Source organism: Indicator indicator, chromosome 6 (assembly GCF_027791375.1).
Source record: "Indicator indicator isolate 239-I01 chromosome 6, UM_Iind_1.1, whole genome shotgun sequence".
In the NCBI taxonomy this organism is placed as follows: Eukaryota; Metazoa; Chordata; class Aves; order Piciformes; family Indicatoridae; genus Indicator; species Indicator indicator.
In genome coordinates this window covers 8,405,770-8,477,858 of record NC_072015.1, presented here as the reverse complement: position 1 = coordinate 8,477,858, position 72,089 = coordinate 8,405,770, and the positions used below count along the sequence as shown (strand labels likewise).

Here is a 72,089-nt window from a genome sequence, read left to right as displayed (position 1 = left end):
TGTTTGTCTTAGGTAGTAAGCGATCCTACTTATGACAATTTGGAGTCATCCTGTGATAGAGTCATTTAAAATGAGAGCGCTCAGCTAATCGTGTTCACATCTGACACAGACTGTTTTAGCCACCCAAAACAAATGACACGATGAGCTTGAACTATTTCTTGTGGCCAGAAGACTCTGAACTCACTTTGACTCACTACAGGTGTTGAAATCACTGCAGGATTATCCCTGGAGGTGGGTAATCCTTTAAAGGTTCAGAGCTTTGGGTCAGATAAAAATCTAAACATTTGGATGTTTATCTGAAACCTTATCTCAGCCATCTAAACTCCTGGAGGCTGAACACCCAATCAGTTGCACATCTACAAGTAAAAGAGTAGTAGGGCCTCTTGTTTCTACAGACTTAAAGCCTGATCCTGACATCTTTGAACAAACAAAACCTCCCATTGATATTGACTTGGCTTTGAGTTGGGATATTGGGAACAGTAAGCTCCCTTTCAGCTAAAGGTGATCACAGATTTTATCTGATGGTGTGGGAAAAAACCTTTAATGCTTTGGTTATACAATATAGCTGTTTGGTTTGTTGGTTTGTTTGTTTGTTTGTTTTTTCCCTATCAAGGTCATCCATCATCCATAGCAAATTTTTTATTTTCACTGAAAACCTGTACACTTGAAAACTGCCAAAGGACTTTTTGGTTGAGAATTGAAATATTTCATTCCTTTCTTTTCTCACACAGAAAAAAGGATCTTGATAACACAGTGCTGTGATTTTAAATCCATGCTGGCATTTTAACTCCAGTGTCTCAGGTTTCTTTCCCTAGTAGTCCTTCACCCATTAGGATGCCATATAATTTCTACCGAGGTACTGTGACTCACAGGAGACTTAAGACTGGGAATGAAACACGCACTCTACACCTTGATTTGTCAGTGCAGAGATATTTTGCTTTTTAGTACAGTACCTCTGATTTTTCTACTTTCAAATGCCAAATGTTTTGCTCTTTTCTGGTATTTCAGTGAAAATAAGAACAATTTTACTAGCTAGTGAAAAATTAACTTGTGGCTATGAAAATGTGTGAGTTTGAAAAAGAAGAGTTTTTGAGGAGTGAATCACGCTTCACTGACATTCCTCTAATGAATTATCTGGTTATTTGTTCTGCTGTGGGATGTGTCCAAGGCTGTGTCAGAGTGTACACATGAAGGTATAGGGCATACTATTGATACTGAGTGTGCCCAGCCCCACTTCATGACATTATGACCATTGCTTTCTCCCCATGGTCTGCTGAAACCAGAAGCATTGCTAGCACCCAGTTCCCACACCTACCAGGAAAGAAAAGCTACCCCAAAAGAAAAAGTGAGGGAAAGAGAGGGACAATTCATCAGGTGAGGCATTAGCTGGAAACAACATAAGTATGGGTTCAGTTCCCTGCTCTACTACAAGTTCTTCCCTTCACCTTTAAGGAGTCCATGCAGTATTTGTGTTTTTCCTCCTGACTGTAGAGGCTCATGTTCTCTTATTTTAAGGGGTATTTCAAAGACAAACACTAAAAAACCACCACAAATCTACTAAATTTGATAGTAACAGGAACTACAGATGCACAAGGGCCAGACAGAAAGCTGGACTGTGCTACTACTTGGGAAACACATAAAAGCACTTTTTCAAGGTCTGGGCCACATGTCTATCCTGCTGCTTGCAAACTGAGCCTTTTCCATATTCCTGCCACATTAGTATCATGGTGAATTATCATTGTTTTGCAGCATTTTAGAGGTTGGGAAGGGAATTCAAACACTTTCCCATTCATTTTTCCAATGACTTGCCAGCTACAATTTTTGGGGCAATTCTGTTCATTCCTGCACCTTCAGGACCTTGTTCATAGATCCTACATCACTCTTGCAATAACATTCTCATCATGGGAATGAAAAGAAAAAAACAAAACCAAACAAAAACCCCCAACTTATTTGTTTTGGCACTAACAGTAGGGCCATAAGATTAATGGCCATTAATTCAAATGATGTTAGTAGGACTCTTGTTATATATGTCAATTTAAAGTTGATGTCTGGAGACAAAGTGTTATTCAGAGCTTTGTGGAACAGTTGTTCTCCCTTGTCCGTAGTAAAGTTGTCTCTTTTTGGCAGCGAAAACTGCTTGCCTGAAAAGGGAGGGAAGATTTACTCCAGATTATTGCATTTTGTGGCTCAGGAGAATCATATTTCCACTCCTGTGGCAGAAAGTGATTGCTATCCCCACAGCATTTGTCAAGCATCATTGTGCTTTTGGTAACTTATTCTCTGTCGAGTGTCCCTATTTAAGCAATATCCTTGTTTATTCTGGTTAACTACCTTTTATATGTACAGCTGTTGTTTCTCATGGATGTTTTATGCTTCAGATAAAAATGCTAATTGAGCTTATGGAGAAACTTTTTTTTTTTTTTTTCCTGGATAGCTCTGCTGTCACTAAGCTGATTTTGAGAAGGTCAGGAACAGGATGTGTTTTATAAAAGCCATTTGTTGCTGGGTTATGTTGTTTCTGAGCATTGCTCTGAAAATCCTGCCCCTTGCAGCAGCTATCAAGTGAATGGAGCCTTACTTCCAGAGCTGCAGAGGAGGGTTTTCTGCAGGGGACAGAGAGGGGAAAAGAATGCTGTGAGACAATGGGGGATGATATGATTGAGAGCAGACAGGGACTTGGGGGTACTAGCGTATGAAAATTTGAACATGAGCTGGAAATGTACACTCATGGCCCAGAGTCCACTGTATCCTGGGCTGCATCAAACAGCATGGCCAGCAGGTCGAAAAGATTCTGCCCCTTTATTCCACACTGGTGAGACTGTACCTGCAGTGTGTGGCCAGGTTTGGAGCACAAGAAGGACACAGACCTGTTGGAGCAGGCCCAGAGGAGAGACAGAAAATAATCTGAGAGCTAGAATACCTCTCCTACTACAAAAGGCTGTGAAAGTTTGGGTTGTTCTGCCTGGAGAAGAGAAGACTCAGAGGAGACTTTTTTGCAGCCTTTCCGTACTTACATGAGGCCTATGAGAAAAACGGGGACAGACTTTTTAGCAGGGCCTGTTGATGGTTTTGAACTAAAAGAGAGGAGATTTAAACTAGACAGAAGAAATGTTTGCAGTGAGGGTGGTGAAAAACTGGCACAGGTTGCCCAGCTAAGTGGTGAATGCCCCACATCTGCAAACATTGCAGATCAGGTTGGATGAGGCTCTGAGCAACTTCATCGAGTTGTAGATGTCCCTATTCACTGCAGGGAGTTTGGATCAGAGGACCTTTAAAGGTTCCTTCCAACCCAAATCATTCTCTGAGTCTATGACAACACCCATCTCAGTGACACATGAATCAAACTCAGCATAATATTTTCCCACTCACTCCCCAGCAAGGCCCAGTTTCTCCCAGCAGTGCTTGTGTGCACCATCCCTTAGAGGCACACATTCCTCAACAGCAGACATCTCTCTCACTTCATTCCCTAGCCTGCAGTGCTCCGGGGGAAATTCTTGTAGGATGCTTCCTGTTACTCACTTAATTCTCTCTCATTTTTAAATTCTATTAAACTAGGCAACACAAAAACTTCCAATGATTTATTAATCAAACATTGTTTTCAGAGCTGCTTGTTACTTGCAGCAAGCCTTCTCCAGCCTCAGCAACACCTGGATTTTTTGGCTGAGAATTCTCAGCACTGTGGTAAGTGGCAATGGGTCTTGCCCAACTTGTGTATCACCACAGAAGTCCTGACTCAATTCCAGACAGGTTGTCCATATCTATAAAAGATTATTTAATTACACTTCATTCAGTGAAGGTGTCATTTAAAGCTTACAGTTAGCCACAAGACAGCAAGTGTCTGGTTATGACTAGAAACTGGTTGCTCTAAAGAACACTAGTAAAGAGATATTGCTCTGAAGCTATGTCTAGGACCAGTGGTGAGGATTTGGGCTTACTTCTTATTTTTCTTATCTTGCAGTGGATGTCTAGAGACCTGAATGTGTGAAAATCCCTGTAGACATGCATGCTTTCAAAAGCCATCTAGAATCATAGAATGGTTTGGATTGGAAGAGACCTTTAAAGGTCATCTAGTCCAATCCCCCTGCAGTGAGCAGGGACATCTTCAACTACATCAGGTTGCTCAGAGTCCTGTCCAACCTGACATGGAATGATTCCATTCCATGGAATGATGGGGTGTCTACCCCATCTCTGGGCATCCTGTGTCACCACCTTCACTATGAAAAATTTCTTCCTTCCATCTAATGTGAATCTCCCATTTTTTAGTTTAAAACCGTCACCCTTTGTCCTGTCACAACATGTCCTGCTAAAAAGTTTGTCCCCATCTTTCTTATGGACCCCTTTTAGGTACTGAAAGGGCACAGTGAGGTGTCTGCGGAGCCTTCTTTGTGCTGAACAACCCCAACTGTCCCAGTATGTCCTCATTGCAGAGGTGTTCCAGTCCTCTGATTGTTTTTATGGCCTCCTCTAGATCTTCTCCAATAGCTGCATGTCTTTCCTGTGCTGAGGACTCCAGAGCTGGGCACAGCACTACAGGTCAGGTATCATCAGAGCAGAGGGTGAGAACCATCTTGTAAAGATGAGCAGAGGGAGATCCTCCGAACTCATTTGGAATGTATCCATGCACCTATCCACTGCCATGATCAAATCCAGCAATCCCTGAAGTTTGTCCCAAACCAGCCCTGGAGATGTGTGCAGGCAAGGAGCAGGAATAAGGTCAGCAGTCTGTTGCCCTTCTTTGTGACAACTCAAGGATCACCTTCTCTGTGCCCAGGAGCAAAGTATACCCATAAAGAGGAAGGCAGGAAAGAATGCTATGAGACCTCTGGGTTGAGATCAAGAGTTTACTGAGATGATAATGCTATACAATTACCTTAGCAGAAGGTGTGTGGGTTTTTTTGTTTATTGATCTTAATACTGGCCTATCAAAAACATGTTTGTCAATAAATTATCAAATATCCAAGAGTAGTGGAACATCCTGAAACTAGCCATACTAAGCATCTAGCAATCACTAAAAGTCAGTAATTCATATTTGAATATTTAATATCCATTCTTTCTCAATAACACCTGGTTCACAGTCTGCCCCTTTTCCACCCCACCTGCCTCATTTTCCCCCTTTTTCCCCTCAAATCCCAGAGCACCTGGGCTCTGTTGGAGTCTCCTCCTACCCCAGGTGTGGCCACTTTGCCCTCCCCGCCCACTCCCCTTTTTAATCCCCCCCCAGGAAAAGCAGAAGCCCTAAGATAAGCTCACCTGAGGTGAAGGATCCTCTTTTCATCACTGGTGAGTCCTCACGGTGCACACTGTGTGATTGAGGGAGGGACAAAGGCTGGGGGGCCTGGTGGCCCCCTGGTCAGATAGGAAGAGGGTTGATGGTCCTTCCAATATCATTCATGGATGCTGGCTGGGTCTCTTTACTGGGGCTGAGCTCCTCTGTGTGGTATCTGTAGGGGTGGTTGAGGGTCTTGCCCTTGGCTCTGGGATGGGTGCAAAAATGGTGGTGGTGGAGCAGGAGCTGTTTAGGCAGGGTGGAGGATGGTGTAGAGGGAGCAGGAGCTGTTTTGTGAAGATAAAGGGTGGGGGGAGACGGAGGCAGGGGGTTAAACTAGATGACCTTCAGAGGCCACTTCCAACTCTGGTGATTCTATGACTGTATGATCTAGTTCTAACCCCCTTGCCATGGGCAGGGATCACAGGCTCACAGGATGTCAGGAGTTGGAAGGGGCCCAAAGATATCATCGAGTCCAACCCCCCTGCCAGAGTACTACCGTACAATCTTGCTCAGGTTATGGAGGAACACATCCAGACAGGCCTTGAAAGTCTCCAGAGAAGGAGACTCCACAGCCTCTCTGGGGAGCCTGTCCAGTGCTGTGACCCTTACAGTAAAGAAATTTCCCCTTGTGTTGAGGTGGAACCACCTCTTCTCCAGCTTACATCCATTGCTCTTTGTCCTATCTCAGGGAGCAAATGAGAAGAGCCTGTCCTCTCCCTCCTGACACCCAGGCCTCAGATATTTATAAACATTTATTAAATCCCCTCTAAGTCTTCTCTTTTCCAGACTAAAAAGCCCCAGATCCCTCAGCCTCACCTCATAAGGCACTGCTCCAGTCCCCTAATGATCCTCATAGCCCTCTGCTGGACCCTCTTCATCAGGTCCCTGTCCCTCTTGAACTGGGGAGCCCAAAACTGAATGCAGTACTCCAGATGAGGTCTCACCAGGGCAGAGTAGGGGGGGAGGAAAACCTCCCTCAATCTGCTGGACACACTCTTCTTAATACACCCTAGGATCCTGTTGGCCTTCTTGGCCACAAGGGCACATTGCTGTCCCATGGGTAACTCGTTATCTACTAGGACTCCCAGGTCCCTCTCCATGGGGCTACTCTCTGGCAGATCCCCTCCCAACCTGTACTGGTGCAGTCTATTACTCCTCCCCAAATACAGGACTCTGCACTTGTCCTTGTGGAACCTCATTTGGTTCCTCTGCTGTGTCAGTGTGAGCTGAAATTCCCCCCTCTCCAGTCTGTCCAAGTCTTGCTGGATGGCCATACAGCCTTCAGGTGTATCAGCCAAGCCTCCCAGTTTGGTGTCATCAGCAAACTTGCTGAGCAGACACTCTGTCCCCTCATCAATGTCATTGATGAAGATGTTGAACAGCACCAGACCCAGCACTGATCCCTGGGTGACTCCACTAGTCACAGCTCTCCAGCTGGACTTGGCACCATTGATCACCACTCTTTGAACTCTATTTTGTAACCAGTTCCTAATCCACCTCACTGTCTGCTCTTCCATCCCATGCTTCCTGAGCTTGCTCACTAGGATGTCATGGGAGACAGTGTCAAATGCCTTGCTAAGGTCAAGGTAGACTACATTCACTGGTCTCCCTGAATCTACCCATTCAGTTATGGCATCACAGAATGCTATCAGATTAGTCAAGCATGATTAGGCTTGGTAAATCCATGCTGACTACTCCTGATAACCTTCTCTTCCGAGTGTCTTGAGATGCCCTCCAGAAGGACCTGTTCCATCGTTTTTCCAGGGATGGAGGTGAGGCTGACTGGTCGATAGTTCTCCTTGGAATCTCTTTCTTGCCCTTTTTGAAGACTGGAGTGACATTGGCTCTCCTCCAGTCCTCAGGCACCTCTCCTGTCTGCCACGATTTGGCAAAAATGGAGAGTGGCAGAGCGATAACATCAGCCAGCTCTCTCAGCACTCTTGGGGGCATCTCATCAGGGCCCATGGACTTGTGAATATTCAGTTTGTGCAGCTGATCCTTAACCCAGTCTTCACTGACCAGTGGGGAGCAATCCTTCCTCCAGCTTCCTCTCTTTCATCCAGGGTCTGGAGTGCATAGGGGAGTTCAGTCTTAGGTGTAAAGACTTGTGGCAGTTTAGGCTGGGTGCCCCCTGCCACTGCTGCATGAGATACACCTCTGGTGTCCTGGGTGCCCACCCACTAGGGGTGGACACAGGAAATGGTGTATTTCTACCCATAAATCCTGCACCCTATAAAGCCATCTGCAGAGTCATCCTCTTCCTCTTTCTTCCCTCTCTGCTCCCATGGGAGATGTCCTCTCTTATCGGGTCATGCTGGGGGGGGTATCTCAGGCCTCTTAGGCCTGTCTAGGCCTAGTGCCAGGAGGAGAATGGAGGGGTGGGGGGGGTGGGGCAGTCTCAGACCTGGCCAGCCTGAGACTTGCCTAGCAGTGGAAGGGGGGGGGGGGGAAGGAAGAGCCCTGAGGGATTGGGTAGACCCTCAGGTGGGAGGAAGGGAGGATTGGGAAGCTTTTGGGAATTCTGTGAGGGGGTTCTGTATGCTTTAGGATGTTCTTTTCCACTATGCTTTGTAGTTTGTAGTTTTCTGTAGCTTCACCAATCGCTTTTCCATTTAAACTTTTCCATCACTCTCCAATCCGTTTGCGTGTGTCATTCTTTTGTCCATTTTGGGGCAAGAGATGTTCTGGCTGGCCTCAAACCAGCACAAGACTGAAGCAAAGAAGGCATTCAGCAACTCTGCCTTCTCTGCATCCTCAGTTATCAGGGCTGCCTCCTCATTCTAGGATACGTACAGTTGTGATCCAGTCTGCTACAGCTATTTGTTCTTACACCTCACCATCCATACACCAGCAAGAAACATGAATACTGGAGATGCCAAACGTTCGCAGCAGATGCCTTCCACAAACAATGCTGCTAGCTCAGATACTTCCTACAGATTAAAGATGACATATTTCCCAGTTATCTTTGCAAAATATCTGCAATCAAATGACCAGGCTGTAGGTATTTCCCTGCTATGATGTAGTGAGAACTGCTCAGCCATGTGTCACAGCAACAAGCAGCTGAGTTACACACCATCTCATCAAAACTCAAGTGACCCAGCTATCAAGCAGAGTATTGGCCATCACTTCACAAGTGGTCAAAGATTTACTGTGCTGCTAACATTAGCAATATGCTTCTTGCTTTATCATTACATTTAAATGGAATGTTTCTATAGCTCATGAGAGGAAAAAAAAAACTCAAAACATTTTAAATGTTAAATGATGTTAAATGAAAGATAGTTTAAAGATGCATTTTCAAGTAGAAAACATGTCAGAGGACACTGCAGGAAACTGGGAGTGCTGGAGACAAGTGGACAGAACAGTGTTAGGGGGCTGCCAGCCATATATACATGTATGAATATTCACACAGCTGATTCTAAATATAGACAAGTTTTCTATCTCTGTGTTTTAAGCAGCAGTGCAATCCACATGGGTAGGTAGGAATGGTGGATACTATTCAAAGTATTCCACCACCACCACCCTCACCCCACCCCCTCCAGAAAAACCCAGTAGGTTTTTTCTGCTATGTCAAGACAGGCAAACTGGTTTGAAGCACTTAAGCCAGCAAACATGCCTGCAATGCAGCCCAGCCTAAAGGCAAATGGTTTAACAAGGCTACCCCATCAAGCTTAATTTCAACACTTTACACACATTTGTGATTGGACCTTTGGGTGAGACACATACATTATAGAAGTTCATTATTTCTTAAATAGTCAGTTCTTCAGGGCATGATTCCTGTGTTCCTACAGGTCCTTGCAGAAGCTCCCTCTACTATTACAACCCCAGAAATGAGTAAGTGCTCATTTCTTGGGCCCACACTTAACAGAAGACACAAATTGTCAGAGTGCATTTCAGTTGTTTAAAATATTTTGGGTTTTAGTGCTAAAGATGTAACCTTGCATTTCTTAACATGGTATCATACCTGTACACTAAGTGGTACCATCCAGTGAGCAAGCCCTGACTCAGAAAACATCTGCTTCAGCAATGACAGCTTTGGCTGACAACAACATGCTCTCAGGAAACTGGAAGAGCTTTCAGGCTAGGTGAAAATAAAGGATTAAATGAAATCCACTGATGTCACTCCAGACTGTGAATGGGAATCTGGAACAATTGCATACTAACCGAAGAAACCAAATGGAAAATGTATGGGAAGAGACAAGACACAGGAGCTTAAAGGGAAAGTGCCAAGAACTGTGTAGTCCTTGGGAGAGCTGTGGAGCATGCTTCTTGGTGTGCTGTAGAAATGTGGCTTTAAGCATCTTAAACTCTCTTTTTTTTCCTCATCCAAAAGTTATACTTATAAAGTGGAACACCTCTGTTCAAACTCTGCAAATAGCCTGAAACCACCCGAGAGGTGTCCCCTAACAGGGAGAACCCATTCTGATTCCCACAAAATGACAAGGATGCAATCAAGTTTGTTCATTACTTTAGTAGAACCATGCAGCTGCTGCATTTGGCCCAAAGCATCAAACTGTAGCAGTGACTTCAGCTATTTGCTGCACTACTGCTGCAAAAAATCTTCATCCCACAGCTGAGGTGCTTTACAAAGAATGGTGCTAATTGCAGAGTCTGAGATGCTACTGAGTTTTGCTACTTGAGGGAAGGCTACCACCAGCTGAACATCCTGCCAAGGCAATGAGCTGACAGGCTACCTGGACTGCAAATTCTGGTGCAGTCAATCAGCTGAAAACTTCCCTCTTTTAATCATGTGACATTTTAGAAGAAAAGCAGCAGACTGTAAGTTAGAAAACCCCCATGGTGAGGCACAGCCAGCTGCTCAGAGGCACCCTTGCCTTCCCTCTGTAAATGGCCAGGTGACTTTGCTCAGATGGTGCTACACCTGCCAATCCATGACCATGAACTGGTTCTCTTAGAGTCACTTTGCCAGTTCAAAAGGGAAGTTTCCTGTAGATATTGTCTCTGGGCAGCTCATTCCTGGTGCCTGCAGAAGTCTCAGGGGACTCAGGGCTCAGTTCACTCTGAATTAGAAGGGCAAGCAATTTGATTTTCTTTTGGATCACTTGCCACCACCTATAAAAAACAAACTGCCATTCAACTCTTATCTGCCAAGTTCTGTATATGTGGATTTTGCTTCCTGTTATTGCAGCAACAGTAGGGATGGAGAAATGCTCTGGGTTTCCTCTTTCAGAAAAGTTTTCTTTTCTAAACAATTGGTATTAAACAGAACAAAACAACCAAGAAACAGCATGCTCGTTGCACAGATTTCCAGTAATGTTGGAGTTCTGTACATTGTTTCAGCTCTTGCTGAGATGAAGCTTGATTACATTAATGTTAGCCAGCCATTTCATTTGTTTAACTAAGAGACATTTTCACTACAGGCTTTCTGGATCTTGAAAGGCTGACTCTACACGTGATGGCAAGGGTGGGCAAAGAGTGCCCATACAATTTTTATCTGTCTTCTAGGAAAAGAGGTGTGTACAAACATATTGTGCCTGCTCACTTGTGTTTTCATATGGGTATGAGCCTGTTTTTGCCAGCATAGATGTAGCTGTGTTCTTCTCTAGTAGCTCTTGGACCCACTGATCAATCTCAGACAGCCTGATGGAGGGGCACAGATTACAAGGATAACTGAGATCCTGCAAAAGCAACAGTCACATGTAAGAGACACATTAGAAAAGGACTACTTCATGGAAAGATTGCAGGGTGAACTCCCTGGAGAACAGAAAGGACAGATCAAGAAAAGGTTCATTTGGGGCCTGCTGCAAGTGGTCACAGACCTAAGAGCTCACAGGCAGATGCCAACAGCCCCAGGAGGCTTCCCAGTGTGCCCATGCTCTGCTGTGGCTTAATAGTGGGATTGGAATGGAGCTGAATAAATTGATACAAACAAGACCAATACAACCAGCATCACATGCTTGCTGACTTACCCTGATGGTCAGGATCAGGATTACCAGAAGCACACAGTATACCTCTGTAATATTTGATACGTGTCCACGTGACATATCAGGCAAATAGCATAGGTCCGGCTGAAGGAGTCATGATAATTCAAGGGTCCTCAAAACTAGTGCTTGTCCTAACCTTGTCTTAGATGAATCCTTCTGTGAAGTGCATTGGGTGAACACAATGTGCTTGTTTGCACACAGAAGCCCAAAGCAGCTTGAAGACCTTTCCTTGCCTCCTGAGTTTAATTGGGACAGAAGAGATAAGCACGGCCAGTAAACACCACTCCCTTGCACAGCAGGTACTCTTTGGGCAGAAGCAGGCTGATGTGTCTCCCAAAACCTTGAGAGAGGGGAGTATAACTTCCACGTCTTTCCTATGGTATCCTGACTGCAACTCAGCTTCCTGGTGCACAGAGAGTTGCAGAAGTAGTAGATGGAGAAGTGGTGATTAGATATAAATATGAAGACTGGTATCACACACAAAATAGAATCACAGAATGATTGAATCCTTTTGGTTGGAAAAGACCTTGATATCATGAAGTACAATTGTTAACCCAGAAATGGTGAAGAATTTTTTTCATAATATGCAACCTAAACCTCCCCATGCAACTTGAGGCAGTTTTTTCTCATCCTATCATTTTTTTCTTAGAACAAAGATTGACAACCACCTCACTACAATCTCCTTTCAGGTAGTTGAGAGTGAGAAGGTTTCCCCTGAGCCTCTTCTTCAGGCTAAACAAACCTAGTTCCTTCAGCCACTCTTCATAAGACTTGTGCTCTAGATCTTCACCATTTTTCTTGCCCTTCTTTGACGTGCTCCAGCACCCCAATGTCCCTCTTGTAGTGAAGGGCCCAAAAGTGAACCCAGAATTCGAGGTGTGGCCTCATTCTGGCCAAACATAGAACAAAAAATGCCTCCCTAGTCTAAGTGCCTGATCCAGCCCTCTTTTTCCCCAATGAACACTGTATCAGGTTGCACTTTTTATAAATATAAGTGAGTGAGGGACACAAGCTCTAGAGCAAAGCTGCCCAGCAACAGCCCAGTCTCAAAGGCAGGCCCATGAAATACTGGAGAGCTGTGATATTGTGATGAAGTAGCATAATCATTGTCTATTCTACAATAAAACAGCTTGTACTTCTCATGGAGAGCTCATCAGAACTGTAACTTTTTAGTTTAAATCTTATCATAATGTGTGAGCAGCTGGTTTTCATTTTGAATTGTCTATGTCAAGGAATTATTCTCCATTTGTTTCTTGAAAATTATTATCTTGCATCATGTCTTACTTTGATCGTTTGTTTTACATTTCAAGAATGCAAAACAATTGCACAATAAATCACTGGAGGAATGTACATGAGGGTTATTTGTCATGGTTATAAATAAATGAACTTTAGCAATAGTTGATAAACAGAAGATTATGAACAATTCAGGCAGGCTGTCTAAAAGATGAGAGCATGACTTTAGCTCTTTAGCAACAAACGTTATTGTGCTGTCTCATAACCCACTGGAAATGCTGCAAGAAAGGTGGGCAACTGCTTCCATGAGCTGGCAGAGGGTTGCCATGGATGAGCTATAAAGCCCTTTTTGTTCCTCTACAGGGTACCTGTGCCACTCAGCTCTGTCAGGAGCAAAGACACTCAGCACCTGTGGAAAACTGATTGTGTATGAAAACTGAAGAAGGTTTATCCTACAGATGCCTACATTTTAGGAACTTAGCCTTAACTATTGGGATTAAATGAGAATCAAATTTGGTCTTATGCCCACTAACATCAAGTTCATTATAGAAGAGATTTTGAATTGTATATCATAACAGTTCTCAGTCACAATGAGATCCACCATAGGATTGCACAGAATGTTAGGGTTTGGAAGGGACTTCTGTAGGTCTTTGAGTCCAGCTGCCCTGACAGACAGAATAAAGATTTTTTCCTTTGGCACTACTGAAATGAAATAGAAATAGGATTACCCACTTATTTAAATGCTTCCTCAGGCAGAGATTGAACAAGATAGTATATCCAGCCTTCAACTGGCCAACACAAATATTAAAGAGTCTCCAATTTTTATGGATTCTCACTGCAGTTCATGCATCTTCAAAGCAAATGGCCACTTCTGTGGAGGTTTTAATGTCTCTAAAAACCTAGGCAGACCTAAGATCTCTGCTAACCACAACCTGCTGCATTCACTTACAGCTTGGTTGAGTCTTGTTTAAACCTGCACCTTTGAAAGTCTAGATTTGGTTCAGCTCAGTGAGGAAGGAAAAGAGTAAAAGGACAAGGTGAATTTTTAATAGGAAAGATTAAAAATACATTTCTGAGAACATGTGCACCTTTCTTAATTCGGGGCTGAGACTCAAGAGCACAGCAGGTTAATCTGTTTTCAACCCCAAATCTGTACATACACGAATCTTTGAAATGTGGTGATGGGAGGAGCAGCATTTGTCACAGATGCACCAATCTTTCAGTAGAGTACTTCTGAAGTGTAATTAACAGCATTAACAAAATAGCCACCTTTACGATAAGAGGATGTAATTAATTCAGACAAATCTCTATCCAGCAAGGTAAAGCACCACAGAAAGCAAAGTGTGTGTGGGGGAGGGGAAGCAGTTAAAAACTAGTGCTTTTGTGTCAGTGGGTTTACAGTTAGTTAGACCTAGCATCACTCCTCAAACGCCGATATCCGAATTGCTGTTATCTGCCAAAAACTCTTGTGTGCAGCACACAGCTCTTATTGTCTATTGTTATTATCTATACAGACATCTATCCTGGGAATAGCTGAAGTGTCCTTCACTGTTCTGTCTGAGGGTGTGGTGAGATGTCAGGGCTGGGCTGATACGAGTCTTGCAGACGCCGAAGGAGCAGGGATCCACCCCGCTCCTTGCTCCCTCCTGCTGGTACTGGTGCACAGCTGATGGAATGATAAACCAATTCAAGTCAGTAATCCAGCAGGAAACAAGGGGTGGAGGGAACATCCCACAGCCGGTGTAGTGGGCTGGATAAGTCTGTGCAGACAGACACGTGCCAGAGCTGGGGCAAAGGAGTGAAATAGCATTGCTGGGAGGGGGAGGAATGGGAAGACTGGCAGCAAGGCATGATATTGGTGTTGCTCTACTGACCTCATCCTCAGCTTCTAGGAACAGTGACTGAAAGGCTATTAGGAATGATAGCTACTTCTTCCAGCATTTGGCATGTACGGGTGTCAGTGTACTCAAACACAACCGGTGTTCCACACTTGGGGAAAGCATCAAACTTGGAGCAGAAGATTAGACACAAGGAAAGACAAATCAGGTGATGACATTAGCCAAAAGACAGGACTACTATAATTATACAAACAACCAAGTCCAGACTCGGCATCAGCTGCTTTCTTCATTCTTTCTTATCCATGTCCCAGCAAGGACCAGCATCCTAGAGCAAATGGAGTCCATGGGCTCTATCCAGGGATTTAGGAATAAAGGTATGAAAACTCTACAAGATGTGTGTCAAAGTGATTAGGGTCTGGTAGACAGAAGCTAGTGACAGAATGAAAGGATACTTTTGTTAAAAGCTTTATTTCTTAATGTGAGGGACATGCAGAGACAAATACACTCCTGAATTCAAACCATGGTCACTTCTAAAGCCCAGCCAGCAGCAAGAGACTACACCCACCACAACCCCTCTGTGATGAGGTGATCCAAAAGCCAAAGTTTGCATGCTTGCTCCTGTGAGCTTGGCACACTTTGCTGACCTCAGAGGGAGTGTGCTGCCTCCTACAAAAGACATTAAACCAGGCCAAGGCACTTACAGGTCTTTGGGAAGGTGACCCAGCTACATATCTGCTCAGCCCTTGGCACCAGGGAGTGCAGCGTGGGCAGAGGGGAGTCCCATGCAGATCCCTTCACACCTTCAGGCAGTCACCAGCTCCCTCGAGAAAGCTGCTGAGGAGCACTCCCACGTTTGTCCAAACAGGCAAATATTACAACTATCTGCCCAAAGGGGTTTCTGGTTCCATGACAACATACCAAATATTAACTGCTCCCACCCTTCTCCGGGGAGATTTGCAAGGCAAGAGACAGCTCAGTGGGGAGGGGAGCACCTTGGTTCTGCTGAAACAACACGGGCAGGTGCAAATCAGTCTACTGCAGAACACCTGGCCATTGTCAAAACAGGAGAAACTAGTCAATTGGTGTTGATACTTCATTACAGAGCATTATTTTCCTTTATGACTATTAAATCTTTAATCCTTTACTAGCATTTTTTTCTCCCTCACACAAACAGCCTTTGGTTCCTGGAACTGAGGGAAGCTCTTTCACAGAGTCAGCCACAGCCCAGAAGAGCCACAGAGAGGAGAGTAAGCACTGAGGCATCTTCTTTGCTTTGTTTTTCTCATTTGGACCTGATATACCTTGACTTTTTATTACTAGGAGACTCCAAAAGCCTCTGTAGATGGAAAGGGAAGAGCCTGGGAGGCAGGGGGAATTCTCCAGGTGGGGTGTAGGCTACAGATGCTTTTGCCCTCCAGCCATCATTAGAGACATATCATGATGGGTAACCATAGCCTTCCTTGGGGAAGCGTTGCTCAGTGCAACCTCAGTCTCTTCCTCTCGCTTCAGCAAGACTGCACAGGTTTGCTGAGCTGCTCTGTGTGGGGAGTTGGTAAACCCAAGGTCAGCTTGTCTCCACTTGGGCTTATTAGCTGCTTTTCTGGGCTGTTTTACACAGAGAAGGGTCTGAGTCCTGAAAGCATGTGCAATGCCCCAGCAAAGCTTACCACTCAAAACAGATGTATGTAACAGTCACAGACACACATAGATTCAGTTTTGCACCCTGTGCATTTCCATACTCTCCTCTATACATTCATCAGTTCCTGGAAAATACTCACTCATCTTCAGGGCCTGACTTGGAGCCATGGGACAACATGAAGTGATGAGAAAGAAACCCTGTACCTGCAGCACCACTGAACTGATTCTTCTGCTGAGGTTTAGTCCTTGCTTCCAGTCACCTCACACGCAGCTTCCTTAACCTGCAGTGTCTTCCCAGACATAACAAAGGTGATACAGAGCACCTGGGACCATCCAAGTGCTGCAATTACAGTTTATGTTCTGCTGCTGTACATATTATTGTAGTGTGTGGATATCAATTGTTTGTTCATATCTTAAGAATATGAATAAAATCAGAGCTGAGACCAACATCAAGTGAGGTCCTGTCTCAACAAGCTCAGAAAGACGAAGTCCTGGATCCAGCCATAAAGTGGTACCTGCACACAACCACCCATATCCAATACAGAATCCCTTATTCTCCCAGTTGCCTTGCCCATTTAGAACTGTTCAGGTCAAGATAATAAAAAATGACAAGTAGAAGGCAGACAGTTTGTCCAGTAGGGCACAGTGAGCATCTTCTGTGTAGACCTGTATTACCAAAAAAAAATAGACAAACTATTTCTAGTGAAAACTCCAAATCACACCCTCTGAGTGCACACAAAGTGATTTAGTATCACTCCAGAAACACAAGGGAGCTTCAGCATGGGGCTAAATTATATTGGTGTCCTACAGCTGTGGGTTTCACAAACACCACTGAAACCCCCTACAAAGCATTCTTACTCATGTACTCTGTGTGTAAATGGCCAGTCAGGCCCTCCGCAGCTCTGTTGCTGAAGGTGCTGAGGAACCAGCTCATTGGTGCAGGTTCCTAGCCTCCTACGTTTGTGTATGTTCAGTAAACACTGCTATTTGGATCTGACTGGGCTCTTGTGGTTTCTCCACACTGACTTGAAATATGTGACTAATTATGATGTTTTACCTTGTTTGCATATGCAGGACTTGAAATGCTTTGCTGAACAGACAGAAATCCTCTTCCCCAGTCATGCAAATCCCAAAGTGCAACGGAGACCTGAGACATCTTGTAGGAACTCTGCTCCAGGGCAAGAGCCTTGGCCCATCGGTTGGGCAGTCTAACAAATACTGGCAAGCAGAGTTTACCCACCTTTCACTTAGGAGAGATATCTTGGTTTGTTTCTGATGGAAAATCTCAACAGATGGATTTCTCTGCCTCTGTTTGTTAGCTACATCACTGTATAAGACCAATCTTCCTCTACACTGTCACACTTTGCATGGCATTGCTGTTTTCTGGTGGTGAACCTGTCATCTCAGCTGTCGCACTTGCAAAGAAAATGCTTGCAGAATTCAGACATAAAATGTATATCCTGTAAGTTTACCAGCCAGCAGAATTTGTGAAAGGAAGCTTGAAAGAGACACAAGCTGGCTAGAACAGCCTGTTTAAAATCCAAAATGAGTACTCACAGAAAATATTTTGTAGTATACGCCCAGATTTCATGACACAACTACAATAACAGTAATACCACCTAACTTTCATCACTAGATCTCAAAAGCACTTCACAAAGAGCTTAAGCAGCCTTAGAGTAGCTACTTCGCAATAGGCACTTTTTCAGCTGCTGACAATATTTAAATTACTGAAACAGATTAAATTATATTATTAACTAATCACCTGCCAAGTCTTTTATATCAAGTTGCTACCTGGAACAAAGTATTATGCTTAATTTTGGAACCACTGCCACCTATGCTGTAGAAATTACATAAGTATAAACCGTACGTCTAACAGCACAAAGTTTAGTTTGCATGGTGTAATTTCATTTTGCCAGTAGCATATGGCATCTTTGCAGCCAGATGTATGTGAGGACTTTTTTTTCCAGTTGTATGCAGCATCTTTTCTGCCATAGGGATGATGTTTTGCTTATATCAGTTGAAGTCTAGGGATCACAAGTGACTTGGGGAAAACAAAACCTTAGCTTTTGAGAGACCATGCAAAGGATATCACACAAGTACAAATCAACAGAAAACAAACTTCTCAGACCTGGAATGGCAAGTATGGCTTCAGTGGATCTATCCAGCTGAGAGTTCAGGGAGACTCAGGCTTACTCATGAGCTGAAAAGTTATTTTTCTTCTTCCAAACTGATGTTAAATTTTATTATGGCACATTATCAGGCTCTGCTAGGTGGTAGATAGTGCATTGGATATGCACGGTGGGTGGTAGATGTGTGTTAAGATACTGCATGAAGCAATAATATTTCCTAAACTTTCTCTTTCTTCTACTTAGCACACAGCACAGAAAGCATGAAAACTACCCCTGGATCAGTGGGGGGTAGAATTGAAGGGCCCATACTGTACTTGGAGATACTCTGACTATGTTATGATTACCCAGTCTCACTGGCTATAATGATCCTACGAGGCTACACAATGTTTGTGCACTTACTTTTCATAAAGACTTATTATTATTTGCACACCAAAACAAAAAAAACAAACAAAAAAACCCCAAAACCCCCAAAAAATCCAAACAAACAAAAAAAGGATGTCTTCTGCCCTCACAGTGAGGCATAAACTTTGAAAATACAACCAAAGGGTGTTTCAAGGGCTGTGAAATTAATTAAAAAAAATCACATATCAAGCTGTATTAAGGAGACAAAACACTAATTGCAGCATCTAGAGTTTTCAGTACAGCATACCTCCTTTTTCTTTACCATCACCTGGTAAATGAGAGAAGAGAGATTTTGTATTTTGTGAGAACAAGGGGAACCCATTACTGAGGCTTCAAGAAACAGAGGCAGCCTTGTAGGAGGATCAGTTTCTTGGAGGTGAAATCTGTTGGCAGTAAGTAACAGCAATGACTATTGAACCTGGGCAAGGGAAAACTGGTATTCACCCGAAGGAAAGGCAATGACCCTGCAAAATGAAGCCTGCAGGTTGCCTGTCTGTCCCAGAATACACTTGCAGTCAAAATGTTATGTGCATTCACATTGATTTATCAGTTCAGTCTTAATTTTCACGTGACTTTATGTACCCAGAAATGAGAAAATATGTTTCTCTTTGTTACTAATAAAGGAAACAGACCTCTACATCTTAGGACTTTCCCCTATATTGTTCCATAAAAGAGCAAGAGACCTTACTCTCCCTTTCATGTAGCTCATATTTTGCCAAAGCTCACAAGGCAGCAGTGGCACCATTTTCACATGAGCCCGTTGCAATGGAATCAGGTTATATTTTATTTTCTTCATACCTCAGCCCTAGGTGGGGCCTTCCTGTAGGTGCCACGACAAGTCAAGCGACGATTGTCAGGTAACCTCAGACTGCAATTAAAATGAAAACTGAAACAGAGGATATCTGAATGAGAAGCTGTAGAAGTTGGATATATGGCAGTTACTAGCCAACAAGATTTTAACAAGGGAATCAAAATTTTGCCACATAAGGCAGGGAGATAGTGAGATTCTAGACAATAACTTTGAGATAAACTGATGGAATACTGGGGGGATTTATTGATTTGGGGGTGTAGGGTTTTTAAGTTAGAACTGACTGAAACAGCTTTGCCTTGCAACACACATTAGTGAAACATTTGAGAGGGTTTAAAAGAAATCCCAGTATTAATCTAAACACGAGTAAACCTGAGGGAAGGACTAAAGAAAGTAGGAAAGGGTATATACAGGCTTAAGCTACATGTTCTCTGTATCTCAGAAGTATTTTGGAATCCTCAAAGCACACAGAACTCACAGCTTTGCTTAGGATAAACCTGCTTTTTCAGTTTAGCAGAAGCCAAGTAACTGTATCAGTTCTCGGTAAAACAAAGCTGTCTCTAGTCACCAGCTCCAACATGCAGATGCAAGCCTGCAGACATATGGGTGAAACCACAAAAGCAGCTACGCCACTTAAAAGGCTTCCAGCAGTCACTTCCATTAGTAGAGCACCAGGATAACTCCTACCTTTGCAGCTCCCATTCTTGGGCACATCCCCTCAAGCTTCATTTTTTCATCCACAGCACAAGAATAGTAACCACACCTCCTCCATCACAACACCTCCTCCATCACAACACCTCCTCCATCAACCAACACCCTCTGGTCAACAAAAATGCACTACCGAGTTTCCTCATCCTTCAGAGACTGCAGAGAGTTGCAGTGCATAACCCATCAGAGAGCTGAAGAGGCTTCCAAGGGCTGTTCAGCCACAGTTTTCCAGTCAAAGCTGCTCTCTCCAAATTGATAGCTGGTCTCCAACTGGAGACTGAAATCAAAACCATCCAAAAGCAGCCTTAATGTAGGGTGCTGCTCAAGACCAAGGCATGGGCTACATTTTCTATTCCATAGTCACTATTTTGCAGCTGGGACTAAACATGCATCTGGTAACTAACAGTCTGCTTAACTGATATATACCTTGCTCTCTTCTAGAATAGTTTGCTGGATTCAGGAGTCTTTTCTTCTTGGAATTTTACTGCAGTTATTTGCTTTGTAACTTCTCAGGATGCAGTTTATTTGAAAGTACCTGTATGCACTTATGGGTTCGATGTTTAACCATCAAAATGTTTTGATCAGACACCATCCAATGTTCTGTGTTTCCCAGCACACCAACCTGCTGTCTGTTTACTGTATGATTATCATATACTTTAGTGTATTGATACTGCCCTCCCCCTTAGCAGATTTCTGTACCCTTTCCAGAATGAGACATTAATTGACAACAATTTTAGATCAGAACTCCCTGTCTGACACACAAAGTGCAGAATGACTTGCCTTTGTGTTAGGCTGATAACGGAGATCAAAGGAGATGATTCTTGAAGTCCCTTCCAGCCCTGACAAAGTCTGATATCCTATTGCCAAAATCCAGCATACCAGCTAAAAGCACCACCAATTTCTTCTGCCTTAAATGTGGATGAAAAAATGTAGCATCTACTTTACTGGTTCCATTTTTCCAACAAGATTAAGTTGGACTTGACTAGTGCATGATATTCACTTAAGATCCACTGATTTGGAGACCATCTCTGCCTGTGGACTCAAATTTCAGAAAGATTACACACTCAGTCCAGATGCACATAAACTGGCTCTATTTTCTGGTGGAAATTGTTGCTTTGTTGGAATAATCCACTTTGCTAAGAGGCAGGCATGGCTGGGAAGCGATCTGTCCTACAGACTTTGATTCTGTTGTGTTGCTATGTGGTATTGGAAAGAAGTAAAAGCTCAGTGAAACTCTCCTCCACAATGTATATTGCAGACGCCTTGCATGCCTTACTTGCAGAGCTGCTTCTGCTGCACTGGCTTCACAGCTCCTGTATGCAAAACAAGTGCAGTGGAAGAGTTGGTATTGACTGATGCAGAAATTTTGTCCTGAGATCTGTTCCTTCATTATCTCCCTTTTGGGATCACTTTAATGTTTGTATCAATGTTTCCATGTCATCTTTCTCCAGAAAAATAGCTAACGGTGACCTCCAAGGGCAGAAACATCTCAGAAAATAGCAGGAGGAAAAGAAGGAAACTCTCTGTAAAAGAAAAATCATCAGATTTCACTTTGATCTGACTCTATTGTTCTGGGCTTGCTTCTTTTCTCAAAGTTCAAGTATTGTCTTGCCTGTAGCAATGCTAACAAATGGAACGTGTTAACACACCCTCCTGCTTGTTGCTGGTTACTCTATAAAGATAGGTGTCAGATCAAAAAAGCAGATGGAACAGAGGTCTAGTTTACAAACTTTACTTAAGCAGACAAAGTCTTACACTAACCTAGAGATACCTTGTAGACTTTTATTACTGCTGTTAATTATTAAAACACATAGACTAATTTAGCATCTGCTGCTGGAAGGAGTGGATAGGCGCAGCTCCATAGGGCCTCAGGGGCTGTGCCTGTGGGTGGGTTTTGAGTGCAGCTCCCCAGACAGCTTGGTTTCTCCGTGTGGTGAAGAAGCCCAGCACGTAGCACGAAGCCAGGCTGGCTCAGCCTTTGCATGCAAGTGCAACCCAGAGAGAAGCAATCTTTACTGAGAATGTTTCTTGCCCCCAAAATGCTAATTTGCTGGCATAAGCTTTAAATTGGAGCTGTACAAAATCCAAAGAGAATCGCTGTAAGGCAAATGACATAAGGGGGTGTAGGATAAATACCATGGTTGGATGTATACAAATGCAGCCCATGGTATTTCTCCCTCTCTGGTCTCCTCCCTTTGGGAGACAGTCGGAGGTTTATGCTCCCCTATGACAAATCACATTCCAAAAAAGTTAATAACTACAAGCATTAAACGAATTATTAAAAATCATTGTAAGTGAGCTATAGCTTCTTCAAACAAAGCCAAGCCCCCGACCTTCTCCATACCTTCAGCAAGATGGCTCAGCTGGCCTCCTGCCGATGCTCCCCATCTTCTCAGCCCCGTCCGTAGGCCTGGGGATCAGGGAGGGTTTCTGGGCCAGGCGAGCTGGAGCAGCCACGGCCACTAGAGGGCACACAAACCACAAGTCTTCCACACCACCGGGGGCACGCAGCACCCAGCAAAATCCCTTAACTGGTGTTACGTGGACGTGGTAAGTTGGTGAACACCTACACTTCTCAATTCATGTTTGTTCAAGACCTAATGCAGGCAATATTTGTCCTGACGCTACCACAAATGCTGTTCCTATGTAATTAGTCGGAATTACACCACGGGAGGCTCAAATCCCATAGTAACAGGTTACTGTGGAGTATAAAATTTCAGATTTTCATCTGTTTGTTTTGCTTTTTACTCAAGGTTCCAGTAGACATCAAAGCAAATGGACCTCACCACTGTTCACATTACTCCTCCATGTATGTGTGCAAACATGTACATCCAATTCTCATAACTGGAATAGAGTCATTCACCGGTCTTTATTGGTTGACAAGGTATTATTTAGCAGGCACCTTTCCTTCTGCTACCTTTAGCCTATTATCACTGCTACCTTCTTTCTGCAGTTTGCTTACTCAGGTAAAGAGAACTAGGTTTATTTGGTTTGCCTATTTGTTTGGGTAAAGGCTCACATAGTATATAATTTTCTTATTCATGAAGTGCAGCTGCACTGTTGAACCTGATTCTCCTAAAACACAGGGTTTATATAAAGTACAAGAGTATTTCACCGACTTAACAGATGTGAGGTTTAGAACACTGCTGTCTTTAGATGAAAAATGAGGCTAACTAACAAGATCCTGGTAACAGAGTTCTGTCGTTTGATGACCTGGGTCCAGTATGTGTTGAGTGTCACATTAAAGCTTCTTCATTTAGAAGGGCCAGTTGTAGCAATGCAGTCACCACCAGGAGAGCATTTAAAGTCTGAATCAGTGTGTAGAACAGCTTTGCTCTGACTTGAAGGTACTTTTAAAACAGAAAAAGTTGCAGCTTTTCCACAAAGGTCTGTATGGCTTCTCCTGTGGAAGTCTGTGCTTAGCCATCGTTTTCTTCCTTCAGGACTTTTTTACCTGTCAGGATGAAAGTGCTGAGTGTAAATCTTGATCAAAGCCTGTGATAGGATCTTCTAGGCTGGTTTATTGGACAGATAGGATGTGGGGCCCAAACTTCTAACTGAAAAGTTAGGCTGCTTCAAGTAATCCTCCCACTACCACATCAATTTTTCAGGACTGATGCACAGGGTCAGGATTGGTAGTAATGATTATGCATACATGTTTTTTAGAATAAAAGCCTGTAAATTGCTCCCACCAGTGCCAAAACAAATCAAAATCATCTGCTATAGGTATTTTGCCTATAGTTATAACAGGCTGCCTATATTTATAACTGACTGCTCCCTTGGTAGTCAGAGCCTCCCAACACTTCAAATACTGGATTCAGTTTTGGGTCCCTCACTCCAGGAAAGACATTGAGGGGCTGGAGCAGGTCCAGAGAAGAGCAACAAAGCTGGTGAAGGGTCTAGAGCACAGGGCTGGTAAGGAACAGCTGAGGGAACTGGGGGTGTTTGGTCTGGAGGGGGTGGGCTGGAGGGTGATCTCATTGCTATCTGCAGCTCCCTGAAAGGAGGTTGGAGTTGGGTGGGGGTTGGTCTCCCCTCCCCAGTGTCAAGTGATAGAGGTGGATGCAAGCTGCAGTAGGAAGGGTTTGGGTTGGATATTGGGAACTTACTGAAGGAGAGGTCAGGCACTGGAGCAGGCTGCCCACAGAGATGGGAGGGTTGCCATCCCTGGAGGTGTTCGGGGGACTCGTGGACATGGCAAGTGAGGACATGGGTTGGTGGCCATGGTGGTGTTGGGTCAACTGTTGGACTCGATCTTAGAGGTCTTTATCCTATGATCTTGGTTTTAATTTTATGCAGAAGTGGCTCAGAGGATGAAGTTACAGACTTGTGCTGAGCACCAGGTGTTGCTGGCTCTCTCCCCACCTCAGAGTCCAGCAATTAGACAAACCTAGGCAGTCTGGGAATCACCACCAAGTCTTGCACAAGGGATCTTACAATAACAATGCTCTGAACTGGGACTAGATGCTTCACCCACCTTTGCTCTGCCAGCAAAGGTCCTCCCCTGTCATTTATTTCATTAACCTCTGTGCACGACCTCAGTGACAGGCTTATGTCTGTCACATAATTGAATTTGTCTGCCTCCTGTCTAAGGATAACCCCCAAGCCTGCTTCATAGCCCACAAGAGCCAATCTACTGCTAATTCTGTGCTCCCCTCTTGTTCTAAATTTGCCTCAGCAGTTACAGGCTTTGTTCTCAAAAATAGTTGCTCTAAAAGAAAGGCAGAAGGCCTGAGGTTGGTGTAGGGGAAGGTACAGTACTACTTTTGCTTGAGTAAAGTAGTAAATCAGAAGATGCAGGGCAACAGGATGCTGCTACAGGGCCAAAGGGCAGCAGCTTATTGTTGCCAGGCTTGTTAAAGGAATCTTCAGCTGATCCACACCAGAACAGAAGAGAAATCCGTCGTTCTTATATGCAGAAGTTACATTTTAAACCTAGTTGTGGACCTCAAGAATTGATTTTTTTCCTGATGTTTAGCTTTCTTAATTGTTAAAAGAAAAATTAAGCAGAGAGGAGAAGTGCAAAACAAGGAATTCTAGAGCTGTGAAGTAGCTGTGACTCTGCCTCTGAGGAAATGTGGGGTCTTTTTCTCTAGTAGCTCCTCTGTTTGGAAAGTGTGCAGGAGCTGATGGCTTTGCCTGAGTAATCTACAAACCCTGTGACTAAACTTGGCTGCTCTACCACCCAGACCTGCGCAGCTTTCCATACAGCATCTGATGAGCTCTGCTACCATCTGAACTTCATAAAATCGGTATATATTACACAGAGTAAGTGCATATTTCAATCCCTGCTGGCAGATTTAATGGGTCCATTTTACATTACAAGCTCACTGGAGCATGCTTGTCCACATGCATTTTGCAGCAGCTTCCCCCATATTGCATTTCATGCTCTAGGATTGCTTCAATATGCCAAACTGTATTCTCCAAAACCAAACCAGGAAGCAATAAAATGGCTGCTCTAGAGAGGCAGCTTCTACTCTCAGAATTGCAAGTGAACAGATACCGGAGAGATGCAGACCTAAACCAAAGACTCCAGGTTAAAATGATCTCAATACTTCCAGCAAATATGTGGCAACTACTGAGGCTAAGTCTATATCAGGTAGAGTTGGCAAGAACCCAAAATGCCTGAAGTACTGAGATACACACCTCTGGGTGTAGCCGTTTGGCAGGATATGAGGTGTATAAGGGAAATCTGGGTGTATGTCAGGACTCATCTGTCATCTGAATTTGGAATATATCATTCTTGCACCCTCAGATTTTACGGGTATTTCAAGAGGTATGGTAACAAGATCCTTTGTAATCTATGGAAGGTCTTACCTTCTCACCCTGCCCCCACATACACTTGTCTCTCATTTCATTCAGCTTTTCCAAAGACTTGACTTAGAGAACAATGATCTCTGACATTATCAACACATGAGGCTTATGATCCACCCTCTGAATTCAACAGGGCATCCCTGATGCTCTTGGTTAGAGGTGTAAGTAAGCCTTTGTGGCTCAAAGTCTGTAGGAAGTACTCAAGGGAATACTTTGGATGTGAGCATACTGCTGTTTCCACATCCATCTGACGTACTCGCCTTACTTGAGTCTGAGTAGTGACCCTTTTTATAGCACCCTGTGTGCAGTTGAGAAACATGCAGTGCTCAACCCACTACAGAAAACGTCACCTTTTTAATCCTAGGTCAGGACTGGCAGTGGAATCTGCACTGAGATCCTTCAGCTGTGCTTGCTCAAAGAAGTGCTGCAGATGGGTGGTGGCTAAGCCTTGTGCCTCTGCCTCCTGCTCACAGCAAACAATGATCGATTAATTATCTTAACCACGCAACAACAATGGCCTGCTCCATTTTATAAAGTCAAAACCTGAAGGGAAGAACACAACCATTCCAACAAATGCAGTCTATGATCATAGGGGGCCGCAAAAATAATTGAAGAGTTTTAACATCTTCTCCTATGAGGAGAGGCTGAGAGAGTTGCAGTTCTTCAGCCTGGAGAAGTAAAGGCTCCAGTTAAGACCTTATTGCAGCCTTTCAGTACTTAAAGGGGGCCTAGAAAAAAGACAGACTTTTCAGCACAGCCTATTGTAGCACAACAGTGGGTGATGGTTTTAAACTAATAGAGGGGAGATTTAGACTACCTATAATGAAGACGTTTTTACACTGAAAGTGGTGAAACACTGGCCCAGGTTTCTCAGAGAGGTGGTGGATGTCTGATCCTTGAAAACATTCCAGGTCAGGTTGGATAGGACTCTGAGCAACCTCATCTAGTTGAAGATGTCCCTACTCACTGCAGGAGGGTTGGACTAAATGACCTTCAGAGGTCCCTTCCAACCCAAACCATTTTATGATTCTATGATATTCACAGATCTTAAAGCCACAGATTTATAACCACACTTCTATTACAGTGGAATTTCATTCTCTCAGTTGCTTTGTTTGCCTGATGTGAATTATTTTTCCTTGATAGGACTGCTCTTTTCCTTACAGCTAATGAATTTTCTACACACAGTGTGACTGCTCAAATGGCTTAGTGGAATTTGTTAGGGTTATCCAGCCAGCACTCCACATAAAAGTTTTCAGGAACAGCACTGTGTTTTGTTTCCTCTTGTCCTTCAGTATTGTAACTGCATGCACTTACATTATATTTTTTCACTTATTTGGCATATTTAAATTTGGTATTTGAGAGGAAAAACTAAGGGAAGAAATTCCATTCCCCTGCTTGCTCTTACTTGTCCCTCAGTATTTCAAACTGAACTCTAATGTCCCAGGGGCAACTCACTAAGTTCTCAAGCATTATTCTGAAAAAAAAAAAAACAAAAAATACTTTCCTGTGTTTCAGTCTAAGCTTCCCTGTTAGCATGAGTTGGGAGGAGGTTAAGGGGAAAAAAAAGAAAAGGAAGGAAGAGAGGCTACAAGGAACTGTCATCATGAAGCAGATGGTACCAATGGCAAGGGCAATAAAACTCTTCCTTCCAAGAACTCTCAGGTTGCCTGATCTGTAGGCCTGATGGGGCCCCAAAAAACATTCCTTGCTGGTGTTCATGCTTTTTTAATGGGATATTTCAAGAAGTATTGCCTTGAGGGAAGGTCTTTGGCTGAGGAGTAACTTTGCCCAGTGCACCAGATTCTCTCCAGGAGCTGGGATGCTCCTTCAGATATTCCCAGCCCAAAGCACAGGACAGAGATCTAAAAGCTGGGATTTCTGCCTTATTATGTTCTCCTTTTGTGACACTTGCCTGTTTAATTCTGTGCTTTTCTCTGTCCTTCACAAGCTGCCCCTCAACTTATTGACCTTGCTCTATGCCTCACATCCCTGTCTGTAAATGCTGAGAGGTCCTTTTATTTGTCTTGTGGTAGAACTATGAACTCCTTGGATGGGCTGTGCCCTCGGTGAATGGGTCCACTGGTCTAAATCATAACCAAGAGTAAAATGGCACCAGGAAGAAGTGTGGTTAATCCAATAAGTAAAGCCTGAGCAATGAATTCTGAGAAGACATTTTTAGGGTCATTTCCACTGACTGATGCAAATGGACACTGATGGAATCTGCATTCCTGTCAGGGCAGCCTGAACAGCTCATATTAATTTTTTAATTTTCTTTCCCCAAGCATTTGAAAATGTAGTTGCAAGGGTCAGGGATTGCTCAGGGTGATATGGCTGGAGCTTTTTTGAGTTTCTGACTTGATTCAACACAGCAAGATTATACTGCAGCTAAAATTTTGGGGTGTGTGTCTAATCATGACAGGAACAGGAGGACTACATAGAAAAACGTCTACTCCAGGTTTTTCATAATATTCCCAGTAAAAACTAACAGCTGACAAGGTTTTCCTATTTTATGTTCAGTTGTGAAGGCTAATTTAAAGATAATTACATTGCTCTTGTGGCAGCTGTTTAGCTTTTACTTTTAAGAGGGAACTGTTGGTAGAGGGATCAGAATGAAGTAATGTCTTTAATCATTTACCATAATTAAGATAAGTGAACTTTAGGAAAAACTCATCTTACCACTGACATCTCCATCCAGTCCTCTTGCTTTTCATCTGCTCTCCTAATATTTCCACCCTTCTCACTTGAAACAGTGAAACAAATGTCAACTTTAGCAGCTAAAAATTGTTAACTTTTACTACTCTGTCAAAAAAAAAAAAAAGGCTAAACTATGTTCAAAACAAACAAACAAGCAAATCACTGTTTTTGCACTGGCTATTTTACTTCTGTTTTGATTTCTGTACTGTTTAAGCCTTCAGATAGCATTACTGAACCTTGGATTAGTCTGCTTATTCTAATAACAGCTTCAGCAGCTTGTCTGAGATAAAATGTATGTAATGTCAGGGACAGAAATTCTCCGGTCACTGAAGATAATATTCTTGCTGGGCAAGTCTAAGAATACTTAGCAAGATTTGCAGAAGGAGGTAATATTTTTATCAGACTTGCTGATATAGCTGAAAAAGCAAACAAGCGTCTGGGTACAGAAGTCCTTCTTCAAGTCAAAAATAGAAGAAGCTGAAAAGCAAGATACAAGTTGGGAACAATTGCTCTAATTTTAACCTGATTATACTGTCCACTTAGACCATGAGAACGAAAAGACATTCCCAGCTGGTACCTACAGATGAAGGTACATGCGTTGGTCTCAAACAAAATTGATGCTGAAGGTGCTAGCTTTGAAACTGGTCCTGCTTTGAATAAAATAATAGAGCAGATGACCTTCAGATGTCCCTTCCAGATATAACTGTTCTTGGGGATCTGTGATTTTGTGATACCTCTTCCCATAAATCTTTCCTTTTTAATCATAATGACAAAATAAGAACAGTACCCAGAGTCCATGGCATTGGCCAGCTCCTTTCTCTCTGTGGAGCACAGGCCCAGGGTTGATGTGGGCCATTTTACAGATTTTCATTCAGATGTGAACTGTTAGAGATCGATTCCTACTGCAGGGAAGACTGGACCCAAAATGTAAAAGGGAAACGCCAAAATACAGTGGCAGGGCCTGCATAGTTATAGGGCAAACAGGAGCAGGGGTCAGGGACTGCAGCAAGGGGTGTGTGGGATGGTGTTTTACACATACTCACAAGAATGGTCATGCACACATCCACTGAGACATTTGACATTGAGGTCAATCATGTCTTTCAGCTATTTGGAGAACGGCATTGCTGTAGGTTTGAAAAGGATGATCTGCAAGTGCAGCCAAAGCCGGTTCATTAGAGCACCTGCCAGTCTTTATCAGTTGTCAAATAAAACAGATGGATTTGGTCAGCAAACCTGCAGATAAAACATTAAAGGTTTTTGTTGTGGGTTTGTTTTTTTTTTTTTCCTTACTTTGGACTTCACTTCAAAGCTAGCTTCTGCTTTAAAGTTCTGACTCAAGTCTGATAAAGAAAACAAGTTTAAGTTTCCAGTTAGCAATGTTTATTAACAAGAAAACAACCCAGCTGACAGTGATTTTTAGCACAGGCAGACCCAACCTCCATGCTTTTCACAAAATGAGGGGAAATGGCTTACCAGAAGTTACAGCAAAATAATTCTGTAAATAAAATAGCAAACATCAATGATAGTCTTGCAGGAACAAGCATTCATTCTCTCTCATTCTAGAAGTTTAAAAGAAACAGACCTCACAGAATATAAACCAGCACGACATAAGTTAAAGGATATAATTCCCATAAGAATTATGTTGTGGTGTTAGGTCATTGGCTGGACTTGATGATCTCGGAGGTCTTTCCCAGCCTCAATAAATCTGTGATTCCATGATTGTGTGACTGTAAAATTTGGGTGCTCTGCTTAGTGTGACATTCACCAGAATGGACATAGGAGCTAACAAAGGAGAGCTGCATCTTGCCTATTAGGGCAATTTCCCAGACAGTTGTTCCTTGTACTTTAGAGGAGCCCTAAAGGCTGCCAGATGATACGTAAATCACTGCTGTACCTTTCATGGACCTGGCTCTTCCCACCACAGTGGCTGGAAGCCCAGTTCCATCCAGTGGGGTTGATCACTGAGGGGTGGATGCTTTTCCCGTCTCTTTGGACATTAGGAGTGATATTGACTCTGGTTCACCAAACCTTATCACTCAGCTGTTTGTGCAACACAAACATTAGAAAGAAGCATAGATACCATCAGAGGGAATCATTAAGAAACTGCACATTCATCTTCTCAGCAAGTTGCTTATATTTTTCATTCAGCTCTAATTCTGGTTTGCAGTCATTACAGGAAGTAACTCTACATTTTCATCACTTTCCAGCAGCCACTTCCTAACCAATGTCTCTGCTGATGGGACTGGACATTGCTTCAGATGTGTTTCTGATGCTGAAATTAAGAAGCGAGCATCTTTCTGGGATTATCACCAAGGGCATGAATCTCAGAGCAATGTGATGAATGGAGATGTGTGAGGGAGACACTTCAAGAACAGACTTTATCTTGTGCTGATGATTTCAGGGAGATGCCTCTGGAGAAGTAAGGAAATGACAAGCACTTGTCAAAGAAGATAGTAGTAAGAGATTTGACATAATTCAGCAAATGCTTTCTGTGACAAGTAAGAAAACTCTGTTTCCTTCCTGGCATAGCACTCATTTATTGCCTGGAAACAAAACTAATTAAGTAATTCAAATAAGAACTATGAAACCATGCTTTTAATTATCGATTCTGAGTAATAATTCATTGTCACACACACATGCAAATGATCTGCTGTTCCTAAAGGACTGTGTCTATGATTAAAGGAAACAGGCTAGATTTTACCCTCAGCAGCAGAAGCCTACATCCAGTATAAAGTCATCAAAGGTGCTGGAACAGTGCAGGGTTTAATGTGTGTTTGAGGGAAATTCCAGCCTCAAATTATATTAGTTTATCACTATATGCTTTTCCTGATGCCTAGGGAATGATATGCCTTAAATCTTGCAAAGATTCTTGTTCAACAAAGAGTACCTGCAGCTGATACAATGGCATGATACTGGCATTGTGTTAGTACTCCAAGCAAATCCACATAGGTCAAAACAAACCATGGAGCCTGCAATCTCTGCATCTGGCATCTCAGCTGACACTTACCTGGCAAGGAGGGAGATGAATGGTGGAAGAGAGAGGGGAAAGGGAGGAGCAGGGCCAGCTTTCAGGTGGAATTGTAATAACTCCTTTACGGCAGAGCGTTAGCATAGAGCCAGTGCCAGTGAAATTAGCCCACCATTGTACTGGATAAACACGCCTGGGTTGAGACAACAAACCCACTGATCTTATCTGTCAACACCCAGATCATCATCTGGGCTTTGACTTATCATCTGCTCTGTCAACAGTTCCCCGGTACAGAAAAGAAATGGCAACAGTAACAGCAGCCTGCAGCTTTTTACTTTAGCAACCTTCCAGGCTATAAAAAGGTGCCATGTCAAATAGGAAGGCACATTGTTACTGAAAGAGAGAGCCTTTGGGCAATTTTCAGCAGTGGGATTACAGTGAATTCCGGCTCAGACAACAGTTTGGTGGTACCGAGGTGGTCAGAGAGTTCAATGTTTGCGATAAAACTTTCTCAAGATCCATCTGAAACCTTAGAGTTTTAGTCAAACATTTGGTTTATTTTCCTTATTCATCCTTTGTTCATTTGTGTCTGTATCTAAATTAATGGGAGGAGAAAGAAAGAAAGAAAGAAAGAAAGAAAGAAAGAAAGAAAGAAAGAAAGAAAGAAAGAAAGAAAGAAAGAAAGAAAGAAAGAAAGAAAGAAAGAAAGAAAGAAAGAAAGAAAGAAGAAAGAAAGAAGAAAGAAAGAAAGAAAGAAGAAAGAAAGAAAGAAAGAAAGAAAGAAAGAAAGAAGAAAGAAAGAAAGAAAGAAAGAAAGAAAGAAAGAAAGAAAGAAAGAAAGAAAGAAAGAAAGGAAGGAAAGAAAGAAAGAGAAAGAAAGAAAAGGAACACCAAAACCAAACCAAACAAACCTCAAAGCGTAATTGCTTCCATTAATGGAGTATTTTGGCTGGAAGCTTAATCAGCAAAACAACTCAGCAGTATATTCCCTTCCTTGCAGCTCGTTTTTCATCTTCTCTTCCCCTTTCCTTGCCTCTCAGCTGCCATGAGAAGATGGCCTTTCATTAGGAAGACATAAAGTAGAGAGCAATGGGAGGAATCCCTGAAGAAGCATCAGCTCCTCAGGCAGCTTAACCTGCTGCTGCAACACGTTAATTTTGAGAGGCTCAAAAAGGAAAGATTTATCAGGGTGCCCAGGCTGCTGATAAAATGTGACCTGCTTTCTTACCCAGACATATTTGTGCTTCATTTATTGCTGAGCCATCAGGGTGCATGGAATGAGGTGAAGTGTCCCCACGAGTGTGGCAGATATAGACAGTGTCGGAGCAGGGTAGGGGAAGGCCATAGAGTGGCAGATGTGATGAATCATTGTGCACCCATTGGGCACAAATATGGGTCACAGGGGGAAGTGGGGAGAGATATGTAGCTGATAACAGCAACATCCAGAATAGTCTTTTGTCAGGCATGTGCAGAAAGGGCATCAGATGGTAGAAAGACATGCACTGGAAAAGGAAGACCCATTGAGAGCTGACTGCCTAGCCATGATCTGCTCTCTGAACCATATTGTCAGGGCTCAAGCTCTTATTAAAAGGATCAACCTGTCCCCTCTGGAGATGATTTGTGCATGTATGAAGCCTATAACATGTCTTCCACAAGGAAAAGTAAAAAGTAAAAAATGACTTAAATTAAATGGCTCTTTGGTACAAAGAGGATCTGGCAGTGGCCACCTTTATATTATTAACATTTCCCAGGAGTGATGTTCCACAGTGGCAGGTTGATGTAATTACCAGAAGTGAAGTTGTAAGTCCTATTGAAAAGACCAAGAGATTTGCTAGTGACTTCAAAGAGGTAAAGATTTGTGTGGATTTGCACGGGGATAGAAAATGCAATGGGTTAGAAAATCAGGTCCTCCAGTGTCTTTAATCTTTTGTGGGCTTTATCCAGGCATTTTGGTCTACAGGGGATTTAAATTAAGTTGCAAAAGAGACTTCCTAAACTTTATATTATGCTATTAGCTTTTAAAAAAAAAAAAAAATACCTTTTCTAAGCTTTTTGGATTAATGGCTTGTGGACAGCTAATGCTGGCTTAGTGTTGGCAAGGAATTTACTTTCATGATGTGAAGAGAGACGATGATCTAATAGTGCTTTGCCTTTACCCAGGAAATTCACATATATATTAAAAGATAAAGGAAAGATCTTAGGATGAACCAAAAATGAGACGTCAGGATAAAGTACAGTGGAAAAAAAACATTTGGAAGAACTTTCAGTACAAATTATGTTACAGGTAGTCACTGTGAAAGTATCCAATCAGATGTTTATACTCTTTTTGCACCTATTTTTGTATTAAAAGTGATGGTTTTACAGTGATTGTACATATTTGTTCTGAATTATTTACAACTAATTGTATGCCAGGTTTTGTGACTTAAAAAAAAAAAAATTAAAAAGTTCTTCTAAAATGTGAAAGAATAGTCAAAAAGGTAAGAAAAAAAATCATACTTGTGATTTAACACAACCTGGTGTCCATATGGATACGGAGCAAATGGATAATGGCTCTCAGACCACACACTGTGACAGGGTGTCTCAGAGGATCCAGTAGTCCAAGGATCTTCCCGATTGTTTTAAACCTAAGGTGGGAAAATTCCTTTTGCAGATTAGTACAAGACAAGTTGCTCAGTATTATGAAAGGTCTCTAAATTATCTGGCAAAAAAATAAAATAATTGTAAAAATCCTTTCCACTGTGAAGCTCTCTTCATTTTATGGAAGATTTCCAGCTCCCATTCGGGCCTTGCCACTGGTCAGCTTTTTCCTCTGGCCTCTGACTTCCACCATATTTTGAGAATCCACCATTATGAGAATACTATGTAGGTCCAGGTCAAACACAGAACAGTTTAAGGCATTCTTTGTCAGTCAGACAGCAAAAAACCTTCCATTTAGAGAAATGTCACCGGATAGTTTCCACTGTGCCTTGGTTTCTTTCTGTTTGCAATTGGAATAAAGGTGCTTCTTCCACAGCAAGACTGCATGGTTAGCTAGCTTGCTTTTTAAGACCTCTGGAAAGGAACCAATATGGTCAGCCAGGGATGACTAGTTACTCTCAAGCAGTAATGGACCTTAGTCATGGACCCTAGTATCCCCAAAACAGGAGGTAAAGAGGACTCATTAGGAGCTGAATGAGTCATGGGCTTAACACCAGTGGTGGGAGGTGATTTCCGTTCCCTGCTTTCTGTCTTTGTGCCCTTTCCCAGTCTCTCACTGTGGACTGAGAGTGTTGTAGAGAAGGCTGAAGTTAACAGGCAGGGACTGTACAGAATTAACTAGACGGACTGTGAATGCAGCACAAAAGGGAATACTTGTTCTCTTTCTTCACACCTGAAAAAGAAAAGTACTAATTGTGACTTTCTCCCAGCTTAGGGATTTTGTAGATATAACCATAAAATTTCTATTCTTTTGGAATATCTTTACAAAAAGACACATTTCAACTCTGTGGCTGTGTCTCTCTTCCTCGTAGATACGATATCTGTCAAAGGTGTTAACCTACAAGAGGGCTGTGGTTGGGCATACAGTACATACCATTCCCTAGGATAACTTACTCATCAGCTCTGGCTAACATATTCATTAGCTCCGGCTGGCTGAGGAATAGCAGGAACAGGGAAACGTGGCAGAAGGTACAGGAGTCTGGGGAAGACAGCTGCCATTCTAAATTTCCCCTGTAGAGGAAGGGTGCCTTGTAGGAATGTTGTTTTAGCCAACATGGGAGAGGGTCATTATAAGCTGGAATCAGTCTCTTGGAGAAATACTTTCTGCTGTGCAGTGTGCAGGTCCCCAGCTGTCATCTGCAAACAAGATGTAGAGCACATATGAAGAGGCTCTGAACCATTTCCCAAGAAGAGTCTTTGAGCAGTGCTTTGTTGAAAGTACCACTGATTGCTAGATGCTGTTTTGATAGGAACAACAGTGCTTTGCCATTACAGGCATGTTAAGACATTTAACAACTTTAATATCTATCATAATGGCATGGACTCTGAAGCTGATTCTCAGAAACATCATGTCATGTTACTTGGCTTCTCCTTGCCTTGGTCCATTTTAATGTGCTTCTTGCTATGCAAATTAAAGTCAGTCACTAATGGAGACTTGCTGGTTCCACTCAAGGTAAATGAATGGAGAATTTTGATTCTGCTATATTTTCCCTCTGGTTTGCTTTCACCCCCCTGAAAGGGGATTACTCCATCTTCTCTCAGTTCAGGACAGAGCAAACCCAGTCATATTTCATAGAATCACAAAATCACGGTGATGGGGGTTGGAAGGGACCTCTGGAGGTCAACCCAGAACAGGTTGCCCAGGATCACATCCAGGTGGGTTTCAAATGTCTCCAGAGAAGGAGACTGCACAATCTCTCTGGGCAGCCTGTTCCACCGCTCTATCACCCTCAAAAGAAAGAAGTTCTTCTTCATGTTCAGATGGAACCTCTTGTGCTCCAGCTTTTGCCTGTTGCCCCTTTTCCTGTCACTGAGTACCACTGAGAAGAGTCTGGGCCCATCCTCTCAACTCTTGCCCTTTGGATGTTGATAAGCATTGATAAGATCCTCTCTCAGGTCTCTCAGCCTCTGCTCATGACAGAGATGCTCCTGCCTCTTCAGCAGTTTGTAACCCTCTGCTGACTGAGCCCCAGGTTTGTCAGCAGCTGTAGCAGTGCATGCCTTTGACAAAAGCTAGAACAGCTTGTAAATCATTTGTCTAACATTTACAGTCTCTATAGGTATGCTGCATTCTTCTCTGTGGTAAGCATCAGCATGTAGAAGGTGCAGTGGTCTATTTTGCCCACACACCCTATCTTCTCCATTGAAATCTCCAAACCTACGTCTGGAGCTCAGCATTCATGAAAAGTAAAGTGAGATGTCTCCTGCTGGATTCTTTCCTGGCATGTTCACTAGAAATGGCTTACGATGAAGAAGAGGTCAGCTTTCCCAGAGGCAAATGACTACAGAAGATGCTGAACTGATGTGATTTAGTCTTTACATTCAATCAATGAAGTGAGAAATGTAGTTAGGACACCTTCCAGTCACAGAAACTAAGTGTCTTTCTGAGGAGTGCACTTCTGATTAATTTGCACTTGTCACATGCTGCACAGTTTTGGATAATGGTTCTTCCAGCCCAGGAAGGGGTGGGATGGAAGAACCTAGCCCTAGATGGACAAAGAAACCTGACCCAGGTGAGCAGAGAGACTTGGCCCCCACTCCCAGGGGGTCAGTCTATTCCACTTCCTGTCCACAACTTTATCTAAGAGGAAGCTGTTCCCTGGCTTGCTCTCTTCTCCTACCCTTGCCTCCCTGACAGCCTGCTGCTGCTGCTTAGCCATGTGGTTGGGCCTATTCCATGCTGCTCCAGACTCCTAAGGCACTGCATCTAAAGAGAATCCACCCTGCATTGAGGGAACCCTTTGCCAGCTGCCTCTGGTTTTATATGTATTTTTATTTACCCTTTTTCCATATTCCTTTGTAGCCTTCCTTGCACTCAAATGCCTTTTATATTTTGTTAAGCTTACCTTTCTACTTCCAAATCTATTCAAGACAGTTTCTTTCATGATTTTAACTCTCTTTTCTCTTCCTGCCTAATTTACTTTTCCCTATGGGGAAAAAGGGAGAGGAGCAGCAAAGAGAGAGGGGTGACAATCTAAACCTGTTCCATTCGGGCTTTTGGACTCAGGGAAAAGCTTAAGCCCCAACAGTTCTGCATACTGTGTCCAACAACCAAACCAGTAGCAAGCAGTAGACTTCCACACAGTGATTATACCCTAGGGTTAAAAAGCTGTTGTGGGCTGAGGCCTATGTCCTAACCACAGAGGTGATTCCTCCAGAGTACCAGAGGTGCTGAACAGTGCAGGCCAGAGAGTGGACACAGGAAATTATGTTATTCCGTTCCCAGAATGCCTGCATCACCCATTTATAGGGGAACAGCACAAGCTGTCCCTTCCCTTTCTTCTCCCTTACTCTCTTCCCTTCCTGGCAGGCTCCCTCATCTTCTGCTGTGCATGGGAGCAGGACCTGGAGCTGACAAGCTAAATTTTAATCTGCCTCACTCGGGTTTGGTATGGGGCAGGGTGGGTAGAGCAGAACTGGGGGGGGGGGTTGGCTTGGGGGTGACACTTGAGGTCTGGAGGTTTTGCCTGGATTGGAAGAAGGGTGGTGTGAAGCTTTGGCCTAAGGAGGTTCTTGGAAAACTGTGGACAAGATGTACTACGGATTTTGTGTATTTTATATGCTTTGCACTGTAGTATATAGTTATGAATAGCATTCCCATTTAAACTTTCCAATTCTATCCAATCCAGTGTGGACTGTTTTCCTTTACTCCTTTGGGAAGGGGTAAAGAGCTCTGTCTCACTCCTTAAACCAAGACAAAAGCAAATTCTGTAACTGGGAAAAAATGTGAGAAAATATGCTATTTTGCTATGGTTTTTTTCTGCTCCAACTGAGAGATGCAGTAAGACTTACTTCAAATTAAAATCTCAGTTCTGCATATCAGAAATAAAGATGTTCTCAAATGGTTATACACACAGATAGCAAAGAAAATCTGTCTTAAAAGGCAAGTGAGTGAAATTGACTAAGTAAACGTATAAAATCATTTGGAACACTGATGCACTCCACAGTTAATTGAAACTACAATGAAGTCAGCCACCTGCCAGCTTGTAAACTGTCATTGTGCAAATCTGATATACAGCAAGTATGAGCTACCAGAGCTACACTGACTTCAGAGTCATGGAAACACTGGGCTCCTTGAAGCAACTCCAATAGTAGATGGAGATCCAGCACTGCAATCAGACTCCTCCCATATGTCAGCAAACTTTTTTGCTGTGTTTGTTTTGGTCTTATTTAATACCAATTTTAAAAAAAAAGGAAAAAAAAGCTTAAAATATATTAGGCAGCACTAAAGACCTTAGAGACCTTATTTCTCTTGACTCAGTGCTAGTTTTTCCTGGGTGTGAATACATGTATTGCAATGCTATGTACACCTGAAGTTGAGGAAGTCATAGTTCACAATGTGGAAAGCCTGTGGAGGGGAACCCATTGCTAGCATCAGTGTCTTGCTGCAAGGTTCTGGCATAAGCACATGGAAAAGCTTACTTTCCAAAATAGCCATTTTGGTAGCTGGGAACTAACAGAGTAAACCCATCCCAGGCTACTAATGAGGTGAATCTGTGGTGTGGACACTTTCTTGGGGCACCTTTGAGTTTTTGGATTCAAAGTCTCCAGGGCATGGTGTATTGATCACCTGCTGCAGAGAATTTAGCCATGACCACTAAATGCAAGATCACAGAATCACAGAATCATAGAGTGCCTTGGATTAGAAGGAACATTTAAAGGCCACCTCATCCAACTCCCCTGCAATGAGCAGGGATATTTTCATCTAGATCAGGTTGCTCAGACCCCCTTCTAACCTGATCTTGAATGTTTCCAGGGATGAGGCTTCTATCACCTCTGCAACCTATGGCAGTATTTCACCACCCACAATTCTTCCATATCTTTAGTCTAAATCTTCCCTCTTATAGTTTAAAGGGATCATCCCTTTTCCCGTCACAACAGGCCCTGCTAAAAAGATCCACAGTAAGTCTTCAGGCTTCAAGTAAGGAGGATAGATAGGGAACATGTAATGTTGTCATGCAGCTGTCAAGTATCTGTGTGGGGTTTGATCCTTTGATGGACCAATTTTTTTAAGCCACTTCCAAGAGCATGAAGAAAACTATGAAGACTTGGAAAACAGTCAGTAGAGGTTTCAAAGAGGAATGTCCACCTGTAAGAACATCCACCTGCAAATGCACTGGACCAGTACTGGACACTTAATACTGGCCTGCCATGACTCCCAAGGACTGGAAAGAGAGACTTAGCATGTCTACCTCTGGGTTAGGTCCCTTGGACTATGCAATGCCAACAGAAGAGGCATTGTAAATGCTGCATTGTTCAGTCGCCTGTTTCCCAGCAGCCTGAGTCCTTCCAGATGTGCTACATCTCCACTACTCTTAGATCACCAACACTGTCAGGATGGTGTTAAAGAAGTCCTGAAAATAAGTACTGGGAAAAGACATGAGTGTGTTGAGGTCCTAGGTGTAATACTGATATGGCAGCATGTACTGCAGATCCCAGTAGAGTATGTTGTTCATGATACCCAAGTTAAGCAAATCACTTGAATAAGGACCAAGAAACACCCTGTGGGGACAGGAATTTTGCTTTCTTCTGTAGTGTGTGAGATACAACCTGCTTTCCAACATTATTTCAGACTGAGTAACAGCTTTCCTGCTGCATTGTTGTTTCTGGGCATGGGCTTCCCATGGGTCTCTTCTTCCTCTACATACTACATTGTTTAAGCTGTCTCTCAGTCTTTACCATAGGTCTTAATTTGTCAGAGGATATTAGGAAACTATTTTGAAGCCTCTAACAATCAGTGGCATGTGGAGGTGATGCTCTAGGGCCTTGTTGAGATTAAACATTTACTGCTTGGCTTGTTTGTGATGACAGGGACCTGGCTGGTCTTCTCTTCCTATGCAAACTGGCAAAGCTCTGCATTTCAGCAGCTGGGAAACCAGCCCTGTCGGCACCACTCCTTGTTTGTAAGTGAGGAGCAGCTTAGTCTGACAGCACAGAGTCTCAAAGCAACACTCTCTATTCTCCAGCACAAAACTCTTTGATGAGCTCTGCTACAGGAGATCTGGATAATACCAGTGAGAGGACTACCGAGTGCATGCCTTGTCTTCGGAGTCCCTGGAAATGGCAAATAATGAAGGTGTGTGCTTCTTCCCTCTCACTGGGGAGATCAACATTGCATAGGCAGCACAAGTGAAAAGATACATATCTAGGCTGTGGAATGATCTCTGATCTGACAGGAGCCTACAAACCACCTGTCCTCCACCCCTCTTTCCCTAGTTCTGGTGCACAAGGCACTGGCAGTCCACAAAGTGGTCACAGACACAAATAAGCCACAGCACCACTACATCAGTTTTAGTGACAGCATTGTCACTGTTCCTGTGCGTTAAGTGTCTCCTCAGACTGCTGTGGATATCTGCTGCTGTGCTAGGCTTTCATCGGACTCCCTACCCTTGCTCTCCTAAATTATTTGTGTGTAATGATTAATGGAGCTTTTTTATTTTCTTGTATTAATACCAACTATGATTGTCTGGGTGCATCTATCCTGTATTTGATAAGCTATCGCCCAGTGTGTTTAGGGGTAGTGATGTCTGAAGACAAAAATAGTACTTTTTCAGAGCAGACCACTCACTTCAGCATGCTTACATTTGCTCTGCTTCACAAAACCTCCCAACAGGATAGGGCTCTGTAGGGTTCTGTAGCTTCCTCTTCCCAGAAAACAAAACTCTTCTCACGATATTGAAGCACAATGGCACAGCAGCTTGGAGTCAGGATTCATACAAGGAATTATATTGGACAAATTATTGCCTGTATTTAACTCTGATTTACACCAAATTTACTATACAGTGAGTTTAGCTTGTTCTTTCACTCATCAGTCAGTGTATCACATCCAGTTGCATGTGTGCATGCTAATAAATTGATCTATAACACCCAACAGGTGCTCTGCAGATTGCAAAAACATATTGCAGCTCTGTGGGTAGAATCTAGAGGAATGGCCTCTGATGTTTAAACCACCATAAAAGATACCTTGATGAGCTTGTATTTGACACATGATTGGATATTACATCAGTTTACCAAGCAGAAACTTTAAGACAAAAAAAAGAATGTACTTTTCTCACACAAGCAAAACCAAACTCTAGAGCTCCTTGCCACTCCAGAATTTGTGACAGCCAAAGGTATAAAGTAGTTCACTAAATCAAAGTCTTGGAAAATTCACCCCACTATTTAACCATAAACTGGAGTGATCTGAGGTAGAAGTATCCCACTATGGGAAGCAGATAACTGTGTGCTTGCCTGGTTCTACACTCACTCCCTCAACATTTGCTGCTGCTCATATGAGGAGCTATACTAACTGCATGAGACAAGTTTATGCTCTTATATAGCCATCTTCCAGGTAAAATACAACCCAGGATGGATTTTATTTGCCTCTTGGTTTTGCTGATATTACTTCCTTTTGGGGTGATTTGTGTGAGAAGCCAGCAGAACTGCAGTGCTATACAGAGATCCCTCTGGTTGTGATGGGATTTAAGCTAAATACCAACTCAAGGAATCAGGTTTTACCTGTCCATACCAGACTTCCACATGTAAGTTCAGCTAGAAATGTGCTTCACATTACTTTAAGGAGACTTCATGGCAGCACATTAGCTACCATGTCCCACTCAGAACAAGCCACCAGCTGCAATGATAGGCAGTGGGCCCTCCGCACACAAGAAACCTGTTTTATTTTGGAAGCAACACAGAAAAAGCCAGAAAACCAGACAAGTATTATGATGGGTGTATGCCAAAAGGCTCTCAGATTCAGGCTGTCCCAGATCCTAAGTTTTTTCCCCAGTGCTCTGAGGGCACCTATGTGTCTTTCCGGATTCAGCTCTCCAAATGCAACTTGATCTGGGTGAGAGCAGGGAGATGGAGGCGAGCAGGATGCTTTCTGCTCCTCCTCAAGGCTGTTGCATCATGGCCTTGGAGTCAACACATTTCAGACCTCCCACAGAGAGAAGAGAAGGCTTTTTACTTGTGCAAGTCCCAGCACAATAACTTTGGGTAGCTTTCCCCAGGGCGTTTTGTTGAAGTCATACGCAACACTCACAAATATTTCCCAAATTTCCAAACCCTGTGGAAGGCTGTTGTGTGTTGGACAATTGAGTTAGTTATTTAGTTAATTCCTGTGAGGCAGAAGTTAGCAAAACAAGGATCATACAAACTAACATCTGAGTCACTGGGCCAGGAATTCTTGCATTTAAAATAAGAAACACTAATAAGGAATCCCACCTCCAGTTCTTCTTTTTGTACCACGAGGCTATTCTTGCCACATCAGCTAAGAATACAGTTTTCTGGAGATCTTCCTGAAATGGGGGAATCCCCAAAGGAAGAGGAAGAAATTTCTGTGTTGGGAGCCTTATGCAACATCGAGGAGAAAGGAGGTGTAGGAGGAGGGGTCAAACTATGTGGAAACACAGTAGCTGAGGGCTTTGCTGACTGGTATGATTTAGAACAGGATTGAGAACACTTGGAAGGTGAAACAGAGAACAAGAAAGCTTTCACTAAATCCCTGATTGTACATATAACTGATCCACAAGGAAACTGTGCCAACATTTCTTGGGAGAAACTGTTAGCTGGTGAGAAGTCTCAGTTTCTGGCGAAATAGGAAAAAAAAACCCCACAATGAACGTGCTGATTTCTTGCAGCAAACCACACACAGCAGCAGTTTCAACCACGCGGGTGAGACTAGCAAGGTGCCCAAGCTCCATGTTGACAGTTGATGGATTTCTCAGAAAGAGCACAGCCAAGCAGAATGGCAGCAGATCACTGAAGGTGTACAAGGCTCTCGTCTTCACTATTTGCACAGGATAACGCTCCCACCAGCATTTGTTGAAACTTGTATCCTTGATCAGGAATGACATTTTGTCATTTCTGCAAATGAACAAAATTCCTCTGATGAAGAATTTGAAGTTTAAGCAGTGCCAGAATTGCTCAATGCCATTAATAGGGCCCAGGCTGAGCTTTCATGCTGAAATAGCAACAATCTAAGGGAATAAAGTAGTAATTTAGGAAAGCAGCCAGGAGGCCCCAGAAGAGTGTAAACTATGCAAATCTTTGTTCGCCCCCTTAGCACCTTGTTCCAATTCTTTTCTGTTTCTTCCTTGCGTATTTTTTTCCCATTTATAGTATCATAAGATCATAAAGTCCAACCCAGCACTGCCACATCACCACTAAACCATGCCCCTCATCACCACATCTACATGTCTTTTTGATACCACCAGGGATGGAGACTCCACCATTTCCCTGGTCAGACTCTTTTTCGGGGCTTGATAGCCCTTTAGGTGAAGAAATTTTTCCTAATGTCTAACCAGAACTTCCACTGGTGCAACTTGAGGCTGTTTCCTCTTGTCCTGTTGCTTGATACTTGCAAGAAACTGACCCCCCACCCCACTACAACCTCCTTTCAGGTAGTTGTAGAGAGCAATGAGGTCTCCCCTCACCCTCCTTTTCTCCAGACTAAACAACCCCAGTTACCTCAAGTACTTCTCATAAGACTTGTGCTCTAGACCCTTCACCAGCTTTGTTGCCCTTCTTTGGACATGCTCCAGCACCAACATATCCTTCTTGTAGTGAGGGGCCCAAAACTAAACACAGTGTTTGAGAATCATGTCAGTATTGCATTGGAAGGGAAATGAAATCAAAAGCTACTCCTTCTCACTTCCCCTAGCAAGAAGATTTTCCAGTTTGAGGCTCCTGACAGGAGGAAGTTGTTAGGAGCCGTCTTCCAGGCAGATCTCATATCTGTGTTTGGCTGTCCTGACAGTAAGCAGGCTCACAGCTCAACTGATTGGCATGGCCAAGTGATTTCATCAGCAAGAGGCAAGGAAACAGCTGGGCCTGCAACTACCTCTAGTGTTTCACTCCAAACTCATCTGGGACATGCTCATCAAACACATCTTGGAGAAACAGTGAAGAGGAACACATTTCATTACCCCTCTGAGTCTCCCTTGCAACTTCGTGATACCAGACATCTGAACGAGCTGTGTAGAAACCCAGGGCTGGATAGGAAAATCCCAAGGGAGCTGGTGGATTCCCCTACATTAGACAGTTTCAAGGCCCAGCTTGACAGGGTGCTGGGCTATCTCATTTAAACTGTATTCTTACCCTAAAATGTTGGACTAGATGATCTTTGAGGTCTCTTCCAACCTGGTATTCTGTGAATGAATTCTGTGAATGAATTCTGAATGCAAAGCTTTATTTTCCACCATGCTCAAGCAGGCCTTCATCAACCTGCAATGCATAAAACTGGGATGTCACAGGGGGTCACAGTTCTAGCATATGCACCTTTTTCAGGGATTTTGTCATGTGAAAACATGCACTGCTAGAACCCAAAGCCATTTTAACTGATGTCTTGGTTCCTTTTCCTCAGTAACTACATGGATGCTGTTTTGCCTCAGTGATTCTCTTGACTTTTTTATTAATTTGAGGTGCATCAAATAGCAGATTTCAGTCTGGAATAAGAGCTTCCTTCCTATGTTAGAAGGTTTGGGTTTTTTTCTTGTTCAGTGTGTGTCTTTCAGGAATGCACCAAGTAGGATGAGTGAACCCTCCTGTCTGTGAACCTAGGGCCCTTGCTCAGCAGTAGCCTTGCACTATAACAAACTCATTTTGGTGGCTGTCTTCTGAAGTTTTGAATGTAGACTCTCAAGCTCCCTAGATTCACTGACTCACCTGAAAATCCATAGATTTTTATTGACAGTGAAGAGTTGTCATGTTTTCAAAAAAAAATGCTGATTTATATACAATAATCTCTGCCTATATATCCAGAAGAGTTCTGTTTGGGCAAGAAAGAGTATGATGGAAACCCAACAGTGGAATTAGAAATAATTTCCTTACATGATACTATGTCATGTTCAAGCTGAATTGAGAAAGGATTAAGCTGTTATCCCAAGAGCTCTTTTTCAGACTATATAGACCAGGCGAGGACAATAACTCACACTTTATTTCCCACAGATTATAGAGGCATCTCTTTACACTGAGTCACTTTTTGTCCAAAAATTATGGGTAGCCCAAAGCTAAACTATGAGTCACTGCAATTCGTGATTACTGTCTATAAAATGTGTCAGCTTTAATCTTCTTACTTCTGCTCAGCTTTGGATTTGGTAGAAACCAGGAGCTGGTGCACACCTGCAGATCGTGTGCTGTTGGCTGCTAAATCTCAGCTTGTACTCTGTTTGGTAGCATTTATCCTCCAGGTAAGACAGCATCTCCCAGCTGAGAAGGAAATCCATAGCCCTGCATATCAGTTTGCAGAAATAGATGATTTATGTTCCTTTGTATTATCTCTCTTAATAATTTCCAGACTAAGTCATGCACCTGCAGCATGATTTATACAGCTCAATGGGAAAAGTTATATAAATGAAATGCCCTCTTAAAAAATCTTTATTAGGTGTCATTCTGGTCATTTTTTAACAAGAAGAAATCTTCTAATATATCTTCAATGATAAGACAAGGCTCCTTGGTCTCTCTTTGTCTCTCACATGCACTCACTCATTTGTCTATGGTACATTCACACACTCATCTCCTCTTGTCTCTCCTATGTTCCTGCACCCTCCTGGAGGTCTTGTTTTCTTGCATGTACGTTTGTACACAAAACACAAACAGTACAAAAGATTCACACATCCTAATTAGCCTAGCTTGATTTTTACTTGGTCTGGAGAGCCTTTAAACCTGAAAAGGCATTGAATAACAGTAGTGTGGCACTTTATCCAACAGGGGAATATTTGTTTTCATAGGTGAGCTACTGAGTACCAGCAGTCCTGACCTGCCTAGCCAAAGGGTGAATTGAGCTGGAAGAAAAACTCCATACTTTCCCAAGAACAAGCACAGGTTATCTTTTCTTTAACCTTCCAGTTTGTTTCCCCTACTTGTTTGTTTGGGTTGTTTTACCCTCTACCCATTTGAGGTGTGTTTCGGTTCAATGCCCCCGTAAAGGCCAGAGGAATTAGCACTGTTGAAAGAAATCCAGTACTGAATTGCCTTGTGTTGTGCAGACTTTGTTATGGCTTCAGTTCATTAAAATCAAGAGATGGACAGCTGGACAGAGAGACCAACTAGAGGGGGCCATTCGGGGCTGGACTCTGTGGTAAGCCTTCTTCAGGAGCCAGAGTTGTTTTCTTTTGAAAAGAACATGATGAAAAATCACAGCTGTAAAATGGCTGGCTAAGTAGGAAATGACATATTTCAGGCAAGCTGGAGAAAGAGTGATAGATGCTCCAAGCCCTACTTTTCCTCAGTGTCACATCTCTAGTTCCCATCAGTACTGCAACTCAATCTGCAGGCGTGTATGTTGCATTCCTGCCTCACTTCTCAAGCTCCCTGAACTCCATTGCTTTATTCTTCACAAACCTCTCAGTCCTCTAATGTCCCTGAAGAGTGACTTCAGCAGGTCCCATTGCAGGTGGTGGGCTGCCTGCAGCTCTTGTCAGTTGTGGGCATCCCAGAGTGCCTGTGGGCAAGAGTGTTCCTCAAGGTGGAGAGGAGCTGTCTTGTGTTTGCTGCCTGTCCCAAACAGATGGACAAGGCACAGGATGAAGGCTGCAATAGGAGAGAGATGGTACCCTCCCAAAAAGGCAGCCAGCTGAGAAAAAGGGGGAGACAAGACTGAATATTTAGTTTGTCTCATTTTCTCAGAACACTGAAACCATGGCCAGTAGGTTGAGGGAGGTGACTCTGCCCCTCTACTCCGCTGCACTGAGACCCCAGCTGGGAATACAGGGTCCAGCTCTGGAGTCCTCAGCACAAGAAGAATATGAACCCGTTGGAGTGGGTCCAGAGGAGGTCACAAAAATGATCCAAGGTCTGTAACCCCTCTGCTATTAAGGACAGCCTGAGAGAGCTGGGATTGTTCAGCTTGGAGAAGAGAAGGCTCCATGGAGACCTTATTGTGGCCTTTCAGAGCTTAAAAAGGAGCCTATGATAAAGATAGGGACAATTTTTGTAGTAGGGCATGTTGGGACAGGACAAGGTGTGATGGTTTTAAGCTAAAAGAGGGGAGATTTAGACTAGATATAAGGAAGAATTTTACAGTGAGTGTGGTGAAACACAGGCACAGAATGCCTAGAGAGGTGGTAGATGCCCCATCCCTGGAAACATTCCAGGTCAGGCTGGATGGGGCTCTAAGCAACCTGATCTAGTTGAAGATGTCTCTGCTCACTTCAGAGGGGTTGGACTAGGTCCCTTCCAACCCAAAACATTCTATGATTCCATGATCTTCAGAAAGCTGAATTTTGCATAGCTATTCCATATCAAACTTCCCAGGTCTACTTAAGCAGGATTATCAGTATGACCTAAAATAGGAGTAGAGTCCTTGAGGCACAGTAGCAATAGATTGACTTTTTCCTATCAGTTCTCTAAAAGTTTGCTGTTGCTACATCACAAAATTGCAGCAAGGGAGATGATTATTGTAACAGACTGTTCTATTTTTAACAACAAACCAGGACTGAAACTATCCTCCCTTCTCTGTTCTCAATTGCTACTTCTCTGTCCTTTCCCTCTACACATTTAGTCATTTTCTTACTCAAAAAGCAAGAAAATAGTAGCAAAAAGAATACAGAGGAAACAAGTTACATAGGGGAAGTTCCTGAAAGAAAAAGGCCTGTTTATTTCACTTAATTTCATCCCAAAAAATCCACAAATGTTTTGAAAGCCAAGCTTGGGGGTACCTTTTTTATCTCCCTGAGAATCTAGTACCTAATAAAAAATATTTTGTTTGCAAACCATGCATAAGGTCTGTTAAATAAACCACTGAAAATAAATTCTGTACCTTGTAAATATGTATCTGCTAAACAACGTAACTTATGAACAACTCCATGTGACTGAATACTCCTGTATTTAGAGGGAAACATACACCAAATTTCTTTTGAAGCTATTTCTGTCTGTTGTGCTACAGTTTACCTAGCTGTTTCCTAGGCTCTTCTTCAAAGAACAGCAGAAACAATATAAAATATAATTTAAAAATAGCTACTTATTAGGAAGAACAGATGGTACATTCATATAACATGATATTGCAAATTTTTAGCTACATTGAATATCAAATTCTGGAGTTGTAACTCATTTGCACTGCAAACTTAGCAAGTCAAAAAAAAAAAAACCAACTCCCATTCAAAACACTGCAGAGCTGTAGAAGCAGTGAGTGCTGACATCTTAAATAAAATGGGTCTATTTTTACATCCAGTCCTGATAACAGTACATTTTTTCATTTTCAAATATAAAGAGAAAAAGAATTCACATCGTTCCAAACTTGGCCACGGCACCTGATCCTCAGTGGAAAATATTTTTATGTCTGATGTCAGCATTACTTTCTTCCAAATTAAGGGCTGTGGTACTGAAATCTTTCTTTTATGATAGTGCCCATTTCTGATTAGTTCTCTCTCTCCATAATAGCATTGTGTGCTGGGGATGCAACATGGAAGCATTTCAGCTTTCCACATCAGTTTTCATCTATGTCTGAATGCAAAATTACATAATGAAATAAATCTTTTGTGATGCAAGCCAGTGAAACCCTGGAGGAAGAATGTGAGCTTGAAACCAAATTTCCCAAACAGGCCGAATCAGAAATTTTAACTGGAAAATTTAAAAAAAAAAAATTGTTTATATATATCTAAAGTGACACCACTAGCATTTCAGGGCCAAGGCAGAAGACTCAATTCTCCCTTTCAGTTTAACTCATCACTAGTTAATACCTGGAACTGAAACCAAACTGTTATGCTAAGTGTTTGTGTTAGCAAAATTAAGTTCTTGAAAGACAAATCCGTAAACTGGGAAGCAGAGAAATATCAACACTGAAGAAATGCTGACATTACTCAGAGAAGTATGGAGGGGTTGGTGTCAGCAGCTGGAAAACAGTGACATAAATTCTTAGAAATGGTGCACTTCACTGGGAGCTGTGAATAGTGAGGCTGGATCTATTTAAGTCTCCCTATGATACGACTTTGCAGTCCAGTGCAAATGAATTCTTGAAGCCTCTATGAGAAGTCATCTCTGACAATCCTTAGCACAAGCTGAAGTTCCACTGAAGTCAGTGTAACTTGAAGAATACAACATGGGCAGGGCTTGCTTAAGACAGCACCTATTTTATGCTTCCAGCTTTCAGCTAATCTTTTATTGTCTGCTGGAGGGTTAGGACTAGGCGTTACTCTGAACCCCAGAAGAAATCTGCTTCCTACAAGATTTCCAGACTGATTTATTTTCTGTGTAATTACTTTAGTCCCATTATTTGCAGACAACATATATCTCTAGTACTTTAGGCTTCTTATAACACTTCTGGTATCTTAGTGTCTAACGCCCATGCCCTCCCTGTCAATCTTTTCTCATCTTCTCTTTCTCATAGTTGTAAACATTTCAGCAATTAGGTTGGTTAGACATGATACTGACCATGGTTTCATCCCTTTAACCATGTCCTGTTGCTTTTAGTGGTTTTGCTACCACTAACCTGAGAGGTGCTAAAAGATGATGCCTGCCAGGAAAACTCCATTCTAGTAAGTGCCATCTTTACTGTTATTCTTCATTCAAGTCTATGGGCATTGCCTTTTCAACAAGAGCCAGCAACACGTAACTGATTTTCCTGTACCTCAGCAGAGCTCTTTGTGTCATTGCAATGCTGTGAAACACGAACACAAGTCACTGTGAACTTGAGGGCAGCATCTCTGCCAGGTAAGCTGCTCATTACACAAACAGGAGATAAGCTAAGCTTGCTCCATCTTTACAGCTCTGTACAGGTCTCTGGATTAGGAGACAAGTCAATGAGTTTCTGTGCACTTGTTCGCAAGAGCACAAGAAACAGACTATTGTCCTCTCCCTTGTTTTCATCTGCAGTGAAAAGTCAGACTCAATTTAGAAGTTACCTGTCCTGATAATCTCATCCAGTAAGGAGAAAAACAACATTACAGCTTATCCAAAGTAACAGTAGATAAACATCTCACATGACTGGCTGTGAATATTAGAGACCTGAGGAGAACACTGTTGTGCCATTAGAGTAGGGTTTTTTTTGCAGCAACTAGCAGTACCCTCTGCTGTAAAACATGAATGAGACATCAGTACAAATCAAGGTAGCCCCATCTCACAAGCTTGTTCTCTGACTTCAGCACCAAAAGTCATTTCATCAGGTTTCACTGAGCACTCAAGAAGCATAATTATTCACTGATGTCACATATATATTTCAGGACAAAGGTGGTGGGTCTGGACCTGCTCGGTTTGATACCACCCTAGAAACTTCAGCTGACCCATCCTGACTTCAACTTTCTCAACAGCCAAACTCAGTTTGAGAAGTGGGGCTTAAACCAGATCTGTCAAGTTCTGTCAAGTAATGCCAGTGCTGTCTAAAGGATCAGACTTTCTGATGTTAGTCACACATGACTCTCGCGTTCACAAAGTTTCTTGAAGTTGAGACTATGGTAAGAATTATCCTCACCGAGATCCAGGCACGTGCCCCAATGCTATTGAGAGCAACAGCTTCAGTGCTCTTTCTACATTCTTTCTAACCACACTAAAATTACAAAATTACCACTGTCCAGTAATTTTATTTCTGAACTGCATCTTTTAATTATTTTACCCTTCCCTCTTTTGGGGGAACAGAAGATCTCCTGGGTGTGACAGGCTTTCCAAATAGCTAAGTCAGAAAAGAGCATGAAGAAATTGTTGTCTTTTTTTTTTTTTTTCTAGTATGCTGAAAGGACATTGTGCAGAGGCTGGTGCTGGTCTCTTCTCACAGGTAATTAGTGATAGAACAAGAGGGAACAGCCTCAAGCTGTGACTGGGTAGGTTTAGACTGGACATTAGGAAAATCTTTCTCTCAGTTACAGTTACTTATTTCTGTAATGGTTGCTGTGATTCAGTCCAACTGTTCCTCAGTCTGAAGGACACCAGAGGGGAATTTCACTCTTAGGCAGCACCTCTTCTGCCTGTGGTGACCGGACCCCAGACAGCTTTGGAGTAACCACATTGAACCACATTACAAAACCTCACATTTGTGAACAAGCTTTCAGGGAGGAATGGGAAGAAAAGCATCTGTCAGCACCTCCTATTGTTCCAGCCTCATGCATGCACTTGGGCTGTGGTGTTCCATTTTTCTAATGACTGTTCTTTCATCAGAATAATCAGACACAGGAAAAGTGATTGTGGTCAAAGACAGGATGACATGCAAATAGGGTTTCTAGATATAAGGCAGACTCATGGTTTCTAGGTTGTGTTTTCAAAAATTGGTGAGTGGTAATGACACCAAGTCCAAGCCTGCAAACTTTGTTCCCAGGCCCTGTTGGAGTGATCCCGTTTGGTTAGCACAACTGGAAATCAAGCAAACATCAGCAAAAGATGGGCCAGGACTTTCCTTCAAATCCAAGCACAATTATTGCACTATTCTTTTAAGCTCTCCTTGGCTTCTAATGGCCCAATGAAGACAGGATCTGAGCTCACTTCCTGTGCGATGGGCTGCTGGAACCCATGTGCTCGTAATCCTGGATACGAAGCAGTGAGCATCACTCTTTTTGTCTCCTGTTTAAAAATGACAGGCATTGCTGTCAAAGGTTCTACCAGAACTGAGCTAGATTTTCCTTCCAGTTCCTTCCTTCCTCTCTCTGCATGGCCACGACTGGTGATGGCCATTGCCCCTCTCAGATCTGCAGGCCCTGGAGGATCCCCTTGCTCATGGAAGGCCTGTTGCATGGGAGGACCATATATACTCTGTTGTTCCCTCTTGTCCAGTAAGCTCCAATCATTGATGCTATGTTGATTTGTGAGAGCTGAGGACAAACTCTCCTGTATCTCCTCTTAATTTAAGTATCCTTCTATATGTAGGTATAATTGGAAAAAAAAAAAATCAAGAGGGAGAAAAAGGAAGCTGTCAAGCGACCATGTAAGAGAAACAATGTCTGGATTATCCTGCCTGCTCTATACATGAGTCTGTTGTAGAAGACCTAACAACCAGCTCATAGAGTCCAAGGATAAGGTCTCATTGGGTTTTCCATCACGTGGTGGTGACAATATGCTTTTGCAATGCAGGCCTAGGACTAAATTCTGTACCTATGAGATCCCACCCATAGTAATTCTGGCTAAATATTGGCTTGTTCCTTCAGATTGGTGAAGCCAGGTTTGCACTGAACAAAATCAGAAGGTGTAATCATTGTTGGATAGAACAGACTCTGGCCACTTTAAGCCATATGCAGTAAGATCACACCAGAATTTTGTATGCAACCCCTTGGCACTTTGCTGTGCATCAACCAGTCTGCCATAGAAGATGACGTGCTGGCAGACCACAAAGAGCTCTGCTTCAGGGAGAGCAGCATGGCCCCAGGAACAGACGTGCTGAGCACCCTATAGAGACTGGATAGTAGGAGCCATAAATGGGATTTCTGTTCCACTGCCACCCTGAAGATGATGCCATTCCTCGTGGTGCTACTTATCATCCAAAATTTTCCCACCTTGCCTTTTTGTCCTTGTCTTTGACAATTTTCTTTTCCTAAAGAGACCATCTCAAGTGGCTGAGAATATGATCTGGAGACCATCCTGCTTCCTAGTTGATGTTCACAGGGACTGGCCTGCTTCTCTGTCTCTCACTCTCAAGCCTCATTCTTGCAGCAATGCCTGACTTTTTCTGGGCAGGGTGCTGAGAAATATGGAAATCTGCATTTGCAGACACTTTGAACTGTCTTCTGGATAAATGGGAGAAAACTAAAGGATCCCCAGACTGCAGAGATCATTGATTTTATAGCTATTTCTACAGCTCCATCAGCAGTGGCATGTAAAAGGGGCTCATCGTTTATAAATTGACTCTTCTAAGATCAAAGGCCTGTCAAGGGAACAATTAGTTCTGGTAATTTATCAGCTGTTTGAGCCTGTCAGGTGGAGAGAGAAGAGCAGTTCTGCATCAGATCCCCTGCAAAGTTGTCACTGTAGGCAGAACCAGGTAAGATGTGCAGGTCATTCATTTGCTAAATATTTCATGTCCTCCCCTGTTTTGTCAGTCTTTCCGATACCTGATCCAATTTGGTAAGGCTGTCAGGTGAAAAGGAGGCGTCTCTTGGCACACTAATGTCACCCAAGCCAGAGCTTCTTTGTCTCCTTAACAATGCCCCTGTCAAGTCCCTGCTGAGCACTAAACATAATGGAATGCAGCAAAAAGAAGGGAAGAAAAAAAAAAAAAAGCCCAACCAAAACCTGTGGTCTGCTTTTAATTAGCCTATAAACCATTCAGAGCTCTCCAACTGTGCTGTCCTGTGAGGAAAAACTCAGGGCAAATATACTTGCTTCTTGTAGACCTCATAGTAAAAAAATCTGTGTAAACAACATGAGCTTATTTGAACAGACCAGAAGCTGGGGCAAAAGCAACTGTTCTGCATACAGTGCCTGGGCAGGGTGCTATGAACAGCAGCACCCTTTGTAAAGCATCCTTTGCAAGGACACCTACAGAATTTGGCTAACCTGAACAGAGCTCTGCTAGATTAAATGGGGATAAAGAAGACAGCCACAGAGGCAAAAAGTCCCTTGAGCCTAGACTTCTTTGACAATGGAAAGTGGATCCAAAATATGCTGTATAAGATTAGAAAGACCTTAGTTATATTCTTACCTTACAGAATCACAGTATCACACACTGATGGGTGTGGGAAGGGACCTCAGGAGATTATCTAGTCCACCCCCCTGCTAAAGCAGATTCACCCAAAGCAGGTTGCCTAGGATTATATCCATGCAGGTTTGGAATCTCTACAGAGAAGACGACTCCAACACGTTTCTGGGCAGGCTGTTCCAATGCTCTGTCACCCTCAAAGGAAAGTTCTTCCTCATGTTTTAGATGCACTTCCTACATTCCTGTTGATGCCTGTTGTCTCCTGTCTTGGGCACCACTGAAAAGAGTCTGGCCCCATCCTCTTGACACTCACTATTTAAAAATTGATAAGCATTAATAAGATGACATTACACTACATGTGCACACACTTCCATGCTTACAAGTATGCATGCAGAGCTGGCAAACACCTCAAACTTTCCCTGATGTATCCTTTTGACAAACACTTTGCAGTACCTTTTAATGTAGTTTACAATAATATACTTTTTTCACCAGAATGGTATCTTTCCTATTTGCTACGTGACTGCACTCATTTCTGCACTTTCCTTTGCTGCCAACTTCATTTTGCAACCTTTTCTTCAGGACTGTTTTCCATGTAAAATACACAGATTTAATTACTTTGTAATGTGGACCACTAAAGAATTTCCAGTGGAAGTGCAAAGTGTTCCATACAGGAATTTCACATATGTGGGTTTAAAGCACTTATGAACTTGTATTCCTTAATCAAGTTTCATGGCTCTTCATATGTTCATGGATCACAGGCTGAAAAAACAGCTACAATCACAGCCTCTTACAGAAGTAGGTCATGAAAGTTGTATCTGGTCACAGGAACAGCACAGAAAGGCTTGAGAGAGGAAAAACAAAGGGGTAGGGAATGAAAGGCTGTAGTTTGCTTAGAAAGTTGAATCCTGTGCATGCATAGACATTTGCAGAAATGTTTCTGGAGAAAAATAATTACTCAGCAGAAAGTGGTTAGTTCAAAGAAGCAATTTTTGCTGTATAGTAATATCCAACCAGCTTTCTGACTTGTTTAAAACAGCCAACACTGGAACCAGCAATCCACAACCCATTGCCAATTCAGGGCAAAGGACGGCACTCACAGGCACTTTGCTCTTTAGCCAGGTGAAAGATGCCCTTGTGCTTATGATGAAGCAGGCCCAGGGTGGAGTAAAAGTAAATGAATAGCCTTAATGCACATTGTTTGGAAGCCACTGGAAAGCACATCACTGCAAAGCATCCAGCTGGATGTCTACCGAGAATGATGCAATGGTTAAAAGAGACCCAGGAGGAAAAACAGCAGGGCAAGTCCTCAGGAAAATCCATGTGATTTTAGAGAGATTGGGGAGTAAAATTTCAGGAAAAATTGTGAAAATAATCTTCTTATGAATACGTGGAAGAAATGAGGACGAAAGGTATCTGTATTTCATAGCTATATGCTATTGCTGCATGACTGATACACTGAAAAGCCTCTGGGCTGGTGAAATCAGTGGTGCTCCTCCAAACTCACCCCAGTGAGGCCACACCATAAATACCATGTCCAGCTTTGTGCCCCTCATTACAAGAAGAACATTGAGGTACTGGAACATGTCTGAAGAAGGGCAATGAAGCCGGTGAAGGGTCTAAAGAGCAATACTTATGAGGAGCAGCTGAGGGAACTGAGGTTGTTTAGCCTGGAGAAAAAGTGGCTCAGGGAAGACCTTGCTCTTTACAACTACCTGAAAGGAGGTTGTAGCTAGGAGGGGGGCAATTTCTCCTTGCAAGTAACAAGTGATAGCACACTAGGAAATGGCCTCAAGTTGCACTGGGGGAGGTTTAGGTTGCATATTTGGAAAAATTTCCTCACTGAAAGGGTTGCCAAACCCTGGAACAGGCTGCCCAGGGAAATAGTGGAGTCACCATCCCTGGAGGGATTTAAAAGACCTGTAGATGTGGTGCTGAGGAACATGTTTTCATGGTGATTTGGCATTGATTCCATAATGATTCCATAATTCATTTGTGGTGACTCCATAATGATGCCATTTTAGTCTGTCTGTAGGGAAACCAGGATGAGTGGACAACCCCCCAAGCTGAGATGCTTTCCCAGAAAAATCTTCTGTATGGGGCTCATAACATTAGTGTCATTTTGAGATGATACATGTTGAAAAGAACAGCTGCCATCACAAAGCAGCCTGCATAGCATTATGCAGGGTGGACCTGCAACCATGTGGGAAGGATGGTTTACATTTCCAGGGGACTGAGCAGGGCTGCTGGTGTGACTTGTGACTTGCAGCCCCCTCTCTCCCATCCCCTGAGGAGCCTGCAAGCAGCAGCATTGTGCAGGGTAAGCTGTGCACAGCAGTGATTCGTCTTTTCAGCAGCATGAGTTCTTTGATTCCTGCTTGTCTTGCCACACAATGAAATCAGCTGCCAGACAGATGAGCTGGTGTGAAGAAAGACCTCTCTACCTTGAGGTCGGATGGGGCATATGGTTGTGAGGGAAGAACCCAGAGAGCATCTCAAGGCACTTCTGCAGATAATATCATGGTTCTTGTTTTGTGCTTGATTATGGGACTTGAGGGATGCTTACTGAAGTGAGTGAGCAAGTTCAGCATAAGAGAAATACAGAAGTCCTCTTCCTCAAGGAGGGAATTTTGATATACAAAGCATCTTTGGATCCTTTGAAGCTCTCAAGCACTCTATACACATTTCCATGACCACCATTTCATGAGCAGCTGTTGGCCACAGAGTTTAACTCTTTAAAGGGCTGACTCTTGTTATTGATTAAACCACTTGTAAGAGGACTCAGCTACTTAGAAATGTTTCCACAGGCAAATGCACAACTTAAAGGCCTGCACATTTCTGATAAGAATGCAAGCACCATCTGCCTAATTTCTCTAGCCCCTTTACTTTGCTGTCTAGTTTGTGAGTGTCACTGCTTTATACTCCTGAAAGAAGTAAGAGAACATTAAAATAGGAAGCAAAATTAAAACAGATCTCTTGCACAACGTGACTGAAATGAAGGTAATAAAGATGATAAGAGGAGAAGCTCTGGTCCATCAAAAGATTCAATGCATGTGGCTACTTTTGCACAAGAAGTCCTCAAGGCATCAATTAGTTTTTCATCATAGACATTTCACCAACTGCTTGACTGAATTGTGTCTGTGAAAAGAGATGGAGAAAGCAGAGGAAAATGGGAACCCAATATATACGACCAAAGTATAGTGCTGCTTTCTTCTGACTAGACTAGAGGTTGGATTTGTTCCTAGTGATTGGCATGTAACATACATTTTCCTTTAACTAGAAAAAGGTTTAGTGGTGGAGATTTTTTTTTTCCTTGGGGGCCAAAACTCAACAATAACAACGTGTGCTTAAACTACAGTTGGTGAACTCAAATAATTTCTGTAGTCCCCATAATAGTTGGAGAGATCAGGGAAACCACAAACTCCATGTGGCTCACTGATTTCTGAATGCAACTTTCTAGAGCCAGGGGCAAACCACACCATCATTTACCAAAGTGATATTTAATTTGTTACTAGCAAAGGTCTGCACAGAGAAAAAGAACAAAACAAAAAAAAAAAAAAAAAAAACAAAGCCCAAACCCAGACCAGGAGCTGCTGGAGCCCTGTGCTAGCATCAGCAAATCATTGTCCATCTGGCCCCCTTGTGATGATCTAAGAAAGAATGAAGCCTTTCTGGGTCAAATATTGCTGTCGTTTTCACTGGCATAAATGATGCTTCTAAAGCTGAGGGAATTGTTGGCTGACCGACTGACCCGGTGGACTTCAGGCAGAATTCAGGTCTCCTTGACCTCGTCAGAGCAGAGGAACTTGTCCCAGGCACACCATTAAGACATACCGACCAATTGTTTAACCATATTGAGAAATAGCAAAATAGGCTTCCCTATCATTTTTCACCTAGCTTAGATCTGATCAGAGATACACAATAAAGAAAGACAGAAACACCCATTCTGGCTGAGTTTCCACAACGTGGTTCGCACGATGTTTACCTCAGGAAAAACGATCCCGTCGCTATCTTTGTACTTTATCTGTGGCTCTCTGTCTCTTCACATACTTACACTCACCATTGCAGCTTCCAAGCATTCTCCTCTAATTAATAAAAAAAAAGAAAAACCTGGCCTTTTGTTTCCTAGGTCACGAAGGAAGAACAGTAAATTAAATAAAGATATGGGCTAAGCATGAAAGCTGGATTTCTACCCAAGGAATCCTAAAAATAGCTCCACGATGCAGGCGAAGTCAAAATTGATATGAATTTTATATACACAGAGGCAAACAGCTGAGTGTGAAGAAAGTAAACAGCAGATAGCATTCCAACAGTAATTTATCCAGCCTGGTCTGTGTTTGGAGATACAAATTGTGTTGTGGTGGCTAAATTTATCCTAATGTAAGGAAACATGAACAAAGAGGCTGGTATTGGGTAACTTCTATAGGCAACACTACGACATCCGGCGTGAATTATTTTGGGGCAGTTCATGATAACATGGTACAGATTAGAGTTGCCATTTCTGGAAAAATTAGGTCAGAATTATGTAGATAAGATGGAAGGAATTTCAGTAGCATTGTGGTATTTTCCTGACTCAAAGCCTGACTCATGTGTCAAAGCTTTGTTTTATTGTATACCGTGTTTTGATATATAGTCAAAACAGCTTTTATCCAGAGAAAATAAAAACAAACCAGCTGAGCGAGAAAGAATTGCACAAAACATTGAGTAAAAATAACTACAGCAAGCTGAATTTCAGAGGGAAATAGTTGCCTTTTCCTGGGAAACCTTTTGGAATTTCAGAAATGGCCATGTCAAAGCCAGGAAAGATCAGAGGAGGGAGATACCATTTAGTAACAGCTCTGGAACTGCGCCTTTCCTTGCTCTTGATCTAACATGGAATTCCAGCCATATATCAGGTGTATTTTGGGACTAGAGTATGGCCATGCTAGAAGGTGGTGTCCCTCTGCTCTTCATGATTCCTTTCATCTTTCTCAAAATTTACCCTGGCTTCTACGCCAGAAAAGGAGACAGATCACAAAAAGTTTACTTTTTAAGAGCAGAGAGAATAGTCTAGTTAGAAGAATAAGAGCTCTGATTTTGCAGCTTTGCCTCTGCACAGTGTTGCCATTGGCTCCAGGTAGAGTATTTTTTCACTCAAGTCATTTATTGTAAGTACAACTGTGCTTTTACACTACTCTGGGTTCAGTGCCATAAATCCCAACACATACCATGCCTCCCTTTTTTTCACTAGGAGTTCTAGTCTGAGTTATTGAATTTCTTCCTGCCATGGAGCTCGCTCTGAGAAGGAGCAAACCTCTGGGACAGACCCTGGTACTTGTATGTGAGCCAGCCTTAAGATAAAATGCTTCATGTTCCCTTTTGCTTATTCAGTGAGACAAACAGACTGTTAAATTCTGGTTTTCAGTCCAGCTCATTAATACAAATCAGGGTAAGCTGCAATTTAATCTTCTATGCCAGAAGGTAAATAATGTGGGGGAAGGGGCGCAGTCCTTCTGCCCTCACTGCATGTGAAATGGCTTCAGCCACTCTTCTGAAAGTCCACAAGCACCTGGCACTGGGACATCTTGTCCTCCTTGTACCCTTTGCATTGCTGTTCATGCTTGATGTGGTGTGGGACTTCTATTGTACCTTACATGGCTCTGGGGAACATGAGTTCTCCAAAAAGGCTGGTGGGTGCCCACCACTTGAAGCACGAGCGAGCAAGGAGGTCACTTTAGGAAGAGGGAATGGAGGATGAAAGCCAGCTTTTGAGTCCAAGCATGAGCAGATTAAACCCTAGAAGGAACAGTTTTATTTTTAGGATGGTTTCTCAGGAATCTCTTCATCAGCTGGCCAGGAGGGCCACGAAAATAATCAGAGGGCTGGAACATCTCTCCTATGAAGAAAGGCTGAGAGAGCTGGGGTTGTTCAGCCTGTAGAAAAGAAGGCTCAGCGAAGACCTTATTGTGGACTTCCAGTACTTCTAGCAGAAATATGGGGACAGAATTTTTAGCAGGATCTGTTGCAATAGAACAAAGGGTGATGGCTTTAAACTAAAAGTGAGGAGATTTGGACTGGATTTATGGAAGGAATTTTTTACACTGAAGGTGGTGAAACACTGACCCAGGTTGCCCAGAGAGGTGATAGATATCCCATCTCTGCAAACATCTAAGGTCAGGTTGGTTTGAGGCTCTGAGCAACCCAATTTAGTTGAAGATGGCCCTGCTCCCTGCATGGGGGTTGGACTATATGAATTTGAAAGGTCCCTTCCAACCCAATTCATGCTATGTTTCTATGATTCTGTGATTCTATGAATCTGAGCTACTGAAGCCCACTCACAGTACCATTTAACCCACCTATTTACAAAATTCAGAGAGCCAGCCTGCATAACAGTAGAGGTGCTGCTGTGGCACTCCTCTGCCCCCAGAGTCTTGCTTCTCCTTCTGCTCTGCCCCAAAAGAAAAAACAGGAGCAATTGGGATGCCTTTTCCTATCTGGCAGAATCAGCCTCCGGGCTGGGGGAGCTCCAGCACCTTGATTACTTGCTTGCTTATTTTCCCTGACAAAGGCAACCAGTAGTGGGGGAAGAAACAGAAAAATCAGGGAGCATTAATGAGGTCTCTTCTTGTATAACAGGAGTCACAGATCCATGTGCATCACAGGTGATACAGATTACATGGCAGTTCTGGAGGGCCACATTCTGCCCAAGTGCTATGGTTTCTTCCTGCTGCCCTCATTAGGCTCTCCTGTGAGACCTGGACTGCCAGCACCGCTATCTCTCCACTGAATTACTGCCTCAAAATGTAGCAGAACAGCACATGAAAGAAATGTGATAAGGACTTTATTCAGCCTTATGGTGTTTGGGTATGAAAAATGCCTCAAGCAAATGAACATTGACAAGAAACCCAGAAGAATTTGTAATGGTGACTTCTGTCAGTGTCTGTGACACACACCTTGGATGGTGTTTGTTTGTAAGTTTTTTTAGAAACCCCAAACTGCTCAGTTCTATCCATGGACTAACTCTTGTGCTTCCCCCTCCCCCCCCGCCCCTGCCCTCCCCCATAGGATCAGAGGTCATAAAACCCATTTATTTGCTTCAAGCATCTTTCCAGTTATAACTACTTTAGGCCAATGTTTGGAGACACTCAAAGTTTGCCTATTGCTCTAGCTCTTTCCTGAGCTTGGGCCTGTCTCTGTTGAGGTCTTCATCTTTAATTTTGCATGGACTAAGCTGAGATTTTTTGCATAGTATGGTAACAAGTAACCCAACATTGCCTAGGCCAATATAGGCCACAAATCATTCAGGATGTGCATTTTCTCCTCTAGTTCATCTATATCCAATCCTTTATTTGCTGTATTTTAATAATACAGTAAATCCAACATAAGAATTTGTAGTATTTGATGAGAACGACATCAACCACATGAGAATGCTGCTCCAGGATAAATTCATTTGGCCATTTCAAATTTCACCATGAAGTTTTAATGAGTAAGCTTGAAGCTAGGACGAGTATTATCTGTTGGCTCACATCTGGCCCAAACTTTTGTGTTATGATCTGGCTGATGTGACAGAAAGGCACAGACTTCATCTACATTAGCTTTGTATGTGGAGCAATCTACATCCATGATCATGGAGCCACAGCCTGTGGTAAAGCAGGGCATATGAAAACCAAGCCAATACAGTAATTAAAAATATTTATTTCTGAAGATATCTACCTTGATAGGCATAAAGCATTTCCCAATTTCATACAGAAATACATAAAACATGCATAGACCAATATGGCCTACTTCAATGTGTATTTACCATGGTAAATATAATGAAGAACTTGTGTGAATATAAATACAAAACACACAAAAAATAAGCACATACGTTTCAACCTGTCAGCAAATTCAACAATGTGAACAAATTTGCTGCTATAAACATTCACCCAATGTTAGCCTTTTGACATAATTCAAAACAACCCTTTGTCTCAACTCATTTTCACCAAACAAGGCACTGAACAGATCTCCCAACAGCCTCACGTATATCACCACTTCAGTGCATTTTTGGTGGCATGTAAGACACAACAATCTCTATTATAAGAGCTTCAGTCAGCCAAATATCCTTGTTATGGGAAACCTCAGAGTGTCCTTTAAAGTTTATTTTATATTCAAGAGTCCTTTAGTATCCAAACCCAAAGGACTTTGACTATGCAAACAACCACTGTGTGTAACCCACATTCTGATAACACTGGTTGTACAATTAAACTAGACTTCTGAAAAAAAAAAGGCAAAGGGTTGCAGATGATTAGTAAAGGCAATAACAAGGTGTAAAAATACTCTAGCAGGAGTGCAACAAACAGTATGCGAGGTAGACATGTATATATGCAGCAAGTCCTGATTAAAGTAGTGCTGTGGCTTTCATTTTTGCATTTTAATCAAAAGGTTGAGCTTTTCTCTTTGAAGTTTGCCCACTCAGATCTTGCTTTCTGTCCTTTCTAATCACATCTTTGAGGTCTTCCTTGCAAGGTGCTTTTGATATATAGACCCTGAAAGCTGCTCCACTGATGAGTAAACATTCCAGAAGCAGTACTCTAATGTTTCTTCAGAAAGACGGTTTTTCATGTCTGTAACTATGGATTCCCCTTCCACCTCCTCTACCCATCCATCTGAATTCCAAAAGGATGAAATCCTTTGCTTTTATACCTCCAAATATGGGAATTCCTTAGCGTTTTGCTCTGCTGCGCAAACACTTGGACCTTCACTGTCATGGAATGTCAGAAGTTGAGAGTTACGGTGACGCTTTGTCAGCAAGTGTGATGGAAATAAGATTCAGGTGATCCTCCACTAGGAAGCTTTCAGGCTTTCCCAGATGCTTTGCCTCTTGTTTGCCCTGTTATGTTTCAGCTTTCGCCCTTTCTGGAGCTCAGCCTTCAGCTTTGCAATGCTGAAGGAAGCTTTGATGCTGTTACCAATGGCCTCCAGCCTGCAAAAATAAGAAATGCATGGTTACAATAATGAAGATGCATCTCCAGTGTGCAGACATTCAGTTGTTGATTAAAAAAAACCCAGTCTAGATTTCTGCCACGGGATCCTCAGTAACTGCTGAATGCTCTGCCTTTATTAGAATGACACTAACTTAAGCCACTTGAAATATTGTATCCAGAATTTAAATGCAAACCTTAAAATAAGTTAAAACATTCAAATATAGATGCCCTAGACTTCCCTAAATATCCAATCAAGAGGTCTTTAGTGTTTTGTTTCTTTTGGGTAAATCTGATTCTGGTTGCAATGAACAGGTCCATTTTTCAAGTAAGCAAGCAATCAAGTAAGGTCCATTTTCAAAAATTATTTCAGATTTCCAGGGCCCAAGTCTCACTCAAAATGATCAGGCTACCTGCTCCTATAAGCCCTGAGTTCACCTCTGTGAGGTCCATAGCTGCACCTTGAAGTGACATTGCAGCCTATTGTCACTCAACTTCTTATGCATGGACCTCAGAGGGCAGTCTTGAAATGTACTACCAATCTCAAGTATTAAATTTGGTCCAAATATGAATTAAGTCTTATTTACCCTTTCCTCAGCCTGTTGGCAGTCACTTCCATCACTAATATCCTGCACTGATTTCACACAGGTTTATCAGGCAATGTAAGGGATAAGGCAGGTAGAAATTCAGAATTTTCTAGAAATCCAGCAACGCCAGCAAGAAGAACCAATATAATCAACACCTAGCAGATGAATAATCTTTTGCCCCTCCAGTAAAATAAAGTACCTAAACAAAGGCATTCTGATTGGAACACAGCATTTTAAAGACGGTGCATGAACACACTAAAATGATAGGCTCTATTGATTTCTCTCATCATTTCATTGTTTAATTTCTAAGTTTGATCCACATTTAGGCCTACAACTAAGCCTGCTTCTCTAGGCAGAGCTCAGCACCCATGTCTTCATAAGCTAAAAACCCATGATGAAAAGCTCTCAAGATATCGTCACTGGCTCCCCTGTAACTCTCAGTCTGAAACCACCAGCTAAACCCACGCTGACCCAAAGGCAGGTGAACTGTGCTCTCTATTGCTACTCCAGGGAACTACAACAGGATGAGAAGGAAACTCACCGCTTCGTTTTCTTGCTGTCAACCAGCCGCCAGTTCATGCATTTGGGTCCAACACAACTGCCAGCTTTGTTGTGGTGACGTGAGGTTTTCTCTACTGTGGACTGAGCCCTGTTAAAAGTGAAAAGGTGCTGCTGTTAAAAAAACACCAAGTTTGCAGGCCACAAGGGGAAGCATCTAATCAGCTGCTTATTAAGGCATCTAATAAGCAATCTTTCTGGGCCACAACACACTATGTATCATAGCAGTGTGAGTACTCAAGTAGGCTTTGGCAAGGCTTTGGAGAGGTTATTTGCTCAGCAAGTGTCAAAATGAGTAAGTCTACCACAATTTATCGCTTTTGCATGCACTGCCTTTTAAAGAGTAGCAACAATAAACGCACCAGAGATCTTTTCCTGTCTGGCAGAAGTTCAGACACTTCTTGTCGTTCTGGTTGGCACATTGGCATCTGCTGCTAGGTTCAGTGAGCATCTCTGGCGCCATGTCCTTCAGTGATCTTCTGGATCGAGAAGGGCCTCCGAGACCATAAGGAACAGTCTTCCTATGATCAAAGAAACAACATGAAAGTCATTAAAATAACTCAATGGCTTCAAAACAGCAGGCTATTTTGGACAATCTTATCAATGGGATTGATTGCAATGAGTAAAGGTTGTGGGATTGGAAACGCCTCCTCGGTCATAATTTTCATGCAAATGCTTGTGATGATCCTGCAACATATTCATTAGCATGGCTACTGACAAGCCTAATGAGCCTTTAATTGTAATTTCATAAGGCTGCTGTGCCTCCCTGTGCAATAGAAAGCAATAAAATCCCATCTCTCTGAACTTTGGTAACTGCCAGCCCTGAAAGAAGCAATAAACATGAGGAACAGATCCTCTCCACTCTGAGGAAACTCAGCAGCAGAACTAAACACCAAATCAGTGTTTCCAGCATGAGATGAGGCTTTAGCTCACTAGTTTTGGGGAAGAAGAGTACAGAAATGGGCATAACCCCATTAACAAGAGATGCATTAATTTGCAGCAGAGAGCTGCAAGAGGCAACAAGGAGACACCCCATGTCTGAGTGAACCTTCAGCCTCCTATCTTGTCTGAAGGAAAAACAGGTCAGACAAATTGAGGCTGGCAGAATCATACTTTTGGTTTATGTCTGCCTCTGATTCATAGTGAGAAGTATCCTGCAGCGTTCCCTGAGCAGGAAATACTCCTGCCCAGGTTTTAGGAATACAGGTGTGTTAGGGCTGTCAGGAGTTATCTACTCCATCTAGGTGGTCAAATCCTGCTTGCTCTCTCCCGGTGAACACTCCTGCTGCTAAGATCGGCAGAAAGAGGGGAAAAAGCAATAAAGAGGCTGTGCAAATAACTGCTCTTTCGTCGCCTTCCCACTTTTGCAGGGAATTTGCTCTTTGTAAGCCCTTTCCCCCTCCTCCCTTTTTTCACACCGAAGGGAAGCCCAGCGCTCGGCAACCGCAGAAGCCCCCACCTAGCTCCACTCACTCGGGGGTGTTGATCCAGATGATGTCGAGGTGGCAGAAGTAGACGCACTCCTCGTCCATCAGCGAGGAGCAAGAGCAGCGCCGGGCTCGGCGGTGCGCGGCGGCGGGGGGCGGCGCGGCGTTCGCCTCGGCTTCGGGGGCTGCGTGAGGGAGCGGTAGAGCTCAGCACCTACAGAAACCGCATGTCCCGCGCATCTCCCGCCGCATCCCTCGGGCCGCCCTCCCCGGGGTTCCTGGTGAAGGCTCCCCGCCAACCGTCATGGAGCCCAGGGTGGGCGGTCAGCCTCCCCCCGCAGGATCATCTGCGGCTGGGGACCTGCACCTACCTGCCGGCAGCAGCCCCGGGCAGAGCACGAAGAGCAGCGAAACGAGTATCTGGGAATAATCCATAGCAGGCAGCGAAGACCAGATGGGAAGGGGGGAAAAAATAGGGAAAATTTTAATAAAAGATAAAAAAGGTGGGAAAATCTCTCCTAGCGTGGGGACGGAGAGTGGTGTCCCGTGTGCTATGGGGCTGGGAGCGAGGGCAGAGAGCGGCTCGGTGCTCCCCAGCGCGTCTGGCTGGCGCGGCGGTCCCCGGCGCTCTTTTATAGCGAACCCCCATGGAGCGGGGTAAACAGCCCCGGCGCTATTTTATCCCGAGACAATGTTATTCTGCTATTAGTCACCGCGCGGCAACGTGCGGGCCGAGATAAGGCCGGGCTGGAAAGGAAATCGCTTGAAAACTTCAGAGCGGCGGCGGCGGCCCGGGGGGGCTGGGGGCGACCGACGGGGCGGGGCGGGCGGGGGGGGGGACGCTGCCTCTTGGCCGCGCTGAGAGCGAGCCGCCAGGGGGCGCCACACGGCATTGCTCCTCGCACCTGAGGGCGGGCGGTCGCCTCAGGGCCCCGGCGGCGGGCGGCAGCGGGGCACCATTGGGCCTCGCCATAACAACAATAATTATTGCGATTATTGTCAGCGCTGTTGTTGTTGTTTTTATTAGTAATAATAGCGGGCCGGGTCGGGCGGCGGTAGGCGAGGTGCCGCCGTCAGTGGAGGTGTCGCCGCCGCCCCTCAGGCTCGCGGCGCCCGTTGGAGCGGCGGCGGAGACTCTTGGGCTTGGCCTCGCTGCTTCTGTCGCTGCAGGGGAGGGGACGGAGCTGGCGAGTGTCCCCTCCTGTCCTTCGCCAGCCGCCCAGGCAGCGGGACACGGGACTACCGGCATGGTCCGTGAGTGCAGCGGGTGTGAACGGGGCCTTGGCTGCACCTGACCCCAGCCGGCTCCTCACATGCCCAGACAGGAGGGCTCTGGGGACACAAGCGGTTTGGGTTTGGGGACAAAGGTGAGCTGTTAGGATATAATCCCTGTTTTCTTAGAGCATAACCCCCCGTTTCTTCCCTGGCATGGCAGGACACTGGCACAGAGCATGTTTTAGAACCTGAGCTGTGTGAGCATTGGCAGGGGTGTGCAGCTGGGGATGTGTGGGTTGCGGGGAGGAAAGCCTTTGACTCCTGACGCTAAACCTGGCAAGGTTTCTAGCAAGGTTTCTAGCATGTTTATATCTGCTGCCTTGTGTGGAATCGAAGAATCACAGAGGGTTTGAAGGGAACCTCTGAAGATCGTGTAGTCAAACTTCCCTGTCAGAGCAGGAACACCTAGAGTAAATCACACAGGAACATGTCATAGAACCATAGAATTGTGCGGGTTGGAAGGGACCTCAAGCATCACCTAGTTCCAACCCCCCTGCCATGGGCAGGGACACCTCACACTAGATCAGGTTGCTCAGAGCCACATCCAGCCTGCCCTTATAACCCTCCAGGGATGGGGCTTCTACCACCTCCCTGGGCAACCGGTTCCAGTGTCTCACCATGTCCAGGTCAGTTTTGAATACCTGCAGAGACAGTGACTACATAACCTTTCTGGGCAGCCTGTTCCTGTCACCCTCAAAGCAAAGAAATTTTTTTTTTTTTTTTTTGAGTCACAGTAGCTGCAAGTATGGAAGCTGGAGAAATGGCCACAGCAATACCATTGCAAATATATAGATGCATGAAATCCACTGAGCTCCTCACAAAGAAAGCCAGCCCCTGAATATAATAAACTCAAGTGAACTCAAATGCCTGCGATCCGACGTGGAGCCATTGTGCTGCAAAGCGTGCCAATTTCACCTATGATAAATAGATAAGACTCTCTTGGTATTTGTGGTATTTCCGTGCACTGTGCTGTAATAATAGAAATGACCTTGGATATCACAAAGACCAAGGCTGTTAAGTGCAAGATGCATTGTGAACTGTCAGGTGAATGGCCTTTTTTTTTTTTTTTCAAGTAGCAAATTATACTGTGCTGCTGTATCATAGCGGACAGGCTGACTGCAGCCGTGCTGAGTCAGAATAAAGGTCCATTTAGCTGGTATCCTTTCTGCCACAGTGGCTGTTAGCAGATGGTATGTGAAAAGAGCATAAGAAAGGAATGCAAGTGGAGACTAATCCTTCCCTCGGTGTAACCACCCTGCTTCTAAGAGGATAAAGTGTAGGGGCTTTCCGAGCAGTAGCGAGCATTTGGACCATTATGTGGAATAAACACCAATGGCCCCATCCTGAGGTCGTTATACCTTTTTATCACAGGTTCTTGAAAAACTGCCCTATAAAACTGCCCTGTGGGTGGAGAAAGTTGGCCAGTACAATTTTTTTCCCCCCCCCACCTTCTAGTGTGGGAGTCTTTTTTTTTTTTTCAGAGCAGGGATTGTACCTTCTGGTGTATTATATCTTCTTGTGTATGTAGGGCAGCACTTTGCTGAATACCAATTCATGTATCTGTTGTACCTCTGTGTGTGTGTGTGTGTGAATTATTGCAGTGATGATAACAATCTACCAGCAGAGGTCACCTGCCTACATGCAAAAAGTAATCGTAGAGCACTGGAGTAATAAACTTTCTCAGTATGTGAAAGCTGAGAAAGAACTTAGATTTTGGTTGTTTGTTCATGTCTTTTTCTTTCTTCTTTCTTTCTTTCTTTCTTTCTTTCTTTCTTTCTTTCTTTCTTTCTTTCTTTCTTTCTTTCTTTCTTTCTTTCTTTCTTTCTTTCTTTCTTTCTTTCTTTCTTTCTTTCTTTCTTTCTTTCTTTCTTTCTTTCTTTCTTTCTTTCTTTCTTTTTCTTTCTCTTTCTTTCTTTCTTTCTTTTTCTTTCTTTCTCTTTCTTTCTTTTTCTTTCTCTTTCTCTCTTTCTTTCTTTCGTTTCTTTATTTTCTTTCTTTTTTTTCTTTCTTTCTTTCCATTTAAAAAAAGAGAAGAAAAGAAAGGAAAAAAAAGGGGAAAAAAAGAAAGAATCACCAAGCAGTTGTGTGGGTTGAAAGATAACTATCGCTCTATATAGAATACAAATATGCATAGCCTTTCCAGGCTGGTTACTTAGAGAATTTCATGCCAGCAATTACTTAAAAGAGATTTTTTTCCCCTTTTTCTCAGATGTGTGCTTGAAGCCAAAATGACTCACATTGGTGTGAGATATTTTCGGCTTGGTCAAAATGCCTTGTTAGAAAGTATTTTGTTAGCTAGCAAAAAATTGCATCCATATTTCCTTTGAGTAGTAAAGCACAAGCATTTTGCAGGGACCTCTCAAGGTACTGTTCTTTTTTTTCTGAATAAACAAAAATATCTTCCACTTTTTTTTTTTTTGTAAGAATTCCTAAATATTATTGTTGTCAGAAATCCATGTCCTCTGATTCAGTGATTTCTGATAGCTCTACTTTCAGATCTTGAGACTAACCAGAACCAAGCTATTCCTATTTCTTGTTCAAGTAATGGAAAAACAAATTTGTGTTTGGTTGCCAGTGGCCTGGATGGGTCATTTCAGGCCGTGAGGATTGCCAGGCCTGGAAGTGGGTTTCCCCCAGGAAGGGGTAACCCCCTGACCGTTCCTTGGGCAGTGGGAGGTACTGGGCAGGTCTGTGCCATTCAGAAAGACCCTTTGGACATTGTGCCAAAGCAAGAAGATTTGGTCACTCTCATAGCTGTTTATAGTAGGAATCTAACATTATGGGTCACAGCAGAGGTCTTATAAAACAAGCAGAACGGGACCAAACATTGGCTGTCAGTCAGCACTTGCAGAGTGGAAATACAAAGTCTTTGATGATTGTACAATGTCATGTACTCCACAAGTTGTCCTGGTACATGCCAAGTGAGCTTGCACCATGGGCCGGGCCGTTTGTGCTCTATTTGCACTCATACCTGTTTGGGTGAGAGCTAGAAGCAGGGGTTGAAGCTGATTGCTCCTGGAGCAGCTTTTTCCCTTTCTAGCTGGGGTATCTTGGTGACCTGCAGCTGAGACACCCTGTTACAGAGTGAAATCTTAGCTGGCAAGGCAGGCTCTGGTTATAATGTTCCAGCTAAAAAAGGCCATGGCACTGACTGAGTTTTCTAAAGGACATTTTGTATAGTGTCAGAAATGTGCAATGCCTGCTTATCAGCAAAACAATAAAAGGAGACTGTAAAACTGCCTTTCTGTCTAGGGAACAAGGGGAGCGACAGGCTGTTTTCTGCAGATTTGAAACACAATTCTCAAGCAGAAAGTTGTATAACTTGCCCTTTTCCTTCACTTGCTGCCCCTCTTGCACCTTACTTTCCTTTCAGGGGCCATCTGGCCCCCCCACACCTCTTCTTACACAAAGGGAGGCAGAGAAATTTCCCCTCCTTCATTACATAAGATGCAAATTGAAGAGCTAAATAATTTAGGCTTTTTGGAAATGACATTATTCTCATCTGCCATGAACCAGCCTACAACAGATTTAAGTCCCCTTACAGATACAAGTCCTTGGGCAGAAGCAGAATTTCTTGCAAGCCAACTTTCCTCATTTCTCCCCATCTCCAGTTAATTATGTTTATCAAAGGACAGAGGTACCTGCTTCACACTACACTCACGGACCTCTTAAAGTGCTGAGGAGAAGAGGAAGGTCAGCCACTAATCCAGCAACTTCAGCCCCACCTGTCTGTAGCGTGTCTGGATCCTGCGCCCATCCCAGTACCGGTCATTTTCCTTCCAAAATTCACTCCACATGCAAAACCCTATTTAAACTAGAGAGAGATCATAGAATGGGTTGGAAGGGACCTTCAAAAGTCATCTAGTTAACCCCCCCTGCAGTCAGCAGGGACATCCCCCCCACCTCAAATGCTGCATCCAGTTCTGGTGTCCCCTTCATAAGAAGGACACACGGAGTCCAGGGGAGTGCCACAAAGATAATCTGAGGGCTGGAACACCTCTGCTATGAGGATAGGCTGAGAGAACTGGGGTTGTTCAGCCTGGAGAAGAGAAGATTCTGGGGGGACCTTATAGCTGCTTTCCATTACCTGAAGGTATCCTACAGGAAGTCTGGAGAGGAACTTTTCATAAGGGTGTCTAGCAACAGGAAAAGAGGGAGTGTTTTTAAGCTAAGGGAGAGTGGGTTTGGACTGGATCTTAGGAAGAAGTGCTTCAGTACAAGTGTGGTGAGACTCTGGAGTCAGCTGCCCAGGGAGGTTGTGGATGCCTCTTCCCTGAGGTTGTTCAAGGCCAGGCTGGATGAAGCGCTGAGACGCTGAGTCTAATTGAGAGATGTCCCTGATCATGGCAGGGAGGTTGGAATAGATGCTCATATTTCTTTTAGGCCCCTTTTAAGTACTGTAAAGTCATTATAAGGTCTCCCCAGAGAATTCTCCAGGCTGAACAACTCCAACTTTCTCGGCCTCTTTTCAAAGGAGAAGTGATCCATCCTTCTGATCACTTTGTGTGGTCTTCTGTGGACCAGCTCTCACAGGTCCATGTCCTTATGCTGAGGACTTCAGAGCTGTACACAGCACTGTGGCAGCTATATGACAGAAGAGCCATCATCAGGTGAGAAAAGAAAACTCTTCCAAGATAATGCATGTGCTGGTACCAGGTGGCAGTGACTAGGTACCATTTAAAGCACAGAAATCAAACCCAGCTCAAATAGAGGAGAAAAATCCACTTTACTGAGCGAAGTTCACAGGGCTGAAGCTGTTATTGCCAAAACCACCAGAAGGACATTTTACAAAGATTCAGACTTCAGAGATACTGTTGTGAAACCTTCCTCCCACTTACACTTTCCACAACAAAGAGCTGGAAGCATCAGGGAAATGTTGAGCTGGAAGCCAAGCCAAATTTTCAAACAAGGGGAAACATCAGGTGGGAAAAGGGAAGAGGCTTTAAATGGTCTGGAATTAAAGAATTCATGTAACTTTTAGGTGAGGGTTGACAGGAACTTCTCCCCTACTTTTATGGCCCATCTCTGCCTGGGTTTTGTGGAAGAAAGTGTGTCCACTTTCCCACAAGGGTGCTGGAAGTGCTCTAATTGTGCAGGAGCAGCAAGTAGAATATCAGGAGCAAGGCAAAGTATTAAGCTCTGTGGGTGTAATACAAAGCAGACAACCAGAGCCCTCTTTCCCAGGCCTTGTGTAGATGACAAAGGTGACATACCACAGGGGAATGTCATGCATGGTGTCAGGATGACCACCTCTCCCACAGTCTCAGGTGAGAGGTTATTTCTGCTGCAGTAGCTCAGGATCATGCACACAGAAGGATTTCAGTTCTTTGCCCTTTGGCATTAGAAGTTTCTTTTGTGGTGCTTTACTTGGATTTTACTTTTTAGTTGAGTCTTTCTCATGTCAGTGACAATATTAGTGGAAGTTATAAGGCAAAGACTTCACTTCTGGCCTAGAAAATCTCGGATTGCTGAAAGACTGTAATATATTCTCACAAATATGCTTGGACTCTAAGTTTGTTTTGGGGAAAAAAATATTCTATGTGGTCTTCAGCTCCATTCCATCAGTCATGTTCCTAATACAAACAGTATGAATTATGTCTTCTAGAAGTGTGAAAAGATGGTGTCCTAGTTT

General features: G+C 43.3%; 1 protein-coding gene across 1 annotated transcript; it reads right to left on the bottom strand.

Moving 5' to 3' along the window:
• Positions 1-62,464: 62,464 nt before the first annotated feature.
• EDN1 (endothelin 1) lies at positions 62,465-65,617 on the bottom strand. Its single transcript, XM_054381809.1, has 5 exons — positions 65,554-65,617; positions 65,229-65,367; positions 64,118-64,276; positions 63,739-63,846; positions 62,465-62,612 (listed from the first exon to the last, which is right to left on the bottom strand). The coding sequence occupies exons 1-5, from the start codon at positions 65,615-65,617 to the stop codon at positions 62,474-62,476; spliced, it is 609 nt and encodes a 202-aa protein (XP_054237784.1). The 3' UTR covers positions 62,465-62,473.
• Between the last annotated feature and the right edge of the window lie 6,472 nt (positions 65,618-72,089).

What these genes read in the sequence shown, in the direction of transcription:
- EDN1 (XM_054381809.1), bottom strand. Translation starts at nt 65,617, where the DNA reads ATGGATTATTCCCAGATACTCGTTTCGCTGCTCTTCGTGCTCTGCCCG. An exon ending in ATCTGGATCAACACCCCCGA is followed by an intron (nt 64,277 to 65,228) that starts GTGAGTGGAGCT and finishes CTTTGATCATAG; the next exon opens with GAAGACTGTTCCTTATGGTC. An exon ending in CAGACAGGAAAAGATCTCTG is followed by an intron (nt 63,847 to 64,117) that starts GTGCGTTTATTG and finishes CACTTTTAACAG; the next exon opens with GGCTCAGTCCACAGTAGAGA.